This window comes from Nesoenas mayeri, assembly GCF_963082525.1.
Source record: "Nesoenas mayeri genome assembly, chromosome: 11".
Lineage (NCBI taxonomy): Eukaryota > Metazoa > Chordata > Aves > Columbiformes > Columbidae > Nesoenas > Nesoenas mayeri.
The window spans coordinates 9,920,238-9,991,899 of NC_137563.1; the positions used below are offsets into that span (position 1 = coordinate 9,920,238).

The window sequence follows — 71,662 nt, forward strand, 5'->3', positions numbered from 1 at the left end:
TGTAACTACCTACCTACATTTAAAATTGTGATTTTGAGAAACTCTTGCTCAACTGCCTTGCCAACGGCACTTCCTTTGTTTGAACTGAATAGTTCCCAAGTTGTCTAGAGCGGCATCTTTGAACATGCCCAGTCCTGGCAGAAATAAGCAACTCAGCATCGAGCATAACCAAGTTCGACCAGTAAAGAGAAACCAGGCATTCTTCTGCCCCGGACAACTCTGAGATCAGTTTTTAGCTAAAGTAACTATACACATGAACGGAACAGTTTCCATTCATTGACATTCTCACCCACTCCTATGCACAAAACTTATCTCAGGAAGAAACTCAAGTACAAGGAACGCACAGAATATTCAGATCTCCTACCTGCCAGTGAAAGGGGTCACTCTTTCCTGCGTAACTGCCAAATGATTACAGCTGTCATCCTAAAGAATAAGACTGAGGCTCAAACCTTCCTGCTGAGAATTCATACCATTCAAGCGTCTCTGGAGAGCACTATAATTTCCAGCTAAACTATCCCATAAGCTTCACCTTGTTTTCATCCACTGGTTCTGAGCTCAAGGCTAACCTAGAAGATGGCCAGAGAGATTTCAGAGCCAGAGTCATCTACTCCTGGGACTGTTCATCTTAACTCATATTTTATTTGACACTAAATAGCTATTTAAAAGATAGAACTTACCTGATTCTCAATCAGAATAGAGCACTTACCTTCAAGAGACAATCCTAAAAGGAAAACTGCTTCTTATAGTTCTGAGGAGGCCTGAGATTTCTACAGTAGTCCCTGTCGTCAGTACTTTCCCATTACCCAACCCTTGTCAGATCATCACGAGCTGCACGTCAAGCGTACCAACATGAGGTGGCTTCCTGCTAAGTGCACACACTGGTTTGGCTCCTGTTCTGAACTAATTCTCCCCAGGCAAAGTCTTAAGACACTTACTTTTCAGGTTATTCAAATTAGATATAATAAAATAATTAAGTGTAAGAATTTAAACTCAACATTCATCTTACCATACTGCAGACAATTTCTGTTTCTGATTTAGCACATTCATTAAGTATATTCTATACTTATATAAAATATGTAATGGATGTGAGGAATTCTATTGGAATTTCACTTCTGCATTACCCAAGCTTGATTTTAGATACAATGCTCTACTAAAATGTTCTATAAATAAGCAATATATGCATTAGACCCACATCTACCTTTTCTTGTAATTAAAGGAATATACCATAAAATATTAGGAAAAACTAAATCAAATTTTCAGTGAAATGATAACACTGCCACTTCAATCAGGCAAACAGTAAATGTTTAAAAAAGTACATCCTAGACATCAGTTAAGCACCTCAGCCAAGAAAAGTGCAGCATGGATTATTGTGATTGTGGTAGCACAACCGAATGTCCACTTAACGCAAAGTACCAATGCCAAACACACAGTATAAACACCAAAACTGTTCCCAATTAAAATATTTTATTTAGTTCAACCTCTAAGCAGTCATGTGTTGCACTAAAACTGTGCTGTAGTCCATAAATCACCACCCATCTGGCAGTGACTTCATATATAGAATAACATTAACTATATTTGGCAATATTTAAGTATCATGTATTGTTGATATGCCTTCACATTAATCATTATCAAATTTTGAATACCTAACAACTAATCCTTATGTACTGTACACTGACATACATACCATGAACAAGCCTAGGACCCTTAAGTAATGGATCACGTCACTGAAGGCAGCTGCAGATTTTAAGGTGTTAACCAAAAATCAGGTTTATCCTGTTTCAGGTTAAATACACTGACAAGTGTGAGAGGCACGAGCTTTAGAAGTCATTAATCTCATGGAAACGATCCTCAGTGTAGCAGTCAAAACATGACTAGAACTCTTCTTTAGATTCTTGTGGATTCATATTCTTACTGATCTTCTCCACATGGCTCAGTAGTTTCAACAATGCAGATGGATTATATGGGAAAAGATTTCTTCTCTGCAACCTAGAAATAGCTTTTTGAAGTTCTTCCAAACATTTTGTTGATTTGTAAAACATTATTCTTAGGGGAATGATGTTATCTGAAGACACCACACAAGTCAAACAGGATGAGGTATTAGATCTCTCTTGTTTCAGAGGCAACACTTCAGACTTGAGTGTATTCTGGTTATCACCTGAGTAGCTGCAACCAGTCTCCCTCACCCTTGTCTCACCCTCATTATTTAAAGGCACCCGCTTTCTATTTACTAAACAATCTTTTCCATCTGATTCTAATTCAGACTCCTCTGAGCTGTCATAATTAACAAGGCTTTGAAGAGAACGCAGCAGAGATGCACTATCAGTGCACATCAGTGAGTTGGACTGGTTAGACTCTGCAACTTCGTTATCACCTTGATCTGTAGTAAACACTACACAGTCGTGAGAAAAAGCCAAAGATCTCAGAGTCTGTGGTTCTCCTTCACAACAAGCATTTTGCAAACTCTCATCAGTTGTGCAGCTTTGTTTTTCTTCATGGGGTGGCTTAACAGAAGAAACTGATTGAAAAGTGCCATGTTTAGTATCAAAATGGTTACAGACTTCTACAAACTGCTGCCAGTCTTCTCTAAGAAGCTTTAAGTACCTTACCAAGTACTCCAGAAAGCAAGTTTCTGATGAAATCAAAAAATCTAGTAATACTGTGGAATCAAATGCAATTTTTTCTAGAAAAAATAAAAAGATACAGTGAGGATTATATCCACCTGCATGAGTAAGAAAGTTCCAGGTTTCTTCCTCTTTGTGGATTAAGTTATCAGCAGCATCATGCTGGAACCTGAAAAGCAAGTGATGAAACGGATTAAATTCAATGGAAGTATGTCCAGAAAATGCTATTCCTGCTCTTTTAAAATTTGTGTCAAAAAGCAAAAACCAAAAAGTAAGCTTTTATATTGGAATAAGAAAGAATGACCTAGGTGGGGCTGAGAGATCAGACAGTTTAGGATGCCAAGGGACTTAAAAAAGGCCTTCTTAAACAGCACTTCTCCTTAGGAAACATTCTGGAATAAACAAAGTTACATGCAATCCATGACTTGTTATTTTAATATTTTTGTAAACCTGGATACAAATTTTCAAGATGCTAAGCACATTGGAATAAAGTGTCCTACATTTATTTAGGTGTCTAAGAAGAACTGTGTGTATTTAAGATACTACTTGCAATACCTTCACATTTGAAGCTTGAGGGACCTTTTATAAATTAGGACAATACCTTGTATAGTGATTTAAAGAACAATGAAGCAGTGAATGTCCAGGACAAATTTATGAAGAACACATTTCACTTGTTAGCAATAACAGTTTTTACCAACTAGCTAGAATTAACAGGACCTAAGCCTTAGAGAGACACTTTGCCAGAAGTCTCTGAATTCTTGAAGTTTAATGACAATCACATTATTTTCAAACTGTCAGCAGTGAAAGAAAACAGTCTTGCCTTTTATCTGCATCTTACCACTATTTTGGCTTGTGAAGTAAATTATTCTGAATGACAGGTTAAGATACTTACTAATAAACTGTTGCATAACTCCCTCATTTCAATCCAAAAACCAATCAAATTATCAAAGTTAACAGCTATTACACCACATATTATTATGTCGTCCTGAGGTTCTTTTGGTTGTGTTTTTTTGTTGTTTGTTTGTTTTTAAAAATATTTTCTCTTTACACAAAATTAATCAATGGAAACATCACAATAATCTCGCTAAATTACAATTCTTCATAGCGTTGTCAAATAAAATGTACACTAACCTATCCAATTTTAAATAAATAAGTAATAAAGCTTTTGCAGCTTCCCACATATCATCATCTTGCTCTATGAAAATCAAGGAGAGCCATTCACAGTGATGTACAACTGGGTGAGACTGTGGCAGAGACTTCAGATGACTCCTCCAGAATACCAATAGCTGGGACATGGAACTCTGAAAGTCTCCTGAAAAAAAGAAGTAACTATGAATTTTGCTATACATTTTTAGTTACTAAACTACATACACTTTTTATGTTTTAAATGAACAATGCATAGGAGTTCATGAATGCATTCATCCTTCTTAAGCTCAACTGACTTACAAACCATCAAATTTTACACATTGGTTTTTGCTTCCTGGTACCAAAGAAATCAATAAATATTTTGCAGAAAACCATAAGCAGTTACCTAGCCTTAAATTCAACATGAATGGCTACTCTATTAAACCCTAAACATACTGGTGTTCACATGCCAATGTTAACAATTGTAAGTAACCTGCAGAAAACTAATTTACTTATTAGGCATAGAACTCGCCCCCAAGACAGATAAAACTTGTCCTTGGACACAATTTATTCATCTAACAGCATTCTTCATTTTCTTGGAGTTCAAGGAAGAGTAGTCAGAGGGGACCTAAGAAGTTCTGGGTACAACAGGGTGAATCCTCTTGACTAACAAACAAGTTTACACCTCAAAAATTGCACAGGAAACCTAAAAAAAATATGACTATATCTACACAGCTGGGATTTATACTTTCCTTTAGCTCCCCAATTAGGCAGATTCATCAGTATGTCGCAAACTAAAGCACAATAACTGTAATCAAGTCAATGCCACAGATGTAATGATCCAATGCGAGCACTTTGCTGAGATTTCATCTCAGGTAGTTCTTCCCATAGGATATAATACTACAGTTGTAATGTTTGACAGCACTGAAGCTAAACCCACCTCAGGATGATTCACTGTAGAAATCAACTGCAGTGATCTATAGTTGATGGAAATAAGTTGTCATTTCTACAGTAAAACAAAGTATGAGGCTTGTAATATAGCCGTATTTTTTATAAAATAAATTCTTCATGAATTATGTACATTTTCATACACAAAGGCTTGGGATAAAGGTACCTTCATGAGAGACAGTATAAAATCCTTGCTGGAAGGATTAATGTAAGCAGAACTTTTCCTGCAAATCTTAGTTTTCCCCCCTCCCTCTGAACAATGCACTCCTGGATGGGAAAAGCACTTCATAATTTATCTCATTTTAGCACAGCAGCTTCCTCATAAAAATAACTTCCTAGTCATATGACAGGTTGACTCCCTTAAGTCAAGAAACTTACCTCTTCAATTCTAATGCCATACTATATAAAGGTTCTTTACCTCTGAATGTAATACCAGTTTTTCACGTAACACAGCATACGTTCAACATTTAGAAAACAGAAAAAAATAGTGACATACATCTTTACCCAAAGATAGTAAGAACTCTAATACTGCTAGAAGTACACTATGGCTTAAAGAGCACAGTTGCATCATACGTATAAAGTGATTACCACTTTCGAAAACAAATTCTTACAAAATGGGAATCAATTTTACTTACAAACCCATCATTATGTCATTTCAAATATTTGAATTTAAGATTTGCTTTTCCTCTTAGCAAATAATAGGAAAAGCAGATTATCTTTGTTATTAATAGTTACTATTCAGACTGAGATTCTTCCCTATAAATCAAAGCTATGTGGAAGTTACTCTGAAAATTGAAATGAATTAAAGTTAAGCCACTGTAATTCATGTTAATAAAAAAAAGATAAGATCAACCAACTTCCCAGAAGGGAAGTTAGCATATTAAAGCATTGTGATGCTTGTTTTAATCACTTAATTTAATGTCACTAAAATAGAAATACCATTCCTTTCAACTTGAAATCCCTCTTGACAGTATTTGAATCTAATTAAAGAACTCATTTTTGTGTCACAAATCTGGAAAAGAAAGGATAATTTTTTTTCTTTGAGAAAGATTTTCCACAGAGGCATCTGAATAGATTTAACCTACATTTTTCTATTCGCTTGTCTGCAGACAATCTCAGTCTCTATTCTTTTTCAGAAGGTGGGCCATAAGTAAAACATTCTCTACGAATACTTAAACTACAAGAACGTAACTGGCATCACATATGTAACATCTTCCAAAATCTGTAAAAAGCATCAGAAGCCATATCACAGAAGTTTGTAGTTCTTTTACACAATCCGATTAATTAAAAATTGATCTTAGGCTTCTTACATTATGTAGAAATATAAGAAGTAAAATATTTACATCTAGAACTTGTATTAAAATGCCTCAAAATATTCAAAATGCTGGAAAACTTCATCCTTGTTTAAAAACTATATATTATTTTTTAGTTTTTGCCATATCACCAATTGGCTGACAGTAAGGAACACCCATTCTCACTTGTATTTGATTAGAAACTGCTTCAGAACTACCTTTCCATTTTTGCCATGGAGCTTGTAACCCAGGGCCAGCAAGCTGTTTCCATGAGAGAACTTGTACATCCACATTCACACAGCTCAGCATCAGAAGATGCGTATCATATGCTTCTCAGAGATAAAAAGGCAAGTGGAAAAACAGAATTTCAGGAGTTTCTCAGGCAAAAAGCCTCACCCCTGTACTTCATTATATCATAGGAGGCGACTAATAACTGGCTACCAGTTTGACACAGCAACACGTCCTCTCCTGTCAGGAACGCAAGTTACACTGCATTCCCTCGCCATCCCACTGCCTGCCTGTGGCACAGGCCCAGCACAGGAGCCAGGTCTGCTCTTCTATTAATCTAATTAATCTCTTCAGTAAAACAAACATGCTCAAGCAAGCAAGTATGAAAAGTATGTTTAACACCTACTAATTCTAAGGACTAGACCTATAAGTCAGGGTGAAGAACACAACCACCAACCTCTGCCAACTCCCATAATTTTCCTGTCTTTCACTTTACACTTTAATTATTTTTTACCTCTTCTACAACTGCTGGTTTTCACCCCATTACATTATTTGTGCCTGGTACCTTCAACCAAAATAATGGTACTTGCAGGTCTGCCTCCACAGACAAAAGAATGTTACCTGCTGTTCCTTTTAGCTCTCCACCCTGCATAAAGTAGATGCTGTGCTATGGGCTCTCTTCTTTTCCAACTGGAGAAGAGCCTGGTGTTCCCAAGCTGGCTCAACTATTTCAAATATTAACAAGTGTTCTTAACAGGAAAAGTTCTCAATCCCAAATACAGCTGTTTCAAGCCCTCCATATTGCAGGGCTAAGAACAGGATCAAATGAAAGGAAACAACTAATTAGGTAGGACACAGCAACAGCAGTAGCAGGTTTTCTGGGTGGGTCTTCTCTTTCCTCCCTCCCACCACCACTAATTCAGCTGAATTCTATTCACAGTATTAGTGAAGTGTGACTACAAAATCTGAAAGCTTAATTAACAAACCTCAAAGAGACTATTACCTTTGATTTCAGCTTCCGTAGCAGAGTTCTGACATTTGAATTCCAGTGCTTTAAGCACAACCAGACTTAAGGCTCTGAGAACAGTTTGGTCAGAACCACCTTGAGTATCTTCTTCAGGAAGAGCTTCGCAGCCTCCGAAGTAGCTGGTCTTTTCACTGAGTGGGATCTGGTTAAACCAAGTCAAATTCACAACTTGAAGAACAGCATTACTCAGCGTAAGCATATCCTCATATAAAGATGGAGTTTGTAAGAACAGGGATCCACTTTTAACACCTTCTCTAGACTTGTAAAGGACACACTTTTTAAGGAGCATAATGAGCTTCCTCTTGATTAAATAATGAATTGATGAGCTAATGAGGTTCAGGACGTAGGAAACTTTCAAAAACAACACTCTTTGGCATCTGAGTGGTAGTTGTAATTCAGTTCTGGAAGCCAAAAGTGCTTCAAGCAGATCTACAAAACTGATCAAATTGTTTGTAGCTTCAGAATAAGGTGAAGAATAGTGGTGACTGTCAAAATGATGGAACAGAATGGAATTATAAAATCCTTCAAGTACAGCATCAAGAGGAGCCAACAACTTCTGCAAAATACCTACAGCAATGAGAAGAACATTACAGTGTTGGAGTGTAATACTGTCAGCTAAATCATCAAATAAGCAGAAAACAGGCAATTGTGACTAGTCTCAGGTTTGAAGCATGTTAAAATCACTACATTTTTAACAGTACTTTGTCAGCCTCTCTGTAAGTAAGAAACTAGGTGTTCTTCAGCCAAGCTGCTCTAGATGAGATCACAAGGAACATTCCTCCCCCTGGTGGGCACTGCTATATCGACATGCAGCGACAGTACCTGCTTTCGGGACAGCTTTGTCGTTCAGTATGTCCTTGATAATAGTTGTAAGAGTCCACAGACATTCTGCTACCTGGGTATTTGGAGGGAATCCTGAAAGAGTCTTCAAACTAAAGTTGAGCCAGGTGACATTTAATGTGTTCTAAGAAAAGAAGTTCAAAAACCAATCACGTATGCTTTACAATTGCTATGCAAGTTAAATAGTAATACAATAATTAAAAATTGTACATTAAAAAGATTCATATGTAAGCATAGATAAACCGCAGGTAGAAACAATACATCTGTCTAGTGCCTGTTAAGTACACAGGCCTCTATTTACAAACACGAAGATGCATATGCATGAGATAGAAAATATCTGTATTTTCCAGAAAGCGAAAACCAAACCTCCTAATGTTTTACCCAAAAATCAGGTAGTACTGTAGACAGACCATATCTGAATGCATAATTCCCAGACAACTTTGCAAGAAATATTACAGACCTATTTCTGAGAGAAATCTATACCCAGAGATGCTGCTGTGGAGGCTACAATACACATTCACCAAATATACAGCAGGTAAAAAAAATAATTAAGTAATTGGATTATTCAAATAAGAAAATACAGAAAAGCATTTGATCAACTTTCAATAGGTTACTACCTACTTTTATCTACTGCATCACCTAACAGATCTCAAGTAACCATAAAAATATTGATAGTCGATATTATTTTTTTAAATACCTGTACTGCAACCTTAAACAGAATATGTCATCTAGACACATTTTGCCTTAAAATAGTTTCATAAAATTCAAGATGTTTATATATAAAGACATTCTACTTCACATTACAAACTTCTGTTACACATCTGATCTCCTTTCTTTCTACACTCCATGCCACTCCTAACACACTTGAAATACTCTCTTGGGATATTTATTAAATACCTTTCCTATCCATCACTTCCAGCCCAGAGTCCCTTAAGACACACTTTATGGGAGAACTATCACATAGTATTATCTTGTATAACCTTCAGGTTGTTGCCCATACTGGAGTTAAACACACTTCAATGAAACTGTGCGGCCTTTTGAGGGGAGTGACAGTCTGTATGCTGAAAAGCAGATGTGTCTTTCAGAAAGCTGGAGCAGAGTAGACATGCAGGAAAGGGGCAGTTCTGATGTCGCTCTGTGGGTCTCCTTATGAAAGGAGCCTCTTTAGAACTAATTTCAGATTTTACAGAACTCGGTGACTACTTTTGTGCCATATAAGCACTTCAAGAACTTGGCTCTAGAGTCAAATGGAACAACTTGAAGGCACATTTTCGCTAAGCCACTTTTTTAAGCTGTGAAAAGTTATGCTATACTCACCTCTTCCTTCAGCTGGAAATACACAACAGACGCTAAACTTTTTGAAGCCATGTGAGATAACAGCTGATCGTAACTACCGAGCAGGCAAATCTGCAGACATGGAGAAAGAAAACATATCTAAGGTATGTTCCTTGTTCTTTTTTTTCCCCCTCATTTCACAAAAATCTTTCACAAGTTTATAAAAGCTTACCAAATTTGAGTCAATTTTTGCCTCTTTCAGAAGAAGGACAAAGATTTCACAGTACTTCTGTCTTATATTAAATTCAATTTCCTGGCACTCTGCTTTAACAACCACCATCTTGATCAAGGTTAACTGAAGAAGCATCACTTCTCTTGGAGAGAATGAGGAGTTCATGTTTGCGAAGCTATTTGATATATCTTCTGTTGTAGGAACAACTGCATCTGGCATATCAGCGTCCTGATGGCTCCTAGTACCACCATTAGTAGATGACAAATGCATCCAGTTACATGATTCGTCTCCTCCTGGTGACTGCTCAATGCATAGATTAAGTAAAGAGGCATAATAACGACTTTCCTTTGCTAGTGGAAGGCCTACCAGTACATCCTTATACATCTGCTGCAGAAGAGAGATCTTCATTATGAGAACAGTCAATATTCCAGAAAATGCCGTATGTCTTCATTGATTATTCATGGTCAATGCAAATCAGCTTCAAAGTTCTTTTTGTCCAGTAATAGAAACAGAAGCATCACTAGGAACTTCTCTTCTAAGTTACCTAGAAATAAATATTTTGGTATTACTGAGCAGATAACCAGAAAGATACAAAAGACATATTTTTACAGCTAATACTACCATTATTAAACTTACTTTGAAAATACAAATTCACTGTTTATCAACAGCAAGTGATAGCTGCACAAAACTGTCCCAGTGAGACATTCAAATAATAGAACTGCCACACCATGAAGAAGTTTACAGTTCCAACATTATCCTACTGACATCAACATTAACTTGTTAGAACTAACAAAGGCAAAGATGATTATTACTAGAACTACTTCTGAAAGATAAGAGAACTTAGATCAAACAAAACTATGAAAACCTCATGTCCTCGGGCACAGTTTCCTCCAAAAGCAGGCACAAAGTTTCAACTTAAAGTTTCACCTGCACTGGCAATGTTTGTTGTTCCACTAAGGCTGGATATCACAACACATCTCAAAAAAAACTCCAGAAACCAAAGGACAAGTCTTGTCTTCTGCTGCACAGAGGCCCAAGGTGAACAGTATGAACATACAGGAGGGGAGAGCTGGGCTCTTAATCTAGTAAGGATGACCGAAGAATTCCTTTACGTCTACAAGTGCAGAACTTTCATTCTGCGCACCTACATCTTGAAACCCAAAACAGGTTTTCAGATAATGCAAAGGACCAAGAATGCCACAGGGCTGGTCTCAACAGTCCAGTGACTGAGAAGTTTAAAATTAGAAAAATAAAAGAAAACAAAAACTTAAAAACAAAAAAGTGTAAAACTTATTAAGATCCAATAAAAATGCTCAGCTATATTCAGGAAAGGTATCTAAAGCAAAAAAACCCCACAAACTTTATCACCACGTCAATGGAACATAGCTCTCAGTCACAACACCAGAACACTCACTATAGCTTAAAAAAGAACTGTTAAGAACTCAAATCTCTCTTTAAAGTGTGAGAATCTAAGCACCCACATTTTTCTAACCATTATGCAAATGGCTAGATAGATATTCTATCTCCCCAGAAAACAAAATTATATACTTAAGAACATCAAGGTTTCTTTTTCGTCTGTATTAAGACTGATGCTAGTCTGTAATATTTATCTTTTTAGGCCAGTTTTAACATGTTCTCTACGCAGAATGCTTTTAATAAAAAAAAAAATCCCAAACTCATTACCTTTATCTACTGTGAAATTAGGAGCAGAGCTTATGTTGTTGATAAGAATTTCCTTTTTGCATGCTTTTTGGATCCCTGCTTTTAAGTCTGGTGTAATCAACCAGATACACTTCCAGGTAGATTCCTGAAGCCAGCTGTCTGCAGTTGGCTTTTATTTAAATGTTCCCCTTTCTTATCAATGGAAAAAGACATCTCAGCCTCCCAGCTGGTTAGAAACTCTAAAGATCTTCCTGACAATTACAACGGCATTTATCATCATACCAAATATTTTGTATTATTATTGCTTTTTTAGTCGATTAGAAAACAATGAAATGATACAATTCAGTATACAAGCAACTTTGTTTTGGTTTATAATCTTCACAAGTTTTTAAAACACTATAAAAAAAAAAATCGAGAACTACACCTTCATTTTTACAATTTGATTTGTTTAACTGCAACTGAAGTACGTACTGACAAAATAGCTTTGCAAAGCTACAAAGGATTAGGGGTAGACCAAGACATGCTACCCAGACTCTTCACTTCTTCCACCATTGGGCAGCATTTCCTTCAGAAGATAATCTAAAATTAGAGAATAAGAAGTTGCCTGCAGGGAGTGATCTACAATTCACTCTGGTGTGGTATTTTTAAAGACACATTGAGCAACAGCTGACCTGACAACTCCAAAATGTTACAGTATGTGCCTCACCTGACAGAACTAAGAACACTTCCCCCATCCTTTCCCATATTCCACATTTCAGATGTTAGGAATAAATCTGATACTTCAGGTAGTAAATTCCTTCTTCTTCTGCAGAATCTAGTTGGAATTCTACCTGAGGTTGAAATTTATGACCTGAAACCTTGTAAAATGTCTCCACAAATCACTCTGAATATTTCATACAGCTTTTGTTCCTATCTTTGAGTTTTATTTCTTCCTAAATGAATACCTAGTAAAGTAAAACTATCTGAACACATTTACTTCTGTGTTCAAGAACAACTTGAATTATCATCCTACATAGTAAATGAACAGATTTCTCATGCACAAATTCATCCAACACAGCAAGGCTGTTAAAGCAGAAACATTTAGAACTCCTCTAGGATATGCACTATGAGATTTTACCTTCACAACATGATATCGGTTGTGTTTTCCCTGATCCTACCATAAGAAATTTATATTTCAACGTTAATTTGTAGAACACTTCACAACGTCTATAAGGTATGTCTCACACACGACAAAAGTTCATGAATAGAAGTAATTAAAGGAAACAAAATGAGGGGGGTATTTTGAAGAAATTTAATTCAAAGTGGGGGGAAAATGTCAGACAATGACTAAAGAGTAAAGAGAAACAATCACATACATACATAAGAAATTACAAACTCCAATCCTTGCTTGTATTATTTATTTCAGTTATTCATGACAGTGTCTAAAAAACAATTAAGGTAACGCCTCCCAGTGTCAGAGTCCTGCATAAGCCACAGGAAACAATTTTAAAAACCTTATATATATATACTGATCAGGCAAAAGATGGAAAGTAAAACTATATAGAAAAAAAGCACAAATAAGTATTTTCTTATACCTTATTTTCATGACTACTTCAGCAGTACTTTAAAATCAAAACCAAAGTCATGTGAAGCTGCAAACAGAACTAGAGAAGAAACTTGATGGAAAAGGACACAAAAAACTGGAGATGAAAACTCAGATGGCAGCTGAAGCCTGTAAGGTCTAAGGACCATCATAAACCAAAGAAGTGATTGCAAACACCTCCAGAATATTCTAAATCAGACTTATAAAACATGTATATTTCTACAAGGTGGGATACTTAATTTAGCGCGAAGTCTTGCAGAGCATTGATTTGACTGGACTAACATTGTTGATATCGCATTTTACTTTTTATACCAATTCAAATGGCTTACGATGACACATGATTACTCAGAGACATCAATGAAGAGGCATGAATAGAGAAAGCTATAGTTAAATCCCTGTATTAGACCTCCCCTGTTATACACACTATTAAAAATCTAATTGCATGAGAAGTAACTGGGAGAAAACTCAAATCCAATCCAAAAAAATCACTATTTTCATTTAAAAATTTAATCAGATAAAGCAAAATGAGACCACAGTCCATGACTTCTGGGTTTGAGTCTGAAGGCTCTGGATCTCCTTACAATGCAATGTTGGACCATTTAAGAAATAAAATACACTTTGGACTACTTGTACCTGCAATGACTCTGTAGGCTCATCTCTCAATACACGATATGCTTCCACTCTAGTGCTGAAATACCATAAACGCCTCTAAAATAAGGTAATCTCCTGCAGAGGTTGCAAATAACCTCTGCTGCGAGCTGCCCAATGTCTGACTGTTAACTTTGACACCTAAGGATGCCAGATACTCTATCTGCCCTTCTGCGAGCATTTTAGCCACCAGAGACAGGACTAAATGGACTCGATCCGACCTCGCTGTCCCCCTTATTGTACCCTTCACATGGGCCCTTCAGAAACGCCAGCGCTGGGTTCGTGACAGGCAGAGCTCGCTAGAAGCCACGCTTCGCTCTGAAAAGGCCCCCAAACAGCATCCCGGCCTTCAGGGCCGCTCCCCCTCACCATCCTCCACAATCCCCTCCCGCCGGCCTTGAGGGGCAGCCGAGGCCTCCCGCGCCGCCGCTCCCCTCAGCACCGAATTGAGGCCGCTCCTGCCCCTCAACCGGCGCGGCTCCTCCACCCGCCCAGGCCCACCTATAAGCCGCCCCAAGCCGCCCGGTGTACCCTCACCCGCCCGCGCCTCCTCAGCCCGGCTCCCTTCAGCCTCGCAACCCCCCCGCTTCCCGTCCACAGCCTCGCGCTCGCTGCCGCCGAGACCCCGCCCATTCTCCTCCAGGCCCCGCCCCTCGCCTCCCCCCGACCTGGAAGCCCGCGGCCTCGCTTAGTCACCCCGAAGCCGCCGCGCACACAGGCCCCTCCCCTTCCCGTCGCTAGGCAACCGCTGCTAGGCAACCGCTGCGACTCACCCGCCCCGGGCAGACAGGGCGCCGTAAGGCCCGACTCTCCTCCGTCAAAACGCCGGAACCGCCGCCGCTCCCGCCCCCTTTCCCTTCCCCTCCTCTGTCGTAAAGCACTCCCTCTCTCCCACGCCTTACGGCAAGGGGGACGAACCATGGGCGGAGGCACCGTCAGCCCGGCGCCCAATAAAACACGGCGGCGACGCGCAGCTGGGGGCGGGCCCAGCGCGGAGGCAGTGGATTGGCGGCGGCCGAGGTCAGTCCCTGCCCGCTGACCCCGCAGCGGAGCCGAGGGGGGCGGCTCGGTGCAAAGTGTCCCCACACGGCTCGGCCCCCTCCCGCGGCCGGCCCCGCCGCTCCCCCCGCCCCGCCGCCAGCGCGGGGGGCGGCTGCGCACGGGCGCGCAGCGGCCCCTCGTCCCCCGTTCCCGGCGGCAGACAGGTAACGGCCGCGGGCGGCGGAGCCCCGGCTGCCCTCCGGCTCCCGCACTGGGGGTGGGGGGAACGCGACCCCGTGGCCTCGCTGCTGCCGGGCAGCCCCTCCGGCGGGGCTCGCAGCCGGCCTGCTCCGCCCCGCTTCCTCTCAGCGCGCTGCGAGGGGTCTCCCCCTCCCCACCGCCCCCCTCGGGAGGGGGCGCCGAGCCCCTGTTGTCTCTGTGGGGCGGGGGGGGGGAAGCTCCAGGCCACCCCTCCCGGCGCCGGGCCCGCCGCCGCGCTCTGGGGCTGCCGGTGGAACGGGGCTCACCGGGCGCTGAGGAGCCTCGGGGGCCTCCGGAGAGCGTCCCCCGCTTCCCCAGCCCCCGGCGCTGTCCCGGCTTTCCCTCCCTCTCTGCCCCGCCGCCGGGCCTTGAAACTCTGCGCTGGGGCTCGGTGGGTTTGTGCGTGTTTGACGGTTCCTGAAGCGTGAGCTCCTGCAAGGGAGTGATTTTGATTTCCCAGCAGCTCTGGGTTACTTCCTGTCCCATTCTTCGGTACTTACCTCAGTTCTCTGGAGGAGCTGGATGACAGGGCAGCGGTCCTGCTGTTACTGCCCCTCCAACTCTTTAATATCCCAAGAGAATGTTGTTCTTTTTGAGCTAAGATCCTAACTTAGCTAAATAACCCTTTCCTTCCTATTTTCTGTTTTGTTTTTTTTTCATATTTCAACCTGCTATTGAATTGGTATTAACCAGTTTTGTTCTCTGTTTCTCTCTTTAATGTCACTGTGTGGCTCAGTTCTACTTTTATTTTTTATTTTTAGGTTTAAGCTGCCTTAAAGGAGAATTAAAAATTGTGACTCCAAAGAACAAAATAAGACAGAAGAGAGAAAACAGCACTCAGAAAAAAAACCCAGAAAGGTGATATTTCATGTAGACTCTCAGAATCATGTTAGACACATGGTTTGCTGGGACTAGGGCCTCTTGTGTTTTTGATGGATTTGAATAGGTAGCATTAGATTTCTTTGTTCTCTTAAAGCCTTCTTGCTACGGATCTTTAAAAGTCTGAAAGCTCTGAAGCCCACATGAAGTGCAGTTTCACTTTCTTCTTGTAGCACTTCTTCATTTTCTAAGCTTAATCTGCGAACATTATTTTGATTATGAATTGCTACTTAATGATTTTTTATGTCTCCTCATCTCTGGAATGTCACTTGAAATTAGTTCACTCCTGGTAGTTGAAAGGATCTTTTCTTAAAGCCTTTTCACAAATTTATGGGTGCAACACTGGATTTGCTTTAGCTCTAAGATCTTTATTGGAGTAGGTCATGGTAATTGCATTATGTTGATTTAGTCGTACCTAACTTTCACGTGGATCAGGGGTTTTGTATTGTAACAAAGCTGCAAAAAATGAAATTCCTTTAATTGGATGGTGTTTGTTTTTAAGTACTTAGTTTTTTGGGTTGAGATCACAGAAGAAGGTAATGCGGTTAGGTGCTTAAGGGAAAGAATGAAAGGAGTCATCAAAAACTGAATCCTGCTGGTAGGAGGAACGTTTAGTTTCAGGGAAAGAGCAGTTTGTAGGGAGAATTGCTTGTTTTACATGGCAAGGTGAAGAAATGGGATCTAGAAGAAGAGTGGGGCAGTAGGTGATGTCTGTCTGCCTTTTTCTGCATCCTGCTGTTACTGTGCTCCAAATAATGGAGTTTCTGCACATTCTTTTAATGCAGTGTCTGTCTTGAATCTATTCTAATCCATTTCAAATGTAGAGTTAGTGTTATTTTGGCAAACGTATTGTCTATATCGGTCACTCTGGTCTTTGTCATGTTTTCAGAGATGTCATTGACTGTACCAGAATGTTTTTTGTTGTCAGCAAGAAGTTATTTTTTGGCATTAGTTGCAGGGGAAGGAGCAGTACCTGTTGCCAATGATCTTGGTCAAGCGTGGATTGTTTTTCTAATATAGATGTCTTTAGCATGTGATTAAAAGTAGCTGCTACATGTCACAGATTAAATAGAAAATCTCCCTGTAACAGAAGCGCGACGAATTCTGAGATGCATTTTGAAAGTAGAAGGAAAAAATATTCCATGCTATTTTGATAGCATACTGCAACACCAGGAGTAATAGTGGAATGTGTGGACGTGCCCAGTGTGATTGCAGGAGGGGTTATTATGCCAATAGCAGAGACAGATGGGCGTTAGGACAAGCTTACTAGTGTGGTTATGGCACGCCTTTTTCATCCAAAGTTGGTTTGTTATAACGCTTTCTTTACAACCCATCCGGTGCATCTAACATTGGGGCTTGCATTAAAGTAGCTACTCCAACAGGACACCTCTTGGTGCTGATAAGTCATAAGATCTTTCGGATTTATTAATGGAAGGAAATGGAAGTTTTCATTTGATTTGTGGAACTTCTTCTGAATGTGAAATACCAGCACAGTAAAGTTTGATTCAGATGCAGAGGCTGGAATTGAGTTCATGGGAATCAGGGAATTGGCTTCTGGCGGAAATTTGTACATGGTCAAAACAAAGAACAGAGATAAGTCATGCTGAAGTCCTGCTCTTGATTTCTGGAAGAAATGCAGCATATTGCAAGTATAGCCTGACCCCTTAGATAAAGTTGCACATACTTTTTTTTTTTTTAATCTTCAGGCTATATACTCATTTTGGTTTTGTTTTGCCTTCTTGTGCCTTCTAAACCCTTAAAGGAAATGTGCTGAGAAGCTGTGTTCTCTTGTTCCAGCATTTGCGTACAGAATGATACTATCATAGTGAAAAACTTGCTTTATCCACTGAAGTCATCCAGTGGATTTTGTCCACTTGGATTCTTTTAGGCTATGTTAAAAGGAAATACAAAGTAAAACAAATCTTCCAGAGACTGAGTGAAATAAACTCTATAAGCGATGCTCATTTTGTTCATCAGCCATGCTTGTGAGCGTTAGGGCTGAAGTGAGTGCTTTTATGTGGTTTGAGCTAGCCATTGTTTTCTGCTTCTTTCATTCTATGAAATACTGGTATTTGGATTCTTTAATGGTGGCAATTCATGTCAAAATACATAAATCTTATACATTAATACTTGCTATGAATTATTACTTTTAAGGCTAAGCATTCATTTGACTTTTACTGTTGAAAACTTAGTAAGGGCACCGCTCTAAGTTAGAAGAGGGATTGTATTGTGTGTGTGGTATGCGAGGATCTCCAAGCTGCAGAGCACCAGCTCCCTGTAGTTTGTAAGCGCACGTCTTGAGAGAGGAGAGTTGTGGCCATTCAAGTGTGATGCAGCGTTCTCTACTGAAAAAGATCTGTAAGGCCTTGCTTTAGCATTGGGGTCCTTGATTTGGAAGGATTTGCAGTATTTTCTTCTCTGGGCTCTGCTTGTGTTTAATGCTGCTGTGTTACCTGTGCTTTCTGAAGGAGAGGTCTCTTTAGCTCTCCAGTTTGCAGACCTGGAGTTACTTGAGCCAGATGATTTCACTAATTCTTCATCAGGCCCAAAAGTCAGAGCTCACAGCCTCTCTGTGAAATGGATAATAGTTGGGAAAACAATACCTCTGTGCTTTGGTTTCAGCCACCTGCAGAACGTAACAACACAACAGCTGCTGGTTATATAGAACACCACCAGTCTGCATCGTGTGGTGCTACAAACACCTGAAGTTGGTAGAGGACTTTTAGATTATCTATTAGTTATTTTAAGTTTAGTATGTCCAAGCTGTGAGATGGCATTACAGAAGCTCTGAGGAGAAATGTATGACTTTTAATGACCGCTTATGAAGAGTGAAGGCTTCTTTCCTTGGAAGTAACAGTTCCTCTGTGGTGTTTTTGATTCAGGTGCTGTTAACTCTTTGCTTTCAGACCCAGCAGTTTACATGTGTCGCTTGGTGATTTTTTTCTTTTTTTTCGAACACATGGATAGCTTGTTTGATGTCTGTCTGGGATGTAGCGTAGAAGGTCTAGCAGAAAATATATTCAGGACTATAAGGGTCTGTGAAATTTTAATATTTCACGTTATTTGCAAACTTTGCACTTATGATATGAGAACACAATAATGATTGTTAGCCTTACTCTCTTGTCTGAAGAGCTGCTGAAATAGGAAGCTGAGTGACATAGAAAGGTGATAGTTGCATTTAGCTTCTTTGTCAAACACATTGACCACTTTTAAAATGCCATTTGAGTGAGAACACATTTAGCTTGTTTGGGTTTTGAAATGGGTGGAAGAATCATGAGTGCTAATGTGATTATTCTTATTCCACAGGGCTTTCCTTTTTTTTTTTATTCAATTTACATGTCTTGGAATACTTCAGCCACAGACAGCCAGGATCTACACTGGTTAAGTCTATGGTAGATATTAAATGTCATGTGTAATGGTACACTTCCCTTGTTGTATAGATTGAGGATAACATCAGTAAATTATGGTCCTTGTTCTGGTCTTGGATGTGTAATCTTGGGGCTTAGCAATCAGGTCTTATCTGTCAGGCCATCTGAATGAGCCAAATACTGTCTTCTATAGTCTCACTTTTAGTACCAACCTTGAACTTTCTTTAAATATATACGTATGTTGGAATTAATTTTCTACATAGTGTTTGCAGTTACTTTAATGAAGTGACACAGTGATGTAGAAGAGCATAAGATCTCTTTGACAATGAGACAATATCAACAGTGTGCTACTTCTATTACAATTATTAGTATTTTAAGCAAACTTTAAGTCATTGAGTAAGTGAGCTTTACTTTCACTAAATATGACTTCTTTTTATTAAAGTTGCAGATCTTACTCTTACCATATGCAGCTAATTTTCCTTTGAGGGGGAAAAAAGCTTGTTACTTTTTTAGTGGAGCAATCTGTTACCTTGCCTGTAGTCTGTGAAGTCAGTGCAATTCTAATTTGCATCAGCTAATAAAAAACGTGTGGGTTTTAAAGTGAAAATCAGGCAATTTTATTTTTTTTTTTTAGAAAAGGTGAACTAATGACTGATCATCTATGCAAAGAAAACAAGACTAGAAATGTGATCAAATTAGGTCATGGTAGTGCAATTTTGTGCAGGGCTGTGAGCGTATCTGGCAGACCTTGTATGTTTTATCTTGGGAAGCAAAGCTCTTGGAAAATGTGCATAAGAAGGATGAAGAGGTTTTTTCATCCTCCTCTTCTGAGCTAGCATCAGGAAAGCAAGATTTCATGTTGTGTTAAGTGACAGAAATTTTAACTTAAGCTAAAAGCTGCCCAGTTCATGCATTTGTTCTGGCACAACTCATTTGCAGAAGAAACAAGCCACAGTTGGCTTGTATGCCAACTGTATTACAATGAAGTAATTAATGCCTTTATTATTTATTATATTACGGTGCTCACACATAAGGAGTCCTGTCATGAGAAGCTTGCAAACAAAGTGAACAAAAGGTCAGATAGAAGTTTACAAAGAATTAATGAAATAATGTTGAGTACAGACTCAACAGTGCTGTGAAAAATGGTCAGGACTTGGGACAGATCCTGTTACCTGCAGGTGAGAAGGAGGGAGGACAAGGAGAGCTGATTTGAAGGAGGAAACTGGGCAGGCATTGTAACTGGCGTTCAGTGAACTTTGATACTAAAATGATAGTTTTGATATATGAAGGAAAGGCTAGAGATTTTTGAGGTGGTGGTATCGCTTTTAGTGTGGAGGTATCTCTACCTGATCATGAAACACGATGTGTGTTTGATGCCTCATGTGAGGGGGAGATGACTATCTGGTGGCACTAGAAGTCCAGTTGAGGGACAGAGAAGTTAATGCTCATGTTGTCAGGTTTTATTCTTTAGATAGGGAAGCAGACATGTGATGGAGATTTTAAAAAACAAAACAAACAAGAAGAAAAAAACCACACACCCTGCTTCCCCTCCAAAAAAACCAAAACCAACACCTGGTCAAACAAATAAAAAGCCCCACAAAAATGTGTTGGGAGACACTAAATGGATCCCAAAGGTTTTTCCTGTCATCTGACTCCCACAGGGAGACATTGAACAGTCAGACATAAATATCTACTGGAACCTCCACATGCATTCTTGTTCCATGGCAGGAGCAGAGATACGTAATCCTTTGAGAAGAATTTAGACTGTTTCTCCTCACCCCAAACTCCAGAGAACTGTTGGATAATGAAAGAAAACACAGTTCAGGGCTTTTTATGGCATAATGATGTTAAAAAGTAGCGTTCTAGCACAGGTGCAAAGTAAAAGTAAGTAGACCTCTCACTTTAACTCTTCGCAACTAATAAGAAATCTCTCTCTTTTTTCAGGGGACAGCAGGTTTTGACGCACATGGGCACACAAGATTATGAATAGTGCAGGCAATGAAGAGTGGGACATCCATCAAAGAGTGACAGCCTCTTACAAGGTAATTCAGGAACACATTGAATTTAACCTGTGGTACTTGCAAAATCAATTAAGTAGTTGTTATTGTCCTCCATTTTCATAGCACTAAACAGTCATTATGACCAAGAATGTATAGGTACATTTTTCCCTCCTCTGCTTCACTTCTGTTTTTTGCTTGCATGAAGAAAGGCAGTATGTAGCAATCCAAATGCATACTGTGTACTGAATGAGATTGATTACAGTTGCAAAACATTAAATATTAAGTGCCAAATGGCTAATGACTTCTGGTATTCTTCCTTCTTCAAAGATTGATGGTGTAAATGGGGATTTGTAAACAGGAATTTTAACTGATCTATGGAGCAGAAGTAAAAATGTTTGCAAAGCTGGTGTGTACCTAGAACTATCCTGAAACCTTTAATGTTGCGGTTAAGTATTCTTGTAATTTGAATTTCATTGCTTGCCATAGGGATGAGATGGAAGAGTAGATATTTACAGAAACTGTGCAAGTGATAAAAGGAGCTGCTTATGCCTGACTTCATCTTCTGCTTTGTGTGTTTTAGTACTTATGTACTTTAGTACCAGCTCATTTGAATAAGCTCTGCTAGTCACATGCAACAAATGGAGCCAGTGCCAACTTTTTATAATGCTACGTTACAAATATACCCACCAGCTGAGAAGTGTGATATCAAGAGCTTTGCTTTTTCTTAACCAACTGTCTTCATAGGTGTTTGCTGTCCCCTTAAATGAGAAATCCCATTTCTCTTTGGTCTGTTTAGTCACCCTATCTCTTTCTGTAGCATTTTGAGCAACTAGTTTGACTTCAATTTTCAGGATCACGTGAGATCTTACAAGTGTTAGTCCTTTACAAGAAGGGGTTGTAAAACTGGCAATAGAAAGTTTGCTTATATTAACTTTTGATCAGATAGTCTCAGTTTGAGATAGGAGTTTTCCTATCTTGTTTTTGTACACATTCAGAAAGGAGGGCTAAAGGGACACACTTAGTTTGGGTCTTTTTTTAAGAAGCTCTCCCTGACTCATTCTTATTATTAACCAGATTTTACTATCAGTTTTCACCTGTAAATCCAAATAAAGATCTTTTCCTTGTAGTTGAGATTTCATTATCAGTATTCTTAGTGGTGTGATCCAGATTGAAGTCAAGCTTGCTGTCTTACAGGTGAGCATGTTCCGAAGTGCTAATTGGAGTTTAGAAAAGAGCTTAGCAAAAGCTTATTAGAGGTAGTAGAAATACTTCCCTTGTCATCAGATTAACCAAGTTTGATTTTGGAATATGCTGCAAAAGCTGAACTATTGAGTTAGCAGTTGCTGCTTTGTAAATCCCCTTTTCTTCTGGTGTCAGTTAATGGAGTTTGTACTATAAAACAAAACAAAGGCAGTAACTAAGCCGTGTAGAACCTATTGAGCTAAAAAGTCTTCTTTCATAACTGTATGCTGAAATAATGATTTTTTTTTCCACATGTGGTAAGTTGAAACACTTTTATAAATGTCAAAGACAGGAATTTGCAGAATGTAATTTCCATATTTGCAGTGTAAGTAGGGTCATTGTAGCTGTACCTGTTAGTTATGAGCTTATATCTCTCCAAGAAGCAGATAAATAACTTCTTTGCAATGGGCACAACTCGATTGTAGAAGAGAGAATAGATAGTGATGCCTTTATCTGGAAAGATGGCAGTGATTGATGTTTTCACTTTTCTCTTGTCTGTGTGTATATCTGGATCACAGGAAAATAAGTGCCCAGTGGGATATAGGGAGCTGATTGCAAAGTCTCTTGAATGACCTATGAATCATGAAGATCTGGAGATGCATATGATATTTACATAAAAGAAGGTTTAGGTGGTGTTGTGGGTTGGCATCCTGATAAAATAAGGTTGCTGTGAATTTTAAGTTTTGCTTAAAATTCATTTTTTTTTCTTTAGAATTTTCCTTTGTACCTTAATCTTGATTAACTTTACAGGACCCTAAATAAATTTTTCTTTATCTTTTTTTATCTTCTAGTTCTGTGTTAATAACCATCGTAACAGCTTCTTAATATTTTCTGAGGCTCCTATTGCTCAGCACTACCTTTCTAATATCCTGCTTTTATTCTCTTCCGATACTCATTTCTATTCTAGGAATACCTGTTAATGGGTTATTTTACCCGATGTATGTGAAAATGTAAACACTTAACAGATTATGGAAGAAATCCCAAAATATCTGTATTTTTTTTTCTCTGCCTCCTGGGTAGTAAGTAGATCTGCAGATGAGTACTTTTCAAACAGGGCATGGAATAAAGTCCTTCTTTCTTTCCCGGTCTATGCTTGTGTCTAGGCTCTTTTACAGTGGATATTTTAGATAGCCTTTTGGCCCAGCTCTCTCCTATACTGTATCAAAGTAATTATAAACTGAATTATTCTGGTGTTTGACAGGGCTATATTAACTGCACTTACATGTTTTCAGGTCTCGTGTGTTATCATCTTTGTGTTTGATCTTAGAAATATTAAGGACCAATGCATACCGGGACACAGACAAAGCTGCACACACAGGCAGAGATCAGGAAGGAGCACAGAGCAGAGAGCTGAGCTAGGCTGAACTCACTTTTATTAACAGTTCTCAATTTATAGGTTTACAGATATAGGCCTGGACATTTTTTCAAAAAAATGTTATTCCAAACACACCACACTCATGTTGTGACTGTTTTCAGTCACATTCCCATGCATATCTTGTGGGTGGCGTTCTGACCCACTCATTCACGCGCCCAGGTCAAACATTCACACATCATACATAGGGGGGCAGTTTTCTGACCTGAGATATCTTTCTCACTGGCCTGGGCTATCACTTCTTACACTCATAAAAACAAACTTCTGTATAACCTGTCCAAGACCCTTTAGCTGGAACTGCACATCCTGCCATTCCTACAGAATATCATAGTTCAGTTCCTCTAGCAATGAAGTGCTGGTTCATGCAACAGCTTAGATCATCTGTTTAACCTGTATCTTTGGAGTTAGTGATATTAACCATGCTGTGATTTTTAGATGAATGTTTGATTCTGGAGATTTTTGGCGTATTGCTTAGATGCTTTAATTGTGGATGGTTTGCTGTCACTTCTCAAGAAAATGTTTACTATTTTTAACATGTAAGTGTCCATTTCTCTTGCACTTCAGTGATGTGAACCGCGTAGTATGACTTTGCTGGTAACAGTGAGAGTGTCTGGTTTTTATTCTTTGTATACTATGACTTCTCTCCATATAGAGAGTAAGTCTTAGCATTGCTTTTCATTAGTGCTGACTTGTTTTTCTAGATACCTCTTTCTTTTTCCTAGATATCTCATTCCTGGTCTCAATCCTAATTTCTTCATGCTTTACATTGATTCAAGGTGACTAGTGTGACCTCATGACGCTTCTGTAAACCCAGATTCAGCTAGGATGTTACACCATCACTGTCGGAGAAACCCTGAGCTACAGGAAGAGTTGCAGATTCAGGCTGCAGTGGCTGCTGGCGATGTTCACACTGTGCGCAAGATGCTGGAGCAAGGATATTCTCCAAACGGTCGAGATGCCAATGGCTGGACCTTGCTTCATTTCTCTGCAGCAAGAGGGAAAGAGAGATGCGTCCGTGTTTTTCTTGAACATGGAGGTGAGTTGCCTAGAGAGAAAAATCTTGCTGCCTGTCTCACAATTTTCTATCCCAATTTCCATTACAGGGCTTTCCAGCACTGATTAGGTGTAAGACTGCCTTTTTTTTTTTTCTTTCTCTGGAGTAGTACTTCATCTCTGTTTCCTTTTGTTGCACACTCTGTGGATGAGGTAATAGTTTAACTTTATATCTTAATATTTTACTACTTTTTTTTTTTTTTTTTAGAACTATCTAGGAATTGTTAAAAGAATGAATAAGCATTATGAAAATAGGGCAGAAAGACTCCTAAAATTGAATATACTCACTATAGGCTTTTTTTTCCTCCGTTCGTGGTATTATTAGAGGAATGCAGGTCCTTGAATTGAAATACTAGGGAAGTTTATTTCATAACTCTCAAGCGAGTTAACAAGTCATCTTAAAGACCAAGTTTCCATGCAGGCTTTAATACAGTCTGCTAAACTTCATTAAAACAGTACTTTTTGTGAAAGGACTTTAGTGTCAGCTGGTCCAGTTGAGTTTGCACCTCTCCTGCATCCATCCATGGTGAAGTTTTATTTCAAGAACTGCTTGAGTTTCAATGGCTGAAGTGATGTACTTGCTTGGGTGATGATTATTGCCCATTAAATTGTACAGTCAGAATTTCTTTTTGCTCTGTCTTCTTTCAAGACCACTTAAAGTTTTAGAAATAGATAGTGTTAATCTTCTAATGTGGTACTGGAGAGGAAAAATAAAAATCAGTAGGTGTTCTCCACATTCTGGTTAGTGCTCTTAAAGAACAGCATCCTCCATTCTAGCGCTATTCTTATCAAATGAAACATGAACTAAGATGTTTTTAGTCCTGAGGAAACTGAAATTCTTTTTGATGCTTTACATATGAGACCATATGGGCCCCTTATGTGTATCACAGTATTTGTCACATGTATGGATCACCCTTAAAATTGTACGGCATTAATAGGCTGTGGTATTTGCACAATTAGTGGTACGTTCCTTAAGAGCAGTATTGAAATACAGCCTGAACATCTGGACCCTGTTGATTTACCTACTGCAGGTTCTAACCATATAGTATTCGCGAACCCTCATGTCCTAATTGGAAGGGAGGGCAAAGCTACTAAATTGCACTAATAAATAACTTTAAATTCTACTTTTTAAATGTAGTATAAGTGGACAATATTGAGCCTTCAGTTGGAAAATTCAAATTTTTTAGGCTGCAGCTCTTGAAATATATTGGTTTTAATTCAAACTTGAAGATGATCTGGGAAAAAAAACCCTTATGTGTTTCTATGTGCTTTCATTGCATAGGTTTTGATATGAAATAGCTGCTGATGCAGTGCTTTTTTATTTTTGTTGTTACTCTTTTCTATATGAAGCACCAGCTGAATCTGATGCCTCGTGAAAGCCTCCTGTAATGAAACATCCTTGTTCTGGAAGCAGCACAGTGTTTAATCACCAGGATGAGAAAGTTGAGTAACAAATAGTGTGAGGGTTAGTCATCTACGGCAGCTTTCCTGGAGCTGGGTCTCGCTTCAGAAAATTGGCACCGTTTTGTGCCTTGCCCTGTTTTCCTTCAAAACACGGGCATAAAAGATAACAAGTATTTAAAACATAATAATGCCACAAATGAGCTATTAAGCAGCGAATGAGCTGACTCTTAAAAGCAGAGTTAATCATGCCTGCCTCGTTAGAGAGGGGCCTGTGTCTACCTTCACACAGTCTCCACCTTCTTCCCTCTCAAGAAGTGTTGGAGCTTAATCCCTGTGGACCAAAATGGTACTGGAGTGAAGTAAAAAAGTCATTTTCTGGTGTGAATCTTATGGTAAACAAAGTATTGAACTGACTATATATAGTAATAATAAAGAAGATAGTGAGAGGGAACGGATGGAGTTCTGGAGGAAAGAAGGAACTGAGACGTTAGTGGGGAGTAAGGAGCAACTAGTCATAGTTAGGGATGTCTAGAGGGATGATGAAGCCTGGGAGAGCTGGAAATATTTTCATAGTGCAGGAATGAGAAAACTGAACTGGGTTGTTGCTGAGGATAAAGTGCTGTGACTCAAATCTAAGCTGCTGGAAGGTAACCAATGTAGTCTTGAACAGTAGTGGGATGGAGTTTGACTGGTAGAGGCTGAGAAGGGATCTGGTCACTGACCTGGAAATCAAAGGTAGGTTCTTATGGGAGCTGTGACCTGGCTGCCTCCTGCTTTTGCTTTTTATCTTCTCTTCCATCATTGTTCACCAGCAAAGAAAAGAGGCGAGGACAGCGTTGTGCCTGCAGGTCGGCTGATTTGAATGGAGGTGGTAGAACACGAGGAAGCTTTTTATTATCTGCTGAGACACAGATAAATGGGGGAAATGCATTTAAAAACTAGTGCAGACTAAAGGATGAAGGCAGCAGAAATACCAACTAGATACAGAGGTAGTAGGTCAGATAATAAACATTCTTCAGCAAGCAATGAAATGCAGGAAGTTGATCAGAACCATGGAGAAACTCAGTTTTAATGAAAAATAGCGAATTAGGCTTTCTTAGTGTATTTTTATATCATTTTAATGAAGTGTAGGTTCTATAAAGTCAGCTCTTTCCATCCATAGAAACAATCTGGAGTCACAAAGCGGAACAGGAAAGCAACACAAAAATAGGGAGTGTGGTTTCCAGTAATCTTAGATTTTTGCCTAACAAGCCTTTTTTTTTTTTTTTCCCCCTTCAGTGTACTTTTTTGGCTTTCAAAATAACATATTGAGACAGACAATCCCATATAGGACAAGAAATGTGTTTTATTAATCCCCAACTACTGCTGTTTAAGTTACAAGTAGCTAAAGTCTTCAAAAGTATGTAGTTGTTAGCTGTACCTTGGCAATATCCTCTCAATACTGGTTGCACGGGACGGCTTCTGGTTACTCATATTAATGATTCACTAAAGCTCCTAGAAATTGAAGAGTAATAACAGGAAGTAGCCAAACAGATTTATTTATTTTTAGTCTTTGCTAGAAAGTATCTAAACTTTATTAAGGTCACACAGAATCCAGGAGAAACCACATAGAATGCCAAGTGCTCATCCTTCCCTAAACCAGCTCATGAAGCATTTCTGTGTCCAAATGTTGCCCTAGAAAATTCGGAAGAGAACCTCAATGTACCAATGTTTCTAAACCTTGTGGTGAGAATGAAGCCCAAGTTGGGGGAAGGAAGCTTGAAATAAGAGGTAAATTTATGGAACCAGAACCATGTTTTCTTGGCCTCCCAAATTATACTGCGACAGAGTGACCTAATGAAGATGTCACTGTGTTGCAGATTTTCAGTCTCAAGTGAACTAGATTGCAGTAATTTGGTACCCTTCATAGGCAGTTAAAGGTTTTTATTGCTGTATAATGCCTTGTATTTAAGAACATTAGAAGTGACCAAGTGCAGCTGTTCTTATTTCTAGGTTACACTCTCCCCAAATTAATGGGAAGCTTGAAAAAAAAAAAAAAACCAACTATAATTGTTTGACAGTTAGGATGGAGGCAAGATAAAGAAATGCTGGCAAGTGCTGGCTTCATCCCTTCCTAGTTAAATAAGATTGTACCAGGTACTATTTTTTTTTACCTCTCTGCAGAATCTGAAAGGTAAGAGAACTGTCTCACGATTCTTTTTGCCTTGCTTGTGTTCCAAGGGAAAAGATGGACTTTACAGCATCATACCAATACTGAAGCTTTTTAATAAACAAACCAACCAAAACCCCACAACAGCCTAGATTCTGAAGGCAACATCAGCTATGTAGCATTACTTCTGCGAACACGGGGACTAAACAGATGGAAATTATATGCAATGTAATGCAGGTCGAACTTCTACTAAAAGTCTTTGTGAAGTTTTCAAGTTTCCCAGAAGATGGCAGCAAAACATCAACTGAGTAGTAACAGACAACGTTTTGGTCTTTTGAAAATTGTTTCCTTAATCAAGGGGGAAACTGGTACTATTAGCTCACTAGAAGCCCATAATTTTAATGGGAATTATAATATTTTTATCATGAGGCTTTGCTACTGTGTTTATTTTTGGAAGGTTAGTTGTTTGTGTTGCTTTGTTTCTGGAGTGAATCTTATTTTCCTGTTCTTGTTGAGACACTTCTCTTACATGACTTAGTATTTCTTTTTTTAGTGATCAAAAGCAGTGAATTTTTGGGAGTAAGGAAGGCATGGAAAGGTACTTAAAACTGTAGGTAAAGAGCATCCTTCTTTTGCAAGTAAATTGTTCGGTTTAGATTACAACAACTTGTATAAAAATGCATATATATGCACACAGAAAAGCTGGCACATACCTGATTGAATCTGGAAACAGCACAGACTAAAAGGCTGGCAGCGGTGTCCTATATCTCAGTTGGGGGCTGGAAATAATGGACTTAGGTGTCCTATGCAGCATGGGAGAGAGAAGGCACAATGTGAAATTTCATTTTTTAAAAACTTATTTTTGTGGAAAATGGCCCTGGCTGTTGCTGTCTCCTTTCCATTGAATCCATCTTTCTCCCTAATTCTGCCTCTCGGAACGTATCACCCCTCTGCATCTTAATTCCCATGCTTGTGCTACTCCCTTTGTTTATCGCCAGTCAGGACACGATCTAGAATAGTCTGAGCAGTGCGAAGGAGGAGACCGTGGGAGCAGCAAACATCACTTTGAAATATTATCTTTATATTTAATGACTTAGTGGATTGTATGGATTCTTCGCTGTATTTTGGACATCCTCACAGTGCAGGTTAGGAACCACCTTTTCAGTCACCGACTTCATTTTCCTGCCAACCTGTGGATACTTTGGCAATTACTTTAGCTCAGGTTAGTGTAACTTTACAGAGCGCTGAAGCTCCCGCTTTTCACTGACAGCTAGGAAGGCTGTCAGTGCCAAGGGACTGAACTTTCCTGAGTCTTTCCTTGTTATTTCTAGCTTCCTATTCTGTACGCTATGGGCGATTCTCGCATTTTATTTCTCTGTGTAGTCAGGCTGCATTAGTTTGTGTGTTGGATGTTTTTTTGTTTTCCTCAGTCTTCACTTCAAATTTAAAAAGAATCTGAAGTTGCTGGATCCCCTTTGCAGCTGTATTCTGTACTCTAGTCCACTGCTGCTTTCCTTCTAAACACAGTGTGTATAGATGTGGTAATTACGAAGAATTCAGCATGCCAGGATGCAAGGATGGGGCTGTTGAGGTTGTGGAAGGTGGACAGACACCCTTATGCTTGTGTGCATGTAGAGATGATGTGTTTTGTGCACAAAACTTCTGTGATTACAGAGCAGACAACACAAGCAACTGAAGGATACACCCCAGCAGTTGTTGCAGTAGATACAACTTCTGTGAAAATGTGGTTTTTTTGTACTTTATTTTTTTTTTAATTGAAAACCTGTCAATGTGAGGTTAGTGTCTTGTCCAGGTAGTATCTCTCTTTACTAGAGAATCAGAAAAGTGCCTCAAACTTCCAAACGGTAGTTTGTTCCTTTTAGCATCTGACAGGCAACATCTATGGGTGGTGGAAGGAGAAACCTCACGGCCTGGCTTGTTCTCTAGCTGGGAAACGGTAACGAGGCAGGCGCCTCTCCTTTGGTAATTAATTTGGTACATGGGAATAGTTACTTGCTTTAGAAGTCTGGGTATATTGAGGAAATTAAGTAAATTGATTTGTTTATTTTAATTTTTAATTTCATAAGTCTGACTGAGGTTTTTATGCTGTGTTGGGGGGGGAATATAACGTGTGTAATCACTTGTACTCTGCACGAACATTTTTCTTGACTCCATAAGTAGATGCTTACATTCTTGTAAAATCTTAAATTTTTGTCAGACTACAAATTCAGAACAGATTCATCATCTATAAAAACAGACTTTATCAAGATAATCTAAAATAACATATATCTTACATGCTTTGGAAATCCTGCAGACCACAGAGAAACATTTTACCTAATACAGTATTACACCCTAAAAACAATACAATGCTGCCAGACCACAAAACATCCGCAATTTGGGACAGCAGATGTTTCTACACATGCTTCTTTTTAAGAACAAGAAACAACACAAGGGAAAATAAAAAAGTTGAATGTTGAGAAAGAAATGTAATGTTGTAGAGCTGGAGGGAAACTGGATGGACAGAGATTTGAGTAATTAGCTTAAGAGAAGATGTAGAAACCTATTTGTCAAATGGATACATATATGAAAGAAAGTCTTTTTTTTTTTGTTTAACTCTTTCTTAAATATGATTTAACTTTTTCTTAAAAATAGCCTGTTCCTGAAAGCAAGGATTAGTTTGGAGTACAAAAAATCCCGTCATGCGATGCCTGAAAAGACTAACATTCAACTGTGTGATTATATATTTTTTTTTCTGCACTGGATTACTGTAATGCCTTCTAATTATTTTTTAATTTTATTTTAACTTCAGCTGATCCCACAGTTAAGGACTTAATTGGAGGCTTCACCGCTCTGCATTACGCAGCCATGCATGGCCGAGCGAGGATTGCGCGCTTGATGTTGGAATCTGAATATAGAAGTGACATTATTAACGCGAAAAGCAACGATGGTTGGACTCCCCTCCATGTAGCAGCCCACTATGGCCGAGACTCGTTTGTCAGGCTCCTGTTGGAGTTCAAGGCCGAGGTTGATCCGCTCAGCGATAAAGGTACCACCCCGCTCCAGCTGGCCATTATCCGCGAGAGGTCAAGCTGCGTGAAAATCCTGCTGGATCACAACGCCAACATCGACATTCAAAATGGTTTCCTGTTACGATACGCTGTGATCAAAAGCAATCACTCTTACTGCCGAATGTTCCTTCAGAGAGGGGCGGATACGAACTTGGGTCGCTTGGAAGATGGACAGACGCCCTTACACTTGTCTGCTCTTAGAGATGATGTGCTTTGTGCACAAATGTTGTATAATTACGGAGCAGACACTAACACAAGGAACTATGAAGGACAGACCCCACTGGCTGTTTCAATAAGTATTTCTGGAAGTAGCCGACCCTGTCTGGATTTCTTACAAGAAGTGACAAGTATGTATGTAAGAGAAGTTAATCGTAGGACACAATGTCCTTTAAAAGCCGCCTTTGAATTTAGCCCCAGAAAAAAAAAATGCTTCCTCTCTGCCCCTTGGTGCTATTTAAATACACTAGAAAGCTTCTGGGAAGGTGAAGGGATTGTGATACTGGGAATCTCTTACTCTGCAAAGGTGCTAATGCTAAGTATATTTTGTTTAAATCAGTTTTGTTTAAATAGCTACAGGAAGCATTGATTTTTATTTTTTTTTTTTTAAAAAAAAAAGCAAACTGTAAAAATCTCATTAATGGCCTTAGCACATAAGGTGCTTGGGTTTGGGGGTTTTGTTTTGTTGTTTGTGAGGTTTTCTGTTATAGTGTCTCTTGCTTTTTTTTAATCATCGTGCATATACTCCACAGTTGCTGGCCTTTTCATCTGGCACTATGGCTAGGGCAGAAAAGAGGTTTCGCTGCTGCTTTGTGTTCTCCTACGCTCTCTTTCTCTCTCTCCCCTGCACCAGACAACATAATGCCATAGTTCAGTCATGCAGCTTGAAGGGGTTTCATGTGCTGTGTAGCTTTGATTTGATTTTGTTGATATCTTGGAAATATGAAAGAGATTTTACCTCATCATGACTTCTGATATTTAAAAAGAGTTTTAAGTTCTTAATATTCTGGTCACTTTTGATTATCAGTTTTTGGTGTAGTAGATCTACCGAAAGTTTTCTCTTCCTCTCTCATTCAACGCTGAATGCTGTCATAATGTTTCGTAATTACAGTATTGCTCAAAATATTTAGGAGTTGCCGATCAGCAATTAGCAGGAGTTTAATTCAAACATGTTAAGATGGCTTTATAAATTATCATCCAACTGGGATGATTTCTGTGCTGCAGATGATGGGATATTTCATATATCTTTTTTCCTCCTATAGTTCCTTTTTTTTGGATGTGTTAGTTTTTAATGAGAATTAAGCACACTGTGTACTCTGCGAAGAAACTGAAATTTAATGTGGGCTGGGGCTGAATCAGCTGAGACCTGTTGTCAGTAGCTGACAGAAAAAAGCATTTGGAATTTTGGTTTTGTCTTCATGATTTGCAGTGGTATTTTTGCTTTTATTTGAAATCTAAAGAGAATTTTTGGAACGGCAGAAGTTGATAATAAGAAATACAAGCCACTAACAGATTTTGGGTTGATTTGTCTGCCCTTTTTCATTCAAATGCGTCTCTTACTGGTTTCCTTTTTGGGAGCCTCTCACTATATAGTAGCACCTTCAGGGTTATTAACAGATTATATAATATCCAAACTTGCAGTTTTTTGCAGTCTCGGGATGTCCCGATAAGCACAAAGGCTTAAACTGCTAAAAGTGTTTCCTCAATGTCTAAAGACTAACTTAGAAATTTGGAAACTGGGACTGTACCTTACTTCCAGGTTGCAGATTCCATACCTTAAGGATTTAACACTGAGAAGGAAATTCTGCCATAAATAAAGTAGCTTAAATTTGTGGCTAATGTAACAGTGTGGGAAATATTCCAGTTTTGTGCTGATGGAGAGCTGGGGAAACAGGGTGGGCTAGTGCTGACAAAAACATTTCAGCTTTGTGCCTCTGGGCAAAATTATTATCAATATATGTTTATAAACAGCTATAAACAGACTCTGCTGCCCTTATTATACATGACCAAACACTGTCATCCACGGGTTTTGTGAATAATCAATTTAATAAGATGGTGTAGAGAGCAAGCTGGAATTCTGGTAGTGGAGTTCCCTGTACACAGCCTGATCTCACTGGGAATTGCTGAGATCTCACGCTGTAGCACTTCAGGGAAGAATCTTGTTTCTGAGTATATTGCAAGATTTATTTACTAGGAAAAAAAACCCACAGAATTTTTGGAGAATTCTTCTAGCAGAAGTCTTCCTGAAATTCTCTCTTGCTATTAGTAACAGTGCCTTGGTCATAGAGCTTAACGGGAATTTCTAGTTTGTTTATTTGAACATTATACTAAGTGCTTTTAGAAATCCATAGCTGTAAGTTTTATATATGCATTTGAAGTTTTGAAGAGTATATTTGATAGTAAAACAGGAATGAGTTTTTACTGTTGCAATAGATTAAGATTTTAGAGCTTAAAGATTAATATAGGTGAATTATGAAAGTTATCAATCTGATCTGTCTTCAAGTGAAAGCGGTTGTATGCTTCACATAAGTGGGATACTGTTTAGCAGTGTCTAAGATTTAAGTAGTTTTTTGTTGTGTGGGGTTTTTTGTTTGGTTGGGGTTTTTTTTATACTTGGAAAATATATTCACATAGTGTCAGTTCCTCGGAAAACATGGTATGTGAATTTCTTTTTATTTTGGTAGGTATTGTAATCGGTAATAATCACAGCCTTTAGCCCAGGTCCTTGGTTGTAAATAACAGGCGAGAAACCAAAGCTCTGAGAAATGCTCCGTGTTGGCCCTGAGAGTCTGTGAGGAGATACTGGATTTTGAGGATTGACCCCCAAGGTCTGATATTCTTCCTGTCACAGGTAGACATTCCTTTGCTCCTAGAATAATTCCAAGAGGAACAAAAGTATTCTGTAGGTGTGTCTCAGTAATTAAGCTCAAAGCTGGAAGTAGGAATGACAAAGTTTCTCATCACAAGTCTGATGTTGACTTAGTGTTTAGATGGTTATTCATATATATATTATTTCCCCCCATCTCCTTTTTACAAGACAAAGATGAATAGTCTCCTTGTGGGGGGGGAAAAAAAACAAACCAAACAATATTGAAGATGAAAATTGCTTGGTGATTTTATTAATGTCTTTCCTTTTCCATATCCATATTACAATTTCTGACTCCAAATGACATTCATCATCACAGTACAGTACCTTGGATCATCTGAGGAGTTGTTTTAGAGCACTTGTTTGTAATGTTTCAGTTTTATGAGCTCTGAACTCTTCAGGAGTGTCAATGGATTAAGCTTGGAATACACTAATGCAGAGTTAAAATAGAGATGCATGTGTGTAGTGTATATGAAGACAGATATTCTTAAATTTTTTGGTAGTGTATATGCCTACAGAATTATCATGTGCAATTACAGTCCTGGATGGAATGATTTATGTTGAAGCTGAAGTTGAATGGTTTTTGAGAATATTAAAGCTTATAAAGAGAGTGCTGGAGGTAGGAAAAAATGAGAATATTAGAAAAATACTTAAAGGTTTAATTGAATTTCTAGTGTCTTTAAACTTTATTTATAATCTCAAAAAGAGGAAGATAAAAAGCCTGAACCCTTCCCCCTCCCCACAGCTCCCATTTAATTTTATCACTGTTCAGATAATGTAGGAGACAAGAGAGTCTATGACAATTTGTGGAGGCAAATAACGGAGCAAATGCCTACGCCGAGGTAGCATCATGTGGTGTGTATGTTAACAGGTACTGGAGAACTAATTCCAGGTCTGGAACAAGATCTAAAGGTCACCAGATGAGTTAAACTACAAATATTTCATCTGTATACCTCTTTAAATTTTTTCAAGGGGCAAATCTTTGGCTTTGACTAGAGTGTAATTTTGTAAATTTGCACAGTAAACATGCAGAAAGACAAAAGTCCTGTTAAGGAAATCCTTACACAATCTTTGTCTCTATCCCTTTGCTAAATATATAAAACTTTTTGCTAGATTTTTTTTTTAACTAGAAGAACATTTTAAAAAGGGTCTCTGCATAGTTAAAACTTTGAATACAGAAATGTTATAGTGAATAAAGTAGACTTTTACGTATTTTATGATGTGGATAATTTCAGAGTAAACGTTATCTTCATGTTTATTATAACATAGAAGAAATTTAGTGGAAATCTTGCCCTAATGACCATGGGCTGCTTTGCCATCCAGAGTGATGCAGGGAACTGGGGTAAGAGGGTATTTCATTGTTTTCCCTTTAGCTGTATAAGTAATAAACAAATACCATCTGAATCATCTTTCTGCAGATTGCAGGTACCTGGTTTTTAAAGACCAATATGGTTTTTGATACCTTTATAAAAGACATAGCCCCATTTTTTTTCTTCTTTCTAGGAAGAGGGAAGGTACCTTTCAAATACCTGTTTAACTCTCAACTCAGAATTGCCTGGTATGATACTGAAAAATGTAGCTACCAGCTCAGAGCACAGCTGACTCTCTATATTAAGCAGTTCAACCATTTTTGTATAGCTATGTACACATGTGTACTTCGGAAGAGATTTTTTGAAGATACCTATGTAAAAATGGGAAAAAAATAATAATGTGTTTTTACATGTGGCTTGTAAGGTACAGCCACCCCCCCCCATTTGCAGACCTATTCTGTACTCTGTTATAATGTAAAAATAGTGTAACTCTGAGCACTTTACTTACTGTCTCCTAAATGCAGATAAATGTGGTCTTGAAATTCTTAGCTGAATTTCCACAGCAAATTCAGCAAGACAGAATTTCTAGAAATGTTAAATATATATATAAAAAGATCTTATACAAGCATATTCAAATCTCAGTTTCATTACTTCATTGCTAAATACACCTGTTATACTTAACATTGAACTTTACTGACATTCTGCTTTTCCATATATATAATTTCAGTCCAAAATACACCCCTCCTCAGTATATCTTTTCTATGCCAGATATATCAAAATTTAATAGACATCTAAAACTCATTGTGGAGAATTATTTTTCAAAGAGGAATGAAAACATACTTCAAGCTCAGGTATTCTGAGAGGCATACTGAACACAAAATTAAAACTTTTAAAATAGCTTGTATGATACGCAGTTGAGAAGAATTAAAAACTCTCTGTCCTGTCGAGCTAGGCAGTGATTCAAGGAGTTTGTTCACATTCTCAGTGAATGCTCTGATTTTCTTTCTCTCTAAATTCAGCCCTGTGTGTCTTCTATTAATGTGTTTCAGACTTACAGATTCTTGATACTGGTTTTTCCATGCATTTTAACTGCTGGGAGACCGAACATCGTCTCTAGTTATTCTGCTGGTTTTTACAGAGTACAAGTTGATGCATTTCCTAAACCGTCAGACCTGCTCCTAGTGTTAGGTGATCGCATCCTCAAAGTGTCATCCTGTTTCTTTCTGCATCCTCATCAATGTATTTCTCGTCTGGTGGGTGTGAGTTTCCAGTTCAATTATCTTTTTTTTAATTTCCCCCCCCCACCAAAAGCCAACAAAAAAATAACTAAATCTAATTGCTGGCAGTAGCCGAGTTCCTTCGTGGTTGTGAAATGAAGGATGGATTTAATAGTTAGCTGTGGATATAAAACACTTATTTTGATACTCTAGAGGAACTGAGCTGCTGCCAGCCATACGTCAGCCTGCTTTCAACTCTTTTTTTAACGTTTCACAAAACTTTTATTTTTAAGTTTCCTTTGTAGCTAAAAAGAAACTACCAAATGGTTTCTTGCTACTGTTTCCAGCCTTTCACAATTCCCAGGGGAGGCAGAGGCTCAGTGTGACAAATAGCTCTGTAGAATTAGTTTTTCTAGACAGATATATTAATATTGCAGAGAAAACTGGGGGCGGCTTCTGAAATATGTCACTTATGGTATTTTTTTTTAACTTCTTCAGAAACTGCCTGTCCGCTTCAAACCAATGACGCTATTTGCTTTTAAAAGTACTTTATTTTTTCTTTTTAGTGGGTAGAACAGCACATCAGACGGGATCTCCTCACAGCCTACAAGTACAGTAATTTCAGTTACTCCTAAGTTTTCTTTTGGGTAACAGAACAGGTCAGTTTGATTTTTGCTTTTCGCAGATGCTCTTGTCTCTGCAGTGGAGGAAAGTGACAGAGATTCCATTCCCCCTTTCTACCTTTACAGTGAAAATCCCTAAAAATCAGTCTTGTCAGAGGTACCAGGTCTAATATTACTCCTTAATGATCCTTAAATACAGACCTACTAGGTGAGTTGGTGTTTTATTTCTTGGGGAGTATGATCTCCATAGGAAAAACAGGTAGGCACAGACCTAAATAAGCTGTGCAGCTGTAACAATGATATAGGGTTCTTTGTATAGGGAGTAAATCCTAAATATAGGTTTTGTCTGTCTCTGGGATAGAAGAGCAAACTTCCAGGTACAATAGCAAAAGTAAGAAAATCTCAAAGCTGTAAAAATGAAAGGAATGGAGTGGAAATTCAGGATTAATTGTGATATCTTGCTGTTAAAACGTGCGCTTTTCCTCATTTACTAGAGAAGGCAAATCTATTAATAGTAATTGAAAAGGCTTATTTCGTTATTTAAGTAAAATCCTTATAAAGTATTTAAGGGGGGGCAGGAAGCTAAAGAATTTACTTCATTAGCAGTTGAAGAACAGAGTTAGGAAAATGTTTAAATTTTCTATGTACTGAAACGTGCTGCCTCTGGAGAGAAAAAAAAAATCAAAAAATCAAAATGCAATTCCTCTTTATTTTATAAGCCTATGTTTTACATTTCCTTTGTTTCAAAGAAACTTTTATGTATGGGAAAGCACAAAAGAAGCGTGTTGGTGGGAATTTCTGCTTTCCATGACAGCACGTAGTGCGAGGTGTGCAAGACAAACGGCGAACTATACATCTCTCTTTTTCCCCCTGTAATTAATACTCCTAATTTATTTGATTATTGCTATAAAGCTTGCATAGTAAATGGACAGAAGTCTGTAGCTTGTTCCGGTGAGCACGTTAGGGAACCTGCAGCTCTCCGGCAGCGATGAGTGTTTGCTGCCCTGGCGGTAACTGGGGTTGTACAACAGCCGGGCTGCCAGCACCAAGGTGTCCCTTGGAGCCCCGATCAGGATGTGCTGGTTTTCCTTTTTTTAAGGTGATCAGTATTTTTAGATCACTTTTTTACATAATGGTGGTAATTAGGTCAATCTTACCTCTTACGATTTTCTTTTTGGTGCGTTTAATTTCTTTTTTTCCTTAATTCTCTTCCTTTCTAGCTCATTTGCCTAAATAACTTTCAAACTTGTGATGCGGGATATAACCGAAGTTGCAACTTCCTAATCGCTTTTAAACAGAACTTTATTCATCATTTAACTTGTCGTACTTTGCCAAATTACTAATAACATTTTTCATTTGCCAAACCAAGGTTCACTGACATCGCTCTGTAATCCTTTATTTTTTTTCTTTTTCATTCAGATGCAACCAAGAATGAGTAAGTGTTCTAGACACCGTTTCTAATAAATCACAAATGCATTAATAACCCTGGAATTTGCAAGGCGTGACCTAAAGACACCAACAGCCACTAGATGTAGCAACTGGTGCTTAACACTGGAAATGTCCATTGTTAACACATTCCCAGGAAATATTTTTAGGCTTATCAGGGGAAAATGTCATACAGTTGATAATCGGGTCTTGTTGAATTAACTGATGACCAATTTCTTCTGGGTATTTTAAGTTGTCTGTTTCATTTTGTTCTCAAAAAAAAAAAACCCGTAGGATGTTAATTAAAAGGCATTAATTTCTGAAACCAGAAATCAGTGTCTCACAGCTGTATTATTGTGTACTACAGAAAATACAGATATAGATCTGTAGTCCTCTATAACCTCTAATGCTACTATTTGCAGTTAACTTTTGAAAAGGTGCATCCTTTCTGAATCCAGTTTGTGTTCATATTTAGAGCATTAGAACTATTTATCACCGTAAAGATTCCTTTGCTTGGTTTCTTACCAAAAGTAACTTTTCTTTCCTTAAAGCTTGAGTATTCAGCTGTTGTCCAAGTTGTATAAATTCATTCCTTCAGGTGGAAAAAAGAATTACTAAGAAGAAACCACCAGTGGACAACAGAACTTAATGATCTGTATTCTAAGTCATGGCTGAAGGATATAACTAAAAATAAATTGCTGTTTAGAGACCTGTGGTGATAAGTGTAATAAAAGTATTTTAAACTTATATGAAGGAAGTCCAAATTTTCATGCTCTTGAATTTCAAATCTAATTTCTTTAAAACAGACTGAGACTTTTAATGCATTACTTCTGCTGGCTTACCTCAGATAATTTTAGTGCTTAAGATAAATCCCAGTGTATACCTGTCTGTCAGCCCGTTTCTATAGAAAAACCCATGTGGGTGAAAAAAGTGGTAAATTGCTAAGAGGGAACTGAGACTGTGTACAAAATGCCTGAAGTAGAAAACAGGAAATAGTTTCATCTCTTTACTCTGTGCTTACCAGGGAAGTCTAATAACTCCTAATGTCACTTTAGCTGGTAGAAGGTTTGTTGCTGAACTGGGAGGAGGATGGAGAAGGGCCGGGCTGCGGGGGCAGCTCTGGGGCTGGTTGGGGCGATAAAACCTCTCCAAACAGGTTTGTGCCCAGGGAGCCGATAGCGTCCGACTGCCCTTCCTAACGCCACCCGGACCACAGCAGCTCCTCCTCCAAAAACGCCCTGCTCAGTTGGTGGCAGCTCAGGAAAGCTGATGGGAAACGTCCCGTTCTGTTATTTAAGGTCACTTTAGTTGTTTTTTACTGCTTTTTAAATGATTTATTGATTCAAGCAGTCGGCTCGATAAAATTGCCGTGCCTTTCATTGCAAAAGCAAGCACTGTCTTCTACCACTAACCATTATACAGATAATAAAAGACTGCAGTAATTTGCTCTGTTGGCAACAAATTATCTTGATACCCGCGTAAGCACCTACATTGTTCACAGTGCTGAGTATTTTAACTTGGGCAGCCATCAGGTGCCGTGACTCTGTAAGCCTTATTTTTGTTTTCAGGCCATACATAGTTAAGTCAATGATCAAAATATTGACTAGCACACCCTCAGTATGTTATATGGGTAATTTCAAAATAGGTATAAGAGAATGAGGAAAAAGTACAAAGGCAGCTGGTTTGGTCAGAAATTTGGAGTGGTTCCCACAGTGGGAAGTTATTAAATATAGCAAATGTCTTCAGCTTTGGAAAGAGGGACCAAGCGTGAGTGGAGGACAGGGAATAATCTAAAGGTATGTAAAGTCATGACTGATGTGAGAACAATTATTCGTTATTTTCTTTGTAACTCAAAGAATGGTGGGTTTGCAATGAAGTGATCAGGAAGCAGATCTAAAATAAATACAAGTACTTTGTAGTTTTTCCAGCCAACGCCTAATTAGATTGTGAAATTTGTTGCCACAGGATGTTTTGGATACTGAAAGTATGAATGGCTTCAAAAAAACATGAGAGGGATTTACAAAGGGCAGGCTATTCACAGCCATTAAAGCCCCAGATCTGTGTGCAATCTGGTTCAGGAAGGCCCAAAGGCACCGGTGCGGAAGCGGGAAGGGTATTTTGGGACAGGATTTCTCAACATCTCTTGTTCTGCTCTTTCTTTCCTTCTTCCTCGGGATCCATTGCCGGGTATTTTCAGATTCAAGACTAAATTAACCTTTCTTACATTATATTGTGTGGGGGACTGTTTTTCAATGTGTTTGACTTCGAACAGTTTCCTTTTAAGAATGAGTTTGAAAAGGAGCTGATTATTTTGGAAAGTCCTTGCCAGAAATTCTAGAGTTCATGGGATGTCAGCAAACCTCTTCTCTGCGGACAACAGTTAATGTGTATTTTCATCTCCTTCTCTTTGATGGGATTGTGACTGCATCCAAAGCCTGAAGGCTTTGTCTTTTCATTAGAATGGGGAAAAACAACCTTTAACTCCGCCATGCGATCCTTGAATAACTTTCATATGCGTTGCTCTCTGAGGATACCGCCTAGTCCTGTTACAGCAGAACATAGAACTTTTTGTCTTGATGTTCCAAAAGTAGTGAGACTGAGGGTTTGTTTTTTTTTCTCCCAGGTGTTACAAGGATAGAAAAAACCCCACAAAAAGTTAACTGGAGGATTTATGCTGTTCTACAGTGCTTAAGTGTGTGTTACCACCTCGTGGGAATCCTCACGTGGATAATGTCACTTTACACTGACATCAGTAAAATTACATGCATGTAAAAGTGTTCTTTTAGGATTCATACCTTGGTTTCTGTGAATGATTGTTCACTAGAAAGGTATTAACTTCCACCCTTTTTTCTCTTGTAATTTTTCCCTTCCCTCTCTCTGTGGCCTTTTCTTCTTCATCTTAGAAAACAGCAAACATCTCTGATTTTTACTGAGTTAAAGTATGTTTCAAATGTGATCATTTTACTATTTGTTCCTTTTGTCTTTTCAGGGCAGCCCAGAAACTTGCAAGATCTATGCCGAATAAAAATCCGTCAATGTATAGGCCTTCAAAACCTAAAACTACTTGATGAACTACCCATTGCCAAGGTCATGAAAGACTACTTAAAACACAAATTTGATGATATCTGATATCCATGAAGAGAAGAACTCTAAGCAAGATTAGTTATATTCCAGATACTGAAGAGGCTTGTTGCCTTGCACAAAGTATATCCTATGCAAATTCTGATTTTTCTGTGAAGTCAGAAGGCAGGTATACACTTCCTTGGGTTTTTTATACCACACACTAGAAGGTCTTAATTTTTGGTTTCTTGGTCCAAGTTTCCAAGGTCCAAGCTTTCTATACGATGTTACATTTTAAAAATTGCTGTTGGTTTTTGTTTGTTTGTTTTCACATTAAGTGTGCAGACTTGCAGTGGAGATGGAAGGCGACCTCTCAAGGGAAGCGCTTGGTTTGAATTGGCATGCTGAGCAATTGTTGGAGAAAATAAAGTTTGGAAATCAAGGCACCAGTCCTGCAAAAGGATACAGATAGAAGGACCTTCAGAACCCTGTTGTCTGTTGGGACTTTTGTCTCTGCCAGGGTGTATGTTTTTGCAGGATAGAGGGAAGAGTTGATAATCAACGTGTCCTGGTGTACTGTACGAATCTAATTTGGAAATTAAAGAAAAAATGCAATTACCCTTTTTAATTTGAGAGTCTATACATTGGCTCTTTTTATATTATTGCTTTCCTAATTCCTGTAGTTGGGATGCCCATAAAATTCAGGCCTTCTTTTTTCCTGACATTCCCTGGAAAATGGGCGGTTGTTTCAGTCTATTTTTAACAGTGACAGTACACTACAAAGAGGCATAGCCTCAGTATTTTTTACATTAACTTAAAACAAATTTAGATTTTTTTTTAAAGCCAATATATTCTGTTTCTCATACAGTGCCTCCTGTGCAATAATCTTTCTGATGTATTTTCCCTTTATGTGTGATTTCCCCTCCCCCCCCCAGCTATTCCTCATTTAGTCTCAGTGCATTATTTGTGAGAACAGGAGCTGCTGCCTCGCTGAGGTGTTAACGTGAGGTTACTAAAGCGATGCGGCAGTTGCTGTTCATTATCGCTCCCTGAATTTCATGAATGTATAACCTCCTTTATTTCACTTTCAGTTGAAATTTACGGGTTTTCAGCCAAATTGTGTCCACTTAAAAGAAAAATTGGCCGAACTCTCTTATTTGAAAGGCAGTGGTGGATTTATTTTTTTGTGGTTGCTCTGAAATTCAGTTTGTTTCAGGTTAGAGAGTGGGAAATGCATGTAAGTTATTAAGGTGCATTTTCTGTGTGCACTAACAAAAAAAGCCTAATTCATATTGGGAGTTTAAACTTTGCAAATATTAAGTGGTTTCCAATTAATCTGAAAGCAGCAACTGAAAGGATTACTGAAATTTGGCTACTGAATGTATTCTCCATACTAGGTATTTAAAATTTCTGTTAAAGAGTTTTGTTTCTGATCATAAAATTAATTTCTTACTATCAAAAAACAATTGGGCCAAAATGTGCTGGTTTTTCACTCTCTTTTCAAGGAATTACAGAGTCATCATAAGGTCCTTGTCAGTGTTCTCTGCTTTTGTTTTGCTATCCCACTGGCTCCTAAAGAGCCTCTCTAATATCAGGAGTTCTTTTGTACTGATTATACCAATGGAAAAGGGGAGGTGAAAGGAATGGTGGTAGCTTTTAAGTTTAACACTGTCACTTTCAAAATATTTAATATTAAAAATATGAAAAGCAAGGTGAAGCAGGTATGCTCATATTATTTAACTACATTAGTTCCTTTTAATATCTTGTAACCCTGGTCTGCAGTTCCTTGAGCAGGAACCTTATCACTGATAACTGATGCACCAGAACCACAGCAAGCAAGGAGGATTATCTCTCCCTATTGTGCCTGGCATCGCCTCAGGTTTCCAAACAATAAGCGATTTTGGAGATTCACAGCTCAGAGGATTAGTAATGGGATGTTGAACCTCTTTATCTCCATCTTGTCTCGGTTCAAGTCCAGCCTGTGAGCAGTGACCAAACATTCACAGCTCAGCAGCACGAGCAAGTACGTCCAACCTTCTCACCCCACGGTGCTTCCTCCAGGTTGTAAGTCCTGGTGGCCCCATCTCAGCGGGGACAACCCAAGAGCCTTTTTGGGGTGTGCGGGCAGCTCGGGTGCAGGACGGTGTCTGTTAACTCCTGTTGAAACAAGAAAGATCGGGCGTTATGATCTTTAAGCTCCCCAGTACTGAGGCAGGACAGACGTTAAGAATTGACTGGTGGGTTTTAAGCGTGAATCTTCAGGATTGCGACATGAGATGAGAACCTTTAAGATTGCTGTATTTTTTTTTTAATGTTAGCATCATTCGCTATGTTTGTAAGTTGGTCTAAACCAATGTCCTTCCCCACTGAATTTTTTACAGTAATATTTTCTAAGGTAACCTAGAGTATATTTTAGTTGCAGTCTATCTTAAGGCAAATTATTTGTTCTGTCTGTTGCTGTGACTGAAGAAAATTACGGAAGACTTGGTAACAAGAATGCTATTTAATGAAGAAATGTGTAATTCCATTATTTATTGTTTGAGGTTTGTTCTTTGGTTATTTCTTTTAAGTAACTGACATGTCAAGGGAACACACACACACATTTCAGGCCAGTAAAAGGCCTTTCTTTTAAATTATAACTTTTAGCCTATCCTCCCTCCCAGAGGTGGAGGAAACACTGGCCCTTTCTCACAATGTGAAACCATCTCCTGTAGCTGGTTTCTCTGACCTTGATTCTGCAAAGCACCTGAGTCTCTGAACCTACCGATAGTCCTGTTTGTGATCTTAAATTATAGATGTGCTCGGGTGCTGGTGAAGTATGATTATTCATTGTTAATGCTACCCAATTGTCAATAATCAGGGATTTGGTCTTTTTTTATTGTTATTATTTTAAATATCGTGCACAGATACTTTGAAGAATGAATTGAACTTTGTTTTTCATTCGGACTAGAATGAGGAAGGAAAGTGCATAATACAGACTTGTTATGTAGCCTAGTTCCATTACCTTAAAATTCATGGTTAAACACTTTTAATAAACCTTAAAAAAAATTGGCAAGTACACCAAAGAATCAATGAGTAAAAGACTCTGATCATTAACAAACTGCAAACCTCATCCTTTAAAACAAAGCAGAAAGTTTCTGTAAATATTTATGTTTATAAATGTACAGCAGAGTAAGAGTGTTTTTTAGATTATTTAATTACCATATTTCTAAACTATTTACATTATAGACAATACTTGTTAGTTTGAAAAGCTCTTGAGTGTGGCTTTTTTTTTGTTTGGGTCTATTTTGTTTTTGTGAGTTTCTTTTGTTTGGTTTTTTTTGTTTTATTTTTGGTTTTTTGTTTGGGTTTTTGTTGGTTTTTTTTTTAATTCATGATCACTCATGCTTGGAATAACTCCGGCTTCCTCGGGATAGCGTGGAAAATCTGGTTTTCTGGCTCGAGTTGGCAATTGTAAGAGGACACATCTGGATAAACTCATCAAACAGATACCCAGAGGCGAAAGAGAATATGTAGCGTGTTTATCAGGGTGGGCCTGGGCTAGATGAAAAAAAATTGGATTGTGACTTAGTTAAATCTGTGGAAAAGCCCCCGGTGACATTGTGACCAGAGCGACTTGCAGCCTGCCCACAGGTCTGGTTTCCATGCAACGCTGTGTTACCAATATCATCATGTATTTTGTTCTTCCTTTGCAATGTAAGTTTTTGCTTTGGGTCAATTCAAATTTTAAAAAAAAAAAAAAAAGTTAAACCTGGTTAAAACCTTGTTTTTGGTTTATGTTCTGCTTCTTTCTAATGTAATGTTTTAATAACATAATACCGCTTTACACATTTTCTCTCAATGTTTGTGTCTCTTCTGCTCCTTGTCCCTTCTCAGGTGCACGTTATTCTGGTAATGCATTTGGTACTCAAATAGGTACCGTGTCTCATGAATTGTAATATGATTTTTACCAGTAAATATGAGCATAAATCTTGCTCTAGTGCTCGATTTCAGAAGGGGGAACAAATGGATCTTTAGCTATGAATAGCTGGATTTTCCCTGCTGAGATCCCAGTGCAGCCACTTCAGGGTTTTCTGAAAGGTTCACCTTTCCTCCTCAATACAAAACCGGACCAAACCTCTGTCATATTTTTGCAGTTGAATCTGGTTTGTGTCCATTTACTACTAATAAAAGTTGAATAAGGGGGGATGTATATGAATATTCATGGCACTCAAGTGGGAACTGGAAGCATTTGGTTTCAGTCATGAGTGCAATGTACAACCAAAAGTTGTGGCAAGGTTTTGGACCCTAAAAATTTGGAGAGGAAGGAGACTGGATGTAAAGACACAATTACTAAAGAGCAGGAGGGGAGGAAAAAAGATGTTTTCCATTGCTCAGTAGCAAACTATACAAACATCCCTGGGAGTATGTAGACTGGAGAGCCAAGAGTTGTGTTTAGAGCTGTTGCTGCTGGTTACCAACAGACCGGCCAGACTGTGGTGTATTTACTGAATGCTGTGGTCAAAACTTTGTTCCTGTTTATGTATCATATTTCCTGTTGGAGTGTTCACTTGTCGAGTTGAAAACAATTAATGACTAATGGTACTACTTTAAAAGAAAAAACCTGATTTACAAGCTGTTGACAAATGTTGCATTTAGAGTATACAATCTTTCCCTATGTCGGTATAAGTGTGCAATAAGGAAGCGTGCTTATTTTATATGGCAAAACGCTTGTTTTTACCGCAGTGTATAACAAAACTTTTGTACTCTTGAAGGCAAAAGTAATGGAGCTGAGGAAGAGGAGCATAGAACAGATTCTGCCCTGTCTTTCCCCAAATGGAGGCATTTAAATTCTCTTTGCTTAAGTCTCTCCCCTCTGTTTTGGTTGGGGTACCCCCACCTCAAATGTTTTATTCTGTTCCTTGAAACTGGGATGGTATTAAAAGGCTAAAGCTTGTTCTTTCCCCTATACCACCAGCATATTGAATCTCTTCTGTATAATTCCAGTTCTTGATTTATGTTATTAGGCAAAGTAAAGCTCAACATCTCATTTAATCCTATGACAGTAAGAAAAAACCAAACAAACAGATCCATACATTGCTTTATGAAATGGTGCTACCAGGAATTCCTCAGCCAGTGCATTCCCCGGGGATCCACAACCTGCAGCTGGAACAGCAAAAAGTTGGGATCAAAAGCTGCGCTGACTTTTATTGGGAAGTCTCCAGCTGCCTAGTGAAGAAATCAGAACTCCAGCTGTTTCCTCCACATCTGGGATCTCTAGTGCTGCTGTTTGTGAGGTCCCAGATAAGTTTTGAATGCTATTAAGGCTTCATGTTTGCAAAGAGGACGCTTGAAACATCTACAGAGGGTACGTGTGAAGGGTCTGGAAGCATTTCTGTGCCTTCTCTAAACTCACCAGGTTGACCTGTTTGAGAGTTGGTGTAGTTTATCGCAAGTGTGTTTGAGAGCGACAGATGCTACGGGGTGAGTATTGCCCAGCCTTGGAGTCAATCTGTTGCAGTGTTTTGCAGATCCCTCAGCATCCATGAAATACTCCTAAAAGGTCTGGGAAAGGTGACTGAAAAGCAAGCATATAGGCAGGAGCTTATACGAGGGTAAATGCTTTTAAGAGAACAACTGATGTGTGGCAAAGAGCATCTATTCTTTGTTAAAGACCACAGAGTTGGCCATAACTCTTCTGACTTGCAAAAATACAGGGTGTTTCAAAAAGATGGACCGAATTTGAAATCACTATATGTAAAATTGGGTTCATCTTTGTGAAACAACCTGTGGAGTTTATTTGCAGTCTTTGTGCTCTCCAAATATATCAGAAGATTGTCTCCTTATGCTCTGTCACAAGTAACTAGGAGTTAATGGAAGTATTATACTCAATTCTGTCCTCATTTCTGACTTGGACCATTGTAACTCCACTGAAGGTGGTGGTTACTCAACACTTAATCTAGCATGAAACAGCAAATAATTGATTTGGGTGGCCAGCTTGCAGTCGTGCTTCTTGCTTTATGGCCTAATGAGGAGAGTATTTTTGGAAAGTATTTACAAAACACATTGTGAAGGAGCCCAAAGAGAGATTCTGTATTTCAGGCCAAATTTATGAACAACCAACAGGCTTTTTTTTCCCCCCTAAAAACATGGCCTGTTTTGATAGAGTTGCGTAAACGCTTTGATATCTAATCCTGAGTTGGTGAGAGACATTTGTTTAATTGTCCATTTTGCATCTTGAGAAACTTAACAAATCTGCTTATTCTTTAATACAGCAGATTAAAGTAGGTCTGCAATGAAATGTAAACTCGTTTTATTTTAAAGGCTTAATTATTTTTGAAGCCATTGCAGATTATACTTTGTATACATCATATTGGCTGAAGTGGTTGGAGCTGCCCTTGTGGGTGATATGTCTAAGCCTAAAGTGAGGCCAGTTCCGTGTGGCTTTTAGGTTCTCATATGTTACTGAGTATAGCATTAGCGTGGGATAATAGAAATTTAGATTCAGCTTCATATAGTGCTTGATTTTTAAAGCTCAGGGAGTGCTGAGCTGCAGGACATGGGTTATTGAAATGTGACTTCCAAACCATGCCTGCGGCAAGCAGCTCAACTTGAGATCCCCAGCTAGCTGGACACTACTCGTCTTGTGGTGGGTTTTAATATTGCTGCTAGGAAGCAAAACCAACTCATTTTTAGGGAGCAGTCAGTCTGAAAATCAAGCGATGGGGATGTTCGGTAGGAGGATGAAGTTGATGTGGAATTGTGTGTGAGAGAGCAGAAAATGTGGCTTTTGATCTTGCAGAAATGTTTGGTATGTGGGTTGTTGGGCTCAGAAGTTTGAATGTCCTTAATATAAAATAATCTGCATGAGTATTTGAGTCTGTTCCTTTTCTGCTTTGTGTGAGCTATTTAATGGTTAGGCACCCTCCTGATGAGTGGAAGACTTGAATTAAAGTTCCCACTCTGAACCAGGCAAAGCAATTAAGGACGGGGATTTGCACTAGTGTTCCTACCTTTTAGTGCTGTGATTCAGGGTTGTAAAGCTGCCACAGAGAGACCATAACAAACTCTTACGCAATTTCACAGGTTGACTGTGAAAAGTCGTTCAAAGCAGGTACCCAGCTGGATGGAGCTCAGCCTGATGTCTCTTGTGTGTGTGAACAAAGAACTGATGCTCGTGGTGGTTTTGGTTGGTTTGGGTTTTTTTATTTTTTTGGCTTTTATTTTTTGTTGTCCCTTCTTAACCTGTAATCTACCTGGAAAATAATTCAGGCTCTTCTCATTCCCTGAGTACCTTACTTTGAGCTCTGGTTGTGGTTGTATTTCTGGGCACCCACCTGCTTGCAGCTCTGGTCTTCAATAGCAGTGCTGACCTTCTCTTCTTTACAACCTCAGCTCTCCAGCAGGTCACTGAGGAGGGCAGGGAATGAGACCTTCCTCACTCTGAAAAAAACCATCTAAGCAGGTGGATGGAATGGTGGGACTTGACGCATCGTGTAGAGGTGACATTCCCCACTCCCAAATCCAGTGCTCAGAACCTCGGAGGAATAGGTGGAGGGAGCTCTACAGGCATCTGAAACAGGGTCGGAGTCTGAGTGAAGCGTGTAGAAGGATATTAAGACTGAGTGCAAAAATAACAAGTGTATATTTGTGTAAGTTTTGTGTGTGAGAAGGGCAGGCAGCTGAGCTGCCATCCAGGAACGTGGATTTAAGGTTGAGCGGTTAGAAAAACGGGATGCTGAGAAAGCAGATACAAAGCAGATGTTAACTGAGTTGTGTAGAGCCGAACTGAGGAGGGGAGGTGGGATAATGTCTGCAATACATTTACTGTCGCTGTTCAGAAGTGTCTGGCAGCTTATGCCTCCTGCTCTTCCATCAGAGGAACGTGCTGTCGCCACAGCTTTGGGATTTTGCAATGGGGAGCGTCAGTGTCAATGCTGACCCCTCTGTCCTTTCCCTGTCTCGGGGACATTGGTTTCCCACTTTGTCAGCCTGTTCTGCACCATTTCCTCAAAGTACAAAGGTGGAGTAGCTTGGAAAGGCAAGGTGGTGAGGAAGAGAAGGCTGTGGATGGTAATTAGGGTGGCAGCAATAACTGTAATGTGTCTCAGACAGCGCGGGGTGGGAAGGATCCTACCTTTGTCACAGCCTAGCTGAGTTTGCTACTGATCTGTTGATAATCTACGTGAAAAATCTAATGCAGTGCTAGTTTTTGTGATTCTGCTCAGGACTCCTATATGTTTTGTTTTAATCTGCTTGCTTGGCAAGAGAATCAATACTTTTCTTTTTTATAAAACCAAAGTATCTTACTCTGCATTTTTTCATCAGTTCCAGTGTTTCATCCCAGATTGCTGATTTGTCTTGTGTTGTTATTTTAAGACTCAAAAATGCTTAGCAAACTTCTTTCTCATCACAACCAGTTACTATTTCAATGGATCAAACTGACTAAGGGCACAACAAAATCTTGTAATGGCATATCTGCATTATTGGTACTTTATCCTGCAGCTCTGCTTTTAGTTTGTTCATGTCCAAGTAAATTAAATTAAGTGGCTTTCTTTAAGAGTCTCATCAGTTGTTATCAACCATTATTAGAAAATACTTTAAGCAATTCCAAATAAGATTTATTTGAAAGATAATCCAGATATGAGCAATTTCAGTCTTATCTGGTTTTGTGTTTTCTTCTTCCCAAGCTTGTGTACAACAATGATTATTTTTCCCCTCAAGACATTTTGCCAAAATTTTTGAAGTCTACCAGTTTGAGCAAAGAGACTTTGCTAAACTTCAATTGCTTTTGCAATTCACTGACCTTCCTTCTGTCTTGGTAAGAGAACAGCTTTCAATGAGAGCAGACCCCTTGTTTTAAAGGGCATTTTAATGGTACCTACAATTTACTCAGATGCTCAGTGTCTTTTCTAGTACTTTGTTATCTTGTCAATAAAGTGGCTTTTTATCAGATTCATGTAGAATAACAGTTATTAGTTATATTAGTATATACAGCTGAACTTGCTGGCTTTGAGTATTTCCTGTGCTTCATAAATACTTACATAATCTGTTGTGCAGGCTCAGCTGTTTTTAATTCTAATATGATTCATATTGTGCTTAGAAATCTGACATTCTTGGCTTGTCAGAAATATTAATATATGTTAGTGCCGTATCTATTGAAAATTGACATGTCTTTTGCAGTGCTTTAATTTTCACTTCTTTACATTGCAGCATTCCATATTGAGCAACAGGACATTGTTTGCTTTTAAATTTCCCTCTCTCCCTCCGTCTCAAGAAACCAGAAATAACTAGATTATATCTTTCTCTTGGCTTGCATAGTTTTCACTTGTACTGAATTATACCATGCAAAACTGTATCCCTCCAGTGAGAATTCGGTTGTCATTGTTATGAGCTACATCTGGACTGTATAATACTGTGTACTTTGCACTACAAAGTCTCTTTGCCCGCAGCTCGGAGTTGGAAACCATACCTTGCCAGTAAGTAGGAATAAGCTCTTTCTTCCAGCAGAAGTGCCGTGATTAACGTCCCCAGGCCTCTCTGCTGAGGACGGAACTGCTGTACACGCAAGAACGCTGCTCTGAAGCTCCAAAGGTGGTATCATTGTGGCTCTCAATAGTCAAAAGTATTAGGGGAATGTTGAGCTGTGTTTGGATGGGTCCCCTTTCTTCAATGGATCATGGGAGACCAGAAGGGAAATCCAGACTTAGATCCACTTAAACCAAATAAACTTTCATTCAGTTATCAGGATAGATTATCTTTGGGAAGGAGGTTGAACATACCTTAAAGGTCCATAGGATGACAAATCCAAAGCCTTTACTGTTCAGCCACTTCTGTGTTTAATTACTGCAGATGAGCTGGAGCTTTTGTTTCCAGGTTGAGTCTTTCTGGTTTCAGCTGGGAAGTCATGAATGTTGCTGTGTCTCAAAGTCTTTCCTCTTGCTGGTTTTATCAATTTCTTTTATAATCATGGGGTTAGTAAATTATTACTATTCAAACTTCCTCTTCAAAATCAGACCTAAAGAGTTCGTGTCTCTCACTCTCCACATTGTTTTTGTGGCTGTCATCCGTTATGCCACGCTCTTTATTGAACATTTCCATGGTATAGACCCACCAGTTCTTTACTGAGGCAGTTTGATTCTCACAAGGCATTATAAATCCAAACCTTTGCAGGAGTCTCTTGTGGAGTATTTAAGCAGCAATGCCACTTGGTCCTCCAGAGAGGAACATTAAAAACCTATTGACATTTTGGTTTGGGGTTGTTGTTGCCCCTCCAGCCTATCTGTGAGACCATGAGAACATCAAGTGCTCCAGGTAGAAGTGCCCCTGTAGGTAGAAACCTTGGAGGTTGCTCTAATTGTTCACCCCTATGAATTTTTCCTTGTGTAAGAGCCATACTCAGGGATGGTGCTGGAAGAAACACTCTTGTTAAAGCATAAAACTGTACTGATCTTGAATTGAAATAGAAGTGAGGTGCTATCTTTTTCTGTTTGCAGAGAAGAAAATGCACAGCTTGGTTTCGAAGCCTCATCTCCTGTCCTCATCCATGTCCTCTCCCATCTTTTCCCAAAAATGTCATCAACAAAGTCAACTATTCTGCAACAAAAAAAATCTACTTTGACTTGAAATCCTAAATACCTGTTTCCTATACTATTAAGAAACTTAACTTTTTATTATAGATTGTAAATGAAGTCCAGATAGAGCTCCACGGATTGCGATTGATCTGTGTAGTGTGATCTCTTGTGAAGACAGGAGATGAGCTGACGCTTAGTGAAGTTCCCTTGACTCATCTGTCTTACCGGAACGTACCGCAGCATAGATACGTCATGGGTTTTAAGTAACATTTATTCTCAAAGTAGCTACTCACAGCTGCCTTTTATTCCTGCTGTGCACAGATGTGAGGTTACAGTACAGTTGTTCCCCAGAATGATGTATTGCTATCATGACCCTGACTTCTGCTCCTACGGACGTTCATGGCCATAAAAATCACTTTGTTCAAGAGCAGTGGCTGTAACAAATAAGCTTAGCTAAACCATCACTTTTTCACTTTTACTGATTTTGCTCTTCTGCTTTATGACAGAGGTTAATACAGAGAATTAGATTTCAGCAACACTGTTTAAACCCTCTTTATCCTTGTCTAATTAAACTGAATGCTTTAAAGATGATTCATATTGCTTGACACTCCTGCATCTAAACATTCTTGGATGGAAAGCAAAAGAAATGTGCAGACTAGAAATTAAAATTGCCCTTTTACTGAGAAAATGGATTTTTTTTGTGTGTTTTAGGTACTTTTTAAAGCTTTCACTGGAATGCACTATAATTTTCCAATATCTGGTGTGATTCTGGGAATCTGCCTTTCTTAAAGGGAAGATCTCAGAAGCCATGGAGGTAACCCATGGTGCAGTGCAGAGCAGCAGCATCACTTGTTGCAGAGTGACCGCAACACTTTTTGGAGGTTGCGACTTCACCCAAGCTGCAGGCCCGTGGACCCAGGACAAGGTACAACCTGCCCTCAACCCCATCACCGTCTCCGTGTGCATCCAACTCTCTGGTCCTGGGAGCTGTAGCGTTCCCTAGCGAAGAAGTTTATGGGAAGGGTGAACAGGATTGTTTGATGCCCTGCGGAATGTTCTACCATAGATCAGCAGTGGTCTTGTGGCACATTCTTTTGGGTTTTGTCAACAAGGAGACACTGAAATGAAAGTTTTCTGCCTTTATAATTAATACATCTTCCTAAGCTACCAGGAATTACTTGGTTTTGCGTAACATTTTGTGTACTTTCCCTTCCAGGTGGCGTGGGGAGAGTAACAAAGGCAGGGTTGAAAGATACTGTGGTTTCCCTTCCTCCTCGTTGCAGGACTTAATATTATAAAAAGGACAGTATTTCATTGATGTTTCTCGCTGTTTCTGCTTGTGGGCTTTTCACAATACTGCGGTCAGGAAGATGACAAGAAAAAGGATGGCTAGGATATATCTGCTCCTTCTTTTAGAATAGGAATAACCCCTTTCCCTCCCTTGGAAGTTGACTCAGAAATCCATCACAAAGGAAATAAGTTCATTTGAATTTCTATTAAATCTCGAAAAGCTGCTTTTGTAAAGTCCTATTTGGAGGCTTTCAACAGTGGGCCTTTGACGAGAGCAGAGGCAAAGCTGAAACTCCCTGTCCCAATACTCCAGTGTCAGTGGCTTGCCCTCGGCTCTTGCACTGTATTACAGAGGCAAAATGAGACTATTACTCATTCTTGAGGGTTTTTTGTGTGAGCTGAGTCCTCAACAGCTGTAACAGTAAGAATCTTTACCATACAAGGAAAAATTAGTCAGATAATCGAAAAAAAAGCCAGCAGAAGTCTGGTTTGCTCTGTTTGGAGGTGTGAAAACAAGGAACTGGCTGAATGTGATGATTTATTTCCCTGTGCTTTTACAAAATTTTTTGTGTTTTTATAAGTAAGAATTTGAACATTCAGCCTTCAGTTTTTAGTGGATATTGAATGTTGATCGTATGTGCTCAAGCTCTTCTTTTTTTCGTCTTTGAGACTGCACAACTCGGAAGAACAAAAGTCTCCAACAGATACAGAGGTGAAAATGTGTCTGTTCTCAGTCCTGCGTTGTGTGTGTTTCAGGAGCAAAATGTTCTCAGCACAATGTGAAAAAGGTGTGTGGTGCTGAAAACAAGAGCAGCAGTTTTCTAGCTACACTAGGAATATAGAATAGGTGCGCCTGAGTGAATAAAGCTGTCATCGATTGCATCATTGAATGTTTATGCCAAAATAAGCTATGGTTGCCCTTGTCTAAAGTTTAAATTTAAGGTATCATCACATTCACAAGCATTGCTCTGAATTCATATCAAACTCTTACTCTTGAAGGCTAAAAATGGCAAAGCTGTTTCTGCATTTTTCATCTTCTGTATGGAAATTGGAGGCCGCTAGATGGTTAAAAAATATTGGTGTATCAAACTGAGTCCTACTTGTTAAGCAATAGTTAAGACAGAGATGAGAGCACGGCCCGAGCCTACTCCTGATCACTCTTGGAGGAGAGATTTGGTGCAAAGGAAAACAGTTGGTGCATTGTCCTTTTAGCTGGGCAAGACAACTTTAAATAAATAACCTTTCCCTGGTTAACTGTGATGCTGAGCTGCGTATTTCAGTGTTTGCTGCTGTCACAGAGAACAGGCTGCCTGGCTTTATGGATTGCACAGGTTATTCAAACTTTGTTCTCCATAACTCATCCTGCTGAACTACAGCTGATACCAACAGTTTTTCTTCATGTAACACAACTCAGACACATCTTTATTTTGTCCTTTTTGATTGATAGTCTCAAAAGCTTTAAAGAGTAACCTAATGTAGCTATAAAAGATGTCTACCTGCTTTTGGACATGAGTTATAAAGGTCTGAGAACAAATTCTCAACAGCAAGGTAATTCCCTGAAGTTTGGAAAAATCTGAGTTCAGGCTGTCAGGTTATTTTAGTAAATCAAGTTTCTGTATGCTGGACTGTATGTCTTTAAAAAGCGTTTTTAGTAGTAGAGAAATAATGTCATATATGATAGGCCTGCTTTATGTAATACTTGGTTGTGTTTCTTGTATTTAAATAGTTCTCAAAATAGCAGGTGGCAATAGGAAGGTAAATAATGGGAGTGAAATGAGGCCATGACTTGAAATACTTTTTTCTTACATCAGTATTGGAGTTATTTCTTAAGGGTTAAAATCTGGTAAGTAACTTACGTATTTGTCCATAATTATTTACTAGTTTGATTCCATGAAACTCAGCATTCAGGTTCTCTGGTCTCTAGCTTGTTTATCTGGCCAAAAACTTGATATTTCCACCAATTGGAAATACTTTTTTTTTTTTTTTTCTTCATTAAAAATACAGGCAGTGGGGAGATTTGGCAGATAATCCTCAGACAAGGTCACTTTTGGCATTTTTTTGCTGAACTGTTTTTGCAGCTCTCGTACTGTTAAAAAGAACAGTTTAAAAGGATTGATGCTGGTGCTGCTGGCAGCGCCCGCGTGTCCTCACCCGTGTAGGGGATGGGACACGGTGTCATTTGGCCCTGGCACGGCCGCTCCTTTCTTGTGGCTCCCCTGCAAAACCTGACCCTTAATCTTCCAGACTAACCAGAAGAGATGTGCAATGGCTGTGAGAGCCAGGAAGGACAGAAAACGAATGGGTTCAGACTGCAAGTGTTTTACTTGTGCGTGGGGATGAAAATGTGCGCGCCTAATAAGAGCCTTTAACAATTTATAATCTCTATAATGAAGCCTGCTTTTAATTAGCAGCATGTTCTAATTTGAACAGTTGCGTTCTGAATTCTGCTTTCCGGTTCCTGTAACTCAGGGCTGTGTATTTATAACAGTTGCTTGAACCCTAAGGGTTTTCCCCTCAAACCACCATTTCTTATTGAGGGTTTCTAACACATTTTTTTTTAACATAGGCACAGTAGTTGATGGATTGTTCACTTCAGGCAGTTGTTTGCATTTGCTCCTTTTGTAATAACAGAATTAAAGGGTGTGTTAAAAAGACTTTACGAGCAGCAAGTGAAGCAATAAGTAAGCAAATAGCATTTGTATGCAAATACTCTAAGTGCTTTGTCATGTTCTGGGACCTGTCAGCTACCTCCACGCTTCCGAAACTTCATCCCCATCGTCTCTTTGTACTGAGGCTTTAAGTCAAAGCCCAATGAAGCCAGCGGGTCATCCCACTGTCAGTGGTTTCTGGCTTGGGTCTGGGACAGGAGAGGAGTGAGTTGTACCAGCCACTCTGATTTCACCAAGAGCTTTCCCTATATTAGAAAAGCTTTTTCTCTGTTGTGAATAAAACCAGCTCACAAGAGAATAGCCCAGATTTGGAAAGTCTTGCATTGTTGTCTGCCTCAGCTGCCATCTTGATCTAGCGACGTCAGGAGCTGAAAACATTGAGCCTGGGCTGCTTGCATGAAAGAGCCAGCCCTGGAACTGCAAGAGATTTACAGGTTTTGGAGTTTCTGGCAAAAATAATAATAAAAAAAAAAAAGACAGGAAGAACCCTGACCTGTGCATCAGAGTTCAGTTTCCTCATGTAGAGTATATGAATCTGTTGGCTTCACAGTGAAGTTGTCCCTTGAGCCTGCAGAGTAGGTGATTTCCATCCCTCTCCCCCATCCCTCATGTCTGCAGTGTCTGGTGTGAGCTACGAGAGTGCTGGGTCATCCCTCTATCCCTCAGCTGAGACAGCCTGGAGAGCTTCCAAACTACATCCCATCAGCATCGTTAACCTTTTTATGACTAGGAATCACAAGGTGCTATAGTGCTGGGGGAAATGAGTGAAATCTGCATTGGTTTTATATGGCTTTTGAGCTGTTCAAATGACTCTAATAAGCTGCTTTGCATTACGGGACAGGCAGATCAGTATCTCAAGAGATCTCCTAAGTTTGGCTCTTTCTCCTTGAGCTTGATAAGCAGGAAGGATGGTCCCTAATGGGAGGAGAGGGAGAGAAGGAGCAAGAAGACATGTGGCATGTGCAACCTGGAAAACTTGTCTGTGAGCTTGAGTTGACTCCATCTAGGGAAGGAAGCTGATGCTAATGGCTCTGCATGAGATAACAAATTATACTTGAGCATGTGTTTTCTGTATTCATTACAGTATGTCATGGGGGGTGGGGGATGAAACAGGATGTATCATGTGCACTTATTTCTGGAGCCTCAGGAGAGCTACCCAGATGTTGAAAAGCAAGGAAGAGTTGGAGATAAAGTAGAAAGTCCTCCAGGGTGGGACTGTAAAAGCTGATCCAGAATAGGAGTCATTGTGTGTTGCTCACAGTCACAGCAGCTGGTTTCAAGTGGCAGGGGAGCTTTCCTGATAAGCTGTGGATGGTAGGAACGTAAATAAGGAATTTGTTCCAAAAGGGTGAAATAAAAAACTGAAGGATGCAATGCACCCATAAATAATTATTTAAACAAGCTCTTCTTAAAACAGCTGCTGGTTAGGTTGTCCTAACGTGAGTCTTAGGTGTGACATGAAATAGGATGACATTCTATTTGTTGATAATTGTCATGTGGTCACCTTAAACATGACGTTTAAGGAAACACTTGTAATCCCATTGCCACGTGGAGCTTTGCTATGCTAGAGATGTTTCTGATCCGTGTGGATAGTTGTCAGGGGCTCCATCAGTACTGATGTAACTCCATATACTACATCTCTATGTGCCCTACAGCGTATGGATTTGAATTAATTATCCCATTCTGGTCCTTCCCTGAGGATTTCCCGAGACTTTCCTCCTGTCCTGTGTAGCTTTTCTGGAAGGATGACAGTGCAACCCAGTTTGGGGTAGGTACAACCCCATTTGGTTGCCTGGTGACTCTTCCATTTCTTTCATCACTCCAATGATGTTTTGCCACGTTTTAATTTAATCCCCGATCCTGCTAGAACCAGACTTCAGCATCTCTCCTGTTGCCTGAGGATGAACTCCTTTCTTGTCCTAATCAAAGGGCATAGTTTTCTCTACACACACACACACTTCTGTAGAGGGGAAAAAAGCCCCACAAATCAAAAAAATGTTACAGCCTTCCCTGCTATTCCCTGTCACTTTGTGTATTTGCAAGAACCCAGGTGCTGCTGCTGTTACTAGATAAGGAAAGCCCAGAGCATTTGGCTTGTTATTGAGTAATACCACATTTTAGTTGCCCTGAATTTAGTATACGTAAACTCCAGTTAGCTAGTTATTCCCAAAAAGACATAACCCTGAGAGATAAGAAATTAGAAACTAATTTCCTGCTCTCACTGATCTGTTCCCATGTCCTTGCTTTTCTCACAAGTGGGTTTTTGGAAGCAAGTTGTGCCTTTGCAAAGCCCTTCTTGGCAGAAACTTCTCAGATATATTAGCCCTGTGGAGTTTGTGAACTGGAAAATGCCTGTGACTGTCCGGACTATAGTGGGGTGAAAAAGTGAGTTTTACAAAATGCACAGTCTGCCAAGTGTGGTACAGGATTTTAATTACATCTCCCATGTCTCTTGCTGGAGAAGCACTGAACCATATCTGGCCACAGTCCTGATCTTCTGAGTGTTTAGGCAAGGCAAGATTTATTGGGGAAAGAGACTCCTTCTATTACTTTGACTTAAATAGTTTTGAGGGGAAGAAACAGCCCCCAAATTATTTCCCCCCCCCCAAGCTTGCCTGAAGCTAGCTCAGCAGAACTGTCTGTGACTAGCAGCTGTTTGTACAACAAGCTCATGTTGCAATTGATCTATTGAAATTCTAATGTGGATAGATTTGCTCAATCAATCAAACACATTGGGTGACCACAACCTTTCCAGTGTCCCAAAGGTCAATGGTCACCCTTCCTCTGCTCTGAGAAACACAAAGAGAATCTGTAGGGGTGCATGTTGATGGCTTCAGCTAAATACTTGAAAATGGCAGAATTTTATCCAAACTGTCATAACTTCTTGTCTGCTAATGTTGGAGTCAAGTGGGTGGATGAGAGTAAATCAGCTGTGAAGCTGGGGATGATGGGCAGTGCCGTGCAGCTGCCAGAGAATGGGATGATATCACGCATTTCCTGGAAAATGAGATGTTTCTGGCCAAAGCATTCCAGACCCTGAGCGCTTCAGCGAGCTGGAGAGTGCCTGCAATATCTTAAAGAGATATTTCAGGAGTCCAGGTGTAGTGTGATTAAGAATGAGTAACAGCAAGATATGACTCAAGATCAAGATTTCTGGTAACTTTTCTGTAGGCAACAATAAGAATTACAGGCAAGGAAAGAGGAGGCCCGAGAGCTGGTCGAGATGCTGGAAAAATTTAACATGGGCTCATTAGGCGGTTTAACCCTTGTCACATTGGGAGTGGTGAGCGTTGTCTGAGCCGTGTTACTGTCAAATATGCAACAGTTTAGGTTTAGATATATTTTTTTTCCTTCTGTAGGAGGATAGAAAGTATTGAAACACCCTAAAATGCCATAAGGGATGGGAGGATGAGGAAGCAGCAGACAACTTGCATGTCCGACAGGTATTTTGGAAGAAGACTGCATTGGTGAGCTTTTGGGAAAGGGGACTCTGCATTTTGCATAGTGAGGAAGATGATTTCTGGTTACCCATTTCAGTTGCCTTCTGCTGAGTTTGATGTCTACGTTCAGTTGTAACACATGGACAGAGTCCTGGGGAGAGAGGCCCGCCATCAATGCTGGAAGGTAGTAAGAGATTTTCTGGATATTACAGACAACTCAAAATACTAAGAGGGATTTTACTTGCTAGTTTCTTGATTTCAAACTTAAAATGAAGCAAAAACTGGACCGGGAATTTGTTCGTTTACTTCAGTGATGACAAATGTAAGGAAAATGCACAGCAAGGTTTGGTACCTTGGGGTGTGAGGATGGAGGAACCACTCTAGCACTGAGATAAGGATTCTTATGAGCAGACACACCTGGATCACTCATGCTGAGCCAGATACTCTAGTAAAGGATGCTGGTTTCAGCTCCTACTGAAAGAGACTAGAAAATAATTAGGATTATAAAGGTAGAAAGAATACACAATGTCAACATACATAAAGAGAGCTACAGGTGAACCTTAGTAACTCATCTGACATCTTTCCATCACTATTCTCAGAACCATGAAAATAAACCAGGGCTACAGATGCTTCATCCGGCCACTGAAATCGAGGTGCAGATTTCAGACTGTACAAGTACCTGTAGTGGTAAAATACTGGCAGAAAAGTCTTGTCTCATGAAAATGCTCCTTGATCTTGTAAGTTGGTTTGTAAACAAAAGTGGGTCTAGAAGAGGCAGCAGCCCCTTGTAGGTTGATCAGGACAACAGAGAGGCTGAATCTCACAAGAGATTTGAAAATTCAGCGGCAGTTTTTATTTTTACTCCATTAGAAGGGAGGTGGGAGGCTGAGTAAGAGAACCCAGAGCACCATTGAGCTTTCTGGTCCCAAGCGCCATCTGCAATTAGCTGGGATCAAGCACAGGGAACATGGATGTGCTGCTCCCTTTCCAGAAGCTCCTTCCGTAACAATTTCTCTCTTTCACTCATAGTAGACCCATCTCACTTTGACAGTAGCTAGTGGTTGTTCCTTAGAAGAAAAACAAGAAGAGGGCTCTCTGATCCCTTCTCGTGGTTTGTTCCATCTCCATCCCAGTGCTTTGACAGCCCTTGATACATCATCTGCCCTTTCTTCCTCTACTATTTCTGAATCAATTTATAATTTGGCATCCCAAACATCCTGTGGTGATGACTTCCACAATCAGATGACTGTTATGCAGAAAAACTTACTTTCCTCTTCTGCCTGATTATTTCAGTGGTTTTCCCCTGTTTTTTTGATGTTATGAGCAAAAAAGTGAATTGTTTCTTTTTCATCTTTTCCATTCATATGTCAAACTGCCTTCATGCTTCACCTTGAGTTCCAGTTGTCATTCATGTACTCTCCTCTTTGCACACAGCCTGTCTTTTATCACTTTTCTGGTTTTACTACAAACTCCTGAGGTGCAGGGAAGGGCAATTCCAGAGCTGAATGCAACACTCGGGGCATGGGCGAGCTGTGGATTTACAAAGCAGAATAGCATCACTTATTTTGCTGGATTCTCTGTTCTCTCTGCATGTGTGACAGCTGTTGAACATTTTTTTGTTGTTTTGTTTTAAAGTATTACTCATGATAATGGTAAGATTTCTTTTCTTGGTGGCAACAGCTAATTCATTCCCCACTGCTGTCTGTATGGCATCAGTAGTGGTTTTCTCCATGTGCGTTACTTCGCGTTACCATTGTGACACAAAGGCAGATGAAATTCAGGGTATCATAAATTTTTGCAATACTTCACAGTAGGTTCTGATTTTGAATACCCTGAAGGATTTTGCTCCGTTAGTAGGATTAATTGCCATTGTGTTCGCTTTTACGAGCCAGTTATGAATGTGGACCATTCACAATGTTTCAGCCTCAGCCACTGAGGATAGGAAAGGCCAAGACTTGAGCTTTTCTCACCATTTGGTAAGAGCACATCAATACTAAAGGAATGGGCTGCCAGATTAATAGCAACCAGAGTGGAGCAGGAACTTGCAGCCCCTGAACCAAGCAGTGGGATAGAGGAGATGCTTTCAGCCAGAAACAAATGGTGCAGCTCACGGGAAAGGGGGAGGAGCAGGGATTACTGGAGGTGGCTTCAGTAGCTATTTTGGGAACTGGCCACCATTCAAATGGATGATGAAGAAGGTACTTGGAGGGAAAGTACAGAAATACAGACGTTTTCCCTGCATTCATGAGCAGCTACTGGGGAACAGGCTCTTCTGGTGAATATACTTGGCTCTTTGGGTTGGTTTTTCCTCCTCTAAGTCAGTCACTGAAGTTGCTAGGTTAAGAGATGTTTTGGAATCCAGGGGCTCCATCTGCTACTTCAAGCACTATTGCCTCTGTTCTAGTGGGGGTTTTTGTTTTGATTCAGTTAAGTTTAATGGGAAGGGTTTGGGTAATTTCATCTCTAACCCCTCGCGGTTCAGCAGGCTCTACAGGGGGGCAGGACCTCTTCTAAACTTCTACAAGGAAGTTCATGCAGCCTGAAGCAGTTTCCCATAAACAAACTAAGTGTACATTGGGGTGGAAATTCATCTTTTGAGATATAAACAAGAAAAGTACATGTAACAAGGAGTGAAGTTTGGAATGCAAGTGCCTGAATGTTCAGTCCAGTTTTGGGATGACCACTTGAGCTGGTAGTGTAGTGGTAGCTTGAAGAAACAACTGATCAATCTTCATCTTGAATAAACATTTTAGTTGGGAGTATTTGTGTGATTCAAGTTTGAAAGTCCCAACTTTAAGGGATGAAGAAGTCTCAAAAAAACCCCCCACCAAACTAATAATCATATCCCTATTCCAGCTCCTAGTAGTAAGAATAACACCAGTAGCTTCAGCACAGAAGAGTTTTAAACTTTAAATTGGACAGGAAACAGACTATTAGACATCTTGAATTTTCCAGTATGTAACGGATGATGTTCTTTTTGCACCTTGTGCCTGCAGGAAGGATGTTCTTCCACAGGCAGAGCCGAATGAGCTGCTTATACTTTCTGAGTTGCTAAGTTTGGGTCTTGTTAGTTGATAGATGCTTTTGCTCTTTGATTAACTGCAAGATCCATTTATTTTCTTTATGTAATCCCACAGGATGAGTGATACAGTCCATCCCTGCGTTAAACCAGGGACACCGTTTTTACAAAACACAGACTGATTTCTTGTTTGTATGGATGGGAATGCCTGTGTCGCTACTGTGGTGCAAAGGAAATGAAATACATCCACAAAACTGCAACCTCTTTTGAGTTTTCGTTTGAAAATACAACACAGGATGCAATTTTTACCCCGGGCAGCTGTGTTTGGCTTTGTTTTCAAGTGCGTGCAGCTATACAGGCAGCTGCTACATAGGAAGTGCTTCATAGGAAGAATGAGCTTGGTATTCATATTCCTCTTACTGTCAGAGGCATTATTCTCACATTTTACAAGGCATGACTTATGCCTTATTAAGAAAGATTTTAAAAACATTATTCCAGGAAGTTAACTTACCAAATTTCTTCATTTTTACCCCCTGCCTTTCCTCGAGGGACATTCCGCAGTGCTCCAGTTACCAGCTACCTCTTCACATAGTGTTTGTAAATAATACAGACATCCCTGCTTCCCTTCGCCAACATGTTTCCTCCCCAAAATGGGCTGTCTGGAATAAACTTGTGCAGAGTGTGCTGCTCGAGGTGTCTTTTTCCTTAGGATGGATTTTCATGCCATCTTGAAGCTTCATTCTCCTGTTATTTTTCTCCATCTAAAACTGCTGTTGAATTTCTGTGCTTGCCTGAAGTTTCTCAGTTGTCACTTGTGGGATTTCATCCTTTGCTGTTGCCTTGTGCAGCTTCTCCTTGTTTGCTATAAATTGATATTTGTTCCTGTATTGCACTGCTCAGGACTAATTCAACCTGAGCACAGCAATGCAGCAGGGAGCTAGAGCATTGCTTCTGCTGGTGAGGTGGTTGTGTCCTTATATTATTGTAATAGAAGGATTTTTCATGATATAGTTTACTTTACACCCTTCTTATCATGAAAAAGATGCAACACTGAAGATGTGTTGTTACTAGCTTTCTTCTGAACTTCAGCATCTTAAAGCAGTTACAAGAACTATGTCACCTTTGACCACTGAAAACAGTTTCCTCTAAAGTGATTACTGATAAGAAAGTCTACAGTAATTATAAGAGTGAGAAAACATGCAAACTATTGCTTTTATTCTCTTAATCAAATTTGGATTTCTAATTTCTAGTACACCTGAAGTGGTTTTGTTTGCCCGCTTAATAGATGCCATATTTGTAGTTTTTATGCATATTTTCTTTAACTCAAGCTATCACCTAGCAATTACCTTTTTATCATGGGATAAGTTTTACATGACTATTATGGTGTGTTTTGCCTGTTTATGGGAAGACCTGAGCATGCCTTTGTTTATCCTGTTTTGTTTATTCTGTTTTACCTGGCTTCTACATCCAGAAGTGACACCGTGAGAGCCAAGAAAATAAAAGTAATAAAGTGTCACCTAATGCTGTGCTACCAGAATAAATCTGGATACACATTTATGGCCAAGTCTCTTGTAAGCAGCGCTATTAAGTGATCGAGCAATAGCACCCAGGTCCCTTGTAGGTTTGTACTGAGGAAAGAGCTGTGTTGGCATCTCTGTGCTGTTATTACTGTATGTGATAATGTCTTCTTGCTTCTAGAGTTGAAATCTGTGTGCTGTAATTGACGTGTCTGTGCTGGAGCTGCTGCCTTCCTTCAGCCATTTGTGCAGCGACATAGTGGGTCAGTGGCTGGAAACCAAAATTTAATTTAAGACATTTTTAGTGGTGTTAAATTGGCTTTCAGCAGTCATTCCCAACAACCATCTTCCTGTCTTACAGCAGGATTTTTGATCTTCTGCAGGGCAAGCATGTTCCTGAATAGATTTTTAAAGCTCTGAAGCCAGGATATAACTTGAATTTTGAATCCCAAGCATCAGATTTCCAGGGTCAGTTCAGCAATGTTGCTTGCCAGACTCACCAAAGGATAAATGCTCTTCGCTCTTAATTCAGGTGTGTGAACAGTAAAGTCCCACTTAATAATAAAGTCTCTTTTTATTCAATAATGCCGTGATTTCGCCTACCTCTTACCTTTCTACTATGCTTCACTTAGCAGTGTTAATGAACACAGACTTGGGATAAGGGTTTTTTTTTGTTATTGCTAGTGCATTTGTAAAGTTAGTTGGAGCCCTTTCATGCAGTAAGGTGTTCTGGCATGTTTGAACTAGACTTTCCTTTGCCTTCTCCATAGGAAGAGCACTGAAGCTATCACGGAAGGAGAATTAAATCATACAGCAGGTAACCTAAACAATGTCTATTATGTACTCCAGTGTGCAACAGAGGAGGAAAAAAAAAATCATGTCATTATTTTCGCTAGATATTAAAACCTAGTTCAGCTCAAGGATGACTTATTTGGAAAGCAAACAGCTCCCTTTCTAATATCATCAGTGGGTGCTTTTTCAATATCCTGTATAATTTAGGACTGAAAGCACCTGTCTTCTCAGCCAGATGTACAAGGCACTGAGGCATGACCGGCTGAAACCCGGGCACTGGAATGCCCTCCTGCTGAGTTATTTCTTTAGCCATAATCTACAATCACTATTTATCTGCAATCAGACTTCATACCACATTTTCTACAGGCCTGGTGAGACTGAAAAGCATCAGGAAAAATTGCTTTTGAACCAGTGACAGCAGCAACGTGAGTGTGTGCAAAGTGACTAAGTCACATCTCGGCAGCTGGACATCTCTAACAGCTACAAGAGCAGAAAGCAGGTTTGATACTTAACGGTGAGGGCTCTATTTCAGTGTAAAAGTTGGAAAAAGCATATGAAATATGAGCTGATTAGCTGAGTTTCAAATACTTGAAGTATCTAGTGATTGTCGGCACAATAGTTCATCATGATATTAGCCTGACAGGGCCAACCTTGGTGACAGCCAAGGGGCCATACATTTCTTGAAATAATTAAGCAAAAATATCTCACACATGGCTTCTCCCTGAGAATGTGGTCTTATCAGGTTTCAATTTTATTTTGGTTTTGTTCTGCATTATGGCTTGTTCTTCCCTGCTTGAAGTTGGTTGTGGGGGTTGCGGCAGGGGAAGCTGAAAGGGAAAGAGGGAGAGAGCAGAGTACGCTTCATTTATTTTGAAAGAATACATATGACTTGCAGACAAACAAGTACTCTGATACATTTTTCATTACCACTTGTGATTTTAGCACTAAATGAAAATTATATTAATAATACATCTGATGTTTCACACTCAAGTATTGAGATATCTCAATGATCAGTATTATGGAAAGTCCTTTGTTTTTAAGAGCGAACTTATATAACATTGATGCAGAAGCCAAAGAGGATGGTTATCCACTGAAACAATGAGAATTGGCTTTCTTGTTGCTAAATAAGCCAGTAACTTTTGGTCAGTGGTAGTCAGCAGCGAGTGGGTATAGCTTTGTGTTTTCTTTCTGGTCTAAAGCCACTGGGAATTTTGACAGAAGTTGTGCAACCATGAGCCATGTCACCATAGGAATGCCCAGGTAGTTCTGATTTTTGTTTTGGTTTTTAAGCATTATTGTTAAATGGCTGTGTGTGCTGACTGAGTGCAACCTGTCCTGTAGGATGTATCTCCTCATGTTAGCAACAAGGATGGATTAACTGGATTAAAGAAGATCCTTTTTGAATCTTGGTTTGGAGCGTCAAGAAAAATAAACAATTTTTTGTTCCTTTTGAGGCTTGGAAAAATGAACTTGCTGCATACATCTCCATTCACGGTCCTTTCTTGTTTGCATAACTTCACAGAAAGTTGAGTTTGCAAAAAGCAGCCAGTGACTTCAGTCCCTCAGGTGGTATTTTATGAGCCATTCCAGTTGATTAAAGAAGTGAAGATGCTGCAAAAAGGTGAGGTTTCACTTTACATCGTCATCCCAAGCATGGATTTCCACCCGTCCTCTCATGCCAGCGCTAAAATCCACATACCCATGTGTTCCTCAGAAGTTTGATAGACCTGAGTCTTGACTTTTTTTTTTTTTTTTTTTTAAATTAACTGTGTGAAACTTGGTGGTGGCTGAAGGAAGGACATGAGGCCAGGAGATAGATCTGCCTGAGTTGTCAGCAGGCAGTGCTTACATGAGCTTAAAACAAATGTGGGGCTCTACTTGTAGTGCCAGCAAAGTTGTCTTCAACATCAGTCAACCTTCTGGGCTGTGTCCCAGAGTAAAAGAAAAGTGAAACTCTTCTCTGGCTCTTCAGAGATTTATTTAAAGGGATGTTCAGCAGCAGAACCACCAGTGCCGGGGTCTGGTGATGCCACCTTTCAAAAAGAACCTGAGAGCTCTGGCCCCTTGGAACGGCACCTTTTGGGACACAGCTGAACGTCTGGATTGCCATGGTAATGCTCTAGATAACCCTGACAGTGGTCAGGGTCTCTCTCACACGCTGGTCTCTGGGAGCATCAAAGCCTCACTGTCCTGTGAGGGTACATTCAGAGGCATGGAAGTTCATAGAAGCCTACAGAAGAAGCTGTAGAAACACTTGAGTGTGCTATCTCAGCATCAGGAAAGAAGTAATGAAGTGGAAATATTAATCCTTATTTACTCGCCTTACGTTACTTGAAAGATGGTACTTCTTTAGATATCTTGAAAGTCAGCACATGGAAACAATTGGTTGCATCATTTCATAGTAGCTGTTGAAACCTCTCAGTAGCTTCAAACTTACTAGCTGGAGGAAGTCATGGGACACTCACCACTTGGCATGCGGTTCATGGTTTTTATTGTTCTGGGGAAGTAAGGGGAACTGTTGCAAGGAAATCTGGTTAGAACAGATGTAATATTAATAATAGATCCAGCAGCACTCAGTGGACGCAAACGCTGAGCTTTGGTTTCTTCTTCCAAACAGAGTAAACACAAACATCACTTTCTCTCTTGTAACTTTGTCGTCCTTTTTCTTTTTTTTTTTTGTTTTTCCTCAAGTTCTGAAGTCTAAATATTTGTGTTTAGAGGTACAGAATGATTCCTTGGGCATAACCTGGAGACTATGGGAGCTTATGCTTGTAATCTGTTGACCCATTGTATATGGAACATAGTACCATGTGGGAAGGTGTTCCTTTGTGTGTAAAAGGTTTGTGCTGTGGAGCCCATCACCTTATTGCTGGTGTGATAACCTTGCATCCTTCTAAATGAACAGAAATCCGAGGAATTTGGGTTGCATAGTTTGCATTGTTCAGTTAACAATGTGTCTTGGCTCTAAAGGCTGGAGTTGATATCTTTTAGTGCTATAATAAACTCTTCTGTTGTAGCAAGTTAATGTATAGTTTTGATGATTAGTTTGAACACCTTTAAGTACAGCTTTGCTGGAGGTGTGGGCAGTATCTCCCTGGTCTATTGGAGAAGCCTCTGGTATACAGAGACCTGGTGAGTCATTCATTGTTGCCCTTTTGCCAAAGCCACTTGCCAGGACACTTGTAGAACAACCCTGTCATTGATCTGATTTCCCTGGGGCTGCATCATACAAGAAATTGGGCCGAAACAGAAAACAGCACATTGCTGTTCCCATGCAGAGCTCAGGACGTGATCTGAGTTTTCCTTTAAAATGAAGCTAATTTCAAAGGGACGTGTTTCTATATGTCAGTTATCCCAATACGTTTAGACCCGCTAACCCAGTTGAACAACATAAGAAAGGGATGGAGGCCCCAAAGTCCTGAGCAGATTTCAGTTGAACTGTCAAGTGAGTGAGTAACAGGGACCCAGGTGCTGTGTTTTTATCACAGATGAGGTTGGAGGAGCTCAAGTGATGATAGATGGTTGCCTCAACCAACAAGTGCCCATCAGCTCATATGCACTACTGGGTGGTTGGTTCACACACAGCTCTGAGCAAGCCATGGTGGACTGGCCATGTGGTCCAAGAACATCAGAGGCAACAGAAGCAGGAATATGAAGTCTAAGGAGTAAAAACTGGGGACACAGAACACAAACATGCAGTGAATCAGTTTCCATCTTCCTGCAGTGTGGGAAACTTGGGTTCTTAGGTGCTGATTGGGGTGAAATTGGTCCCATCTAGGGCTTTATAAAACTGTGGAGTATTCTACTTAATTTTCTCCCTTTTATTTGTCTTTTTGGGGATGGGAGATGGGATTAGGTTCAAGTACTGTTAAAGGTTCAAGTACTGGGAGGCCCTGCAGAAAATGTAGTACTCAGAAGGAGAGCAGTTTTCAGTAAGTGGACTTAATCAAGCATAGATAATGGGGAGTTAGACCATCTTAGAAAATCATGATGTCTGTCACATAAAAAGACCGAAGACTTACTGTTATAAGTGTATTTAAGTGAAGTGATTTGGCTTCTTATGGATTTGAATCCTTCTATGGACAATTGACATGGAAAATTAAGAGGGATTTTGCTGGGGAGGTGCCTGGAGGCACTGCCTCTGACTTGATCATATTTATGCAAACAAAAAGAACCAGAAATGAGATTGTTAGCTTCTTAAACTTCTCCAAGGTATTGAATAGAGGCTTGTGTTTCACTGAGAGAAAGCAGGATGTCATCTGCTAAAAAAGCAATTTTATATTCTTTATCATGGGCTGTGATGCCCTGAATCTAATTTAGGGCTTTGAAGTATTCTGAACCTACTTGCATTATCAGCAAATCCCCTCCAGTTCACATGTTCAGGGAAAAGCACATATCTTAAAAGAAATAGCCATGCAAGGAGCCTTCCCCGTGATAGCTGAGACTTTTGAGCAGACATTGCAAAGAGTAATCTAAAACTTCCTTGGCTGCAATTAAGTAAATCTTGTGTCCTACAGCAGTGAGATAATATCTCCACAGAAATGCTTTTTAAAAGTTTCCTGTTTCCATTGTGTCCTCAATCCCCATGGGATAATATTCTCATTCACTAAGTCCTGGGCCATTAAAAAAAAAAATAATTAAACCAGGTGTGAGTCAATGGGATTCCCCAACTTTTGTTTGGTTTTTGCTTAGGGAGCATTACAACATGCTGGATTTATTTGAGTGGGCTGGGGAGATGCTGGTGTTCACATGCAGTTGGGTGAGCCCAGAGACATGAGAGTCTGGTGAGGGAAAATGTGGATTCTCAGGATGCACGTCAGACCCTTTTATTCCATCCTTTGTCTACATTGGTGGAGGTTTTCCCTCTTTCTGCCCCATCATGCTGTTTGTGCCTTGGCTCCTCCCACTGAGGATTTGTTGTTTTGTGGTGAACTCACCGGTACCTCGGACATGTGGACTCAGTTCCGCTCTGAATCTGTGCATCCTCCAGCAAATGGCTCTGTGTGCCTCAGTTTCTCCAACTGTAATGTCTGCCAACCAAAAATAAGGGCATAAAAATAATGCTGCTTTTCCCAAATCTTTTTAACTGGCTTTTGTGTGTACCCCTGGGCTCGCTACCCAGCTTGAGAGTCATTAGATCACCCTTCAGGGAGGCATTTTGAGCTTCTCCAGTGAAAGCTTTTGGACAAGTGAAACCTTTATGCAGCTGTCTGGTTGCAGATGGTGTCTGCTTCTCCAGATCAGCCTAATCCACAACTGAGTGGTTTGACTGTTTCCCGGATCTGCTAGAGACACTGCTCTGAAGTGCGTTTTAAGAGGAGACCACTGTGTTTCTGAGGGCATTTTGGGTCTGTTACTCCCTCCCAGGGAACAGGAGAAGGAGGAGAAAATGGTCCATAAAATTTCCATTACTCTGAAAAGCAGAAACATCTGTTGGAGACTACAAGTGAGGTTGGAAGTGGTATTTACCAGCAAGAAGCTGGCATCTAGTCTGCTCGGACCCTCTGCAAAATAACTCTTGCTTCCTCCCATGGAAAATAACATGGAGGAACCTCTGAGTCAGGATTTGCCTCAGGCACTTGAAGGCAGCAAACTGCATTTCTTAGCCAGGCTGTTGTGCGTGTTCGTATCTACGTGGTACACACGCCTGTGCTCTGAACGAGGTGCATCTCATGAAATCGCAGTTCAGCAGTGACCTGTTTCTAATAACAAGTCTTACATAAAGTCAGCTGTTCTGCATCACGCATTTTGGGTTTAGGAGCTCAGCTCTTTAAAGCAGAGTTTCAGAAAATAAGCTGTTGGGTTTTTTGTTTGTTTGCTTTTAAGGAGGCAAGTGAAGGAAGCGGCAAAGCTCCCAATGTATCCAGAGACCTGTGGTCCCTCCGTTCCCAGGAAAAACATGTTAGGAAAATGAGAATGGCCTACTTTCTAATACAGTGATGCTTGGTTACTCAGTGTTTAGCCTATGACTGCCTCTTTCATGCTAATTTGGATGCCAGAAGCACCTTCTCTGTGACTGCAGAAGTGTCCCCATAGAAGCTGCTAGCAGGAGTCAGAGGTCTCCAGTGCAGCCAGTTCCCTTTTCCTCCAGAGGATCAAGTGTCCTGCTGCCCCAGCTGCGAAAGCTTCCCAATGTTATTCTGGGCCCTATTAAACCAGCACTGAAATACAGAGAGATGATCTGCATCTGGATTAGTCAAATGTCCGTAAACATTTTAAAGGAATGAGAGGTCTGTCTGGGGTTGGTATCTGTTATTCCTCCATTGGGTCCTTCACCAGACCCCAGGTTAAGACCAGGTAGGCTCTGGGTGGCAACCAGAGCTGCCTCTGCTGGGCAGGTGGCATGAAATCCAGAGGCTGGAAGCTACTGTGGACAACCTCCTCCTGGTAGCATCCTCTCCTGCTGTGTTGAGGGGTCTTGCATACCTGACAACAAATTTATCATATAAAGTATGGCAGGAAGGCAATTAACATCTTCATCTTCCACTGCAGGATGCTGTGCCAGCTTCTTCAGTCTATTTTATTGTGGAGCATCTCATTAAAAAGCAAGGGGATTTAAATGGTGTTTCGAAAATCAAGAGGTAAGAAAATCTCTTCTGTGTCATTGTGGTGCAGTGTTTCATAGTC

At 39.7% G+C, this 71,662-nt stretch overlaps 2 protein-coding genes across 5 annotated transcripts; one reads left to right on the forward strand and one right to left on the reverse strand.

Annotated features, from left to right (window-relative positions):
• Positions 1-1,281: 1,281 nt before the first annotated feature.
• Positions 1,282-14,324, reverse strand: LINS1 (lines homolog 1). Of its 2 annotated transcripts, none has more exons than XM_080351548.1 (7): positions 14,254-14,324; positions 9,589-10,156; positions 9,399-9,488; positions 8,064-8,205; positions 7,218-7,808; positions 3,753-3,933; positions 1,282-2,790 (listed from the first exon to the last, which is right to left on the reverse strand). In XM_080351548.1, exons 2-7 carry the CDS (start codon positions 9,994-9,996, stop codon positions 1,872-1,874), a joined length of 2,331 nt encoding a protein of 776 aa, XP_080207674.1. In that variant the 5' UTR covers positions 9,997-10,156; positions 14,254-14,324; the 3' UTR covers positions 1,282-1,871. The 2 variants fall into 2 exon arrangements, with proteins under 2 accessions (XP_080207674.1, XP_080207673.1); XM_080351547.1 differs by having other exon boundaries at positions 9,589-10,132; positions 14,254-14,316.
• A 215-nt stretch (positions 14,325-14,539) lies between these two features.
• Positions 14,540-45,650, forward strand: ASB7 (ankyrin repeat and SOCS box containing 7). Of its 3 annotated transcripts, none has more exons than XM_080350998.1 (6): positions 14,540-14,685; positions 15,484-15,580; positions 20,914-21,011; positions 24,360-24,619; positions 30,999-31,608; positions 41,685-45,650. In XM_080350998.1, the coding sequence occupies exons 4-6, from the start codon at positions 24,409-24,411 to the stop codon at positions 41,761-41,763; spliced, it is 900 nt and encodes a 299-aa protein (XP_080207124.1). In that variant the 5' UTR covers positions 14,540-14,685; positions 15,484-15,580; positions 20,914-21,011; positions 24,360-24,408; the 3' UTR covers positions 41,764-45,650. The 3 variants fall into 3 exon arrangements, with proteins under 3 accessions (XP_080207124.1, XP_080207123.1, XP_080207122.1); XM_080350997.1 differs by having other exon boundaries at positions 30,999-31,604; XM_080350996.1 differs by lacking the exon at positions 41,685-45,650 and having other exon boundaries at positions 30,999-32,361.
• The last annotated feature ends 26,012 nt before the right edge of the window (positions 45,651-71,662 follow it).

What these genes read in the sequence shown, in the direction of transcription:
- LINS1 (XM_080351548.1), bottom strand. Translation starts at nt 9,996, where the DNA reads ATGAAGATCTCTCTTCTGCAGCAGATGTATAAGGATGTACTGGTAGGC. An exon ending in ATTTCCAGCTGAAGGAAGAG is followed by an intron (nt 8,206 to 9,398) that starts GTGAGTATAGCA and finishes TTCTTTTCTTAG; the next exon opens with AACACATTAAATGTCACCTG. An exon ending in ATTTATTTAAAATTGGATAG is followed by an intron (nt 2,791 to 3,752) that starts GTTAGTGTACAT and finishes CTTGCTTTTCAG; the next exon opens with GTTCCAGCATGATGCTGCTG.
- ASB7 (XM_080350996.1), top strand. Translation starts at nt 24,409, where the DNA reads ATGTTACACCATCACTGTCGGAGAAACCCTGAGCTACAGGAAGAGTTG. An exon ending in TGTTTTTCTTGAACATGGAG is followed by an intron (nt 24,620 to 30,998) that starts GTGAGTTGCCTA and finishes TTTTAACTTCAG; the next exon opens with CTGATCCCACAGTTAAGGAC.